At 42.2% G+C, this 55,315-nt stretch overlaps 1 protein-coding gene across 5 annotated transcripts; it reads right to left on the reverse strand.

Moving 5' to 3' along the window:
* Positions 1 to 217: 217 nt before the first annotated feature.
* Positions 218 to 42,227, reverse strand: atp11b (ATPase phospholipid transporting 11B (putative)). Of its 5 annotated transcripts, none has more exons than XM_053430062.1 (30): positions 41,907 to 42,227; positions 34,719 to 34,835; positions 33,560 to 33,649; positions 32,243 to 32,323; positions 31,918 to 32,025; positions 31,189 to 31,317; positions 29,909 to 30,012; positions 29,093 to 29,140; positions 28,707 to 28,771; positions 28,147 to 28,228; positions 27,911 to 28,061; positions 26,961 to 27,158; positions 26,645 to 26,803; positions 26,260 to 26,441; positions 25,016 to 25,084; positions 24,750 to 24,823; positions 24,431 to 24,534; positions 23,433 to 23,614; positions 21,399 to 21,602; positions 21,133 to 21,286; positions 20,832 to 20,934; positions 20,596 to 20,741; positions 20,314 to 20,373; positions 19,687 to 19,814; positions 19,298 to 19,436; positions 17,609 to 17,674; positions 16,933 to 17,036; positions 16,362 to 16,527; positions 8,512 to 8,672; positions 218 to 3,822 (listed from the first exon to the last, which is right to left on the reverse strand). In XM_053430062.1, exons 1-30 carry the CDS (start codon positions 41,931 to 41,933, stop codon positions 3,741 to 3,743), a joined length of 3,483 nt encoding a protein of 1,160 aa, XP_053286037.1. In that variant the 5' UTR covers positions 41,934 to 42,227; the 3' UTR covers positions 218 to 3,740. The 5 variants fall into 5 exon arrangements, with proteins under 5 accessions (XP_053286037.1, XP_053286036.1, XP_053286038.1 ...); XM_053430061.1 differs by having other exon boundaries at positions 8,385 to 8,672; XM_053430063.1 differs by lacking the exon at positions 8,512 to 8,672 and having other exon boundaries at positions 41,907 to 42,226.
* Between the last annotated feature and the right edge of the window lie 13,088 nt (positions 42,228 to 55,315).

Consider the following 55,315-nt stretch of genomic DNA (forward strand, 5'->3'; position numbering starts at 1 on the left):
ATTCATCTGCCACTTTGTGAGGTTATAAATATTTAATTTGAGCAGCTCTGCATATAAAAGTGAGAGAAACAGTTTATTAGATGAATTGCTTCTTTGTCCCTGATACAAACTCTTAATTGTATTTTCTCTCCTTCATTAATCAACTTGGAGATTTTCCTGAGCTGCTCTTTTCTTTTTCAATTAATTTCTAAATTAAACAAAGTCTCACGCCAAAGAGTCGTTTCTTAAAAATGTGTTTATTTCGTAAATAGAGTCGCATCTTCATAAACATACACTATAAGACAGATTTATGGACAGAGGAAGAGGAGGAGGACATCAGTTAACAGAAGTATGATGAAGAATGAATCATCAGCTGAAGCCTGATTTGCTGATGAGGGGGGGGGGGGGGGGGGGGGGGAGATGATCCTCCAGTCTGGCTGCCTGATGCTGAGTCACAGGACGTTCAGAAACCAGATCTCTGAACACTTTCATTCACTTTCCTGTTTCCATCGAGAAAAGCATGATTTGATTCCGGTCTGTGAGGAGAAGCCGAGGCTCCGACGTCAGAGGCTGAACAGCTTCAGGAAGATTTCACTTGAACCAAGAACATTTTATAATAACAAACCCTGTGAACCCAACGTGGACCATGATGTTACATCTGCAGTTAAACCCAGAGGAGAAGTCTGGATTTTCATTATGTTTCTAAAGCCGAGAACAAAGACGACCGACGGCTGATTTTAGTCTTTTTACTAATTTCCAAGAAGCAGGAAAACTCAAAACCTCGACTGGGGCCAGGATTTTACGGCTCTGTGTCTTAAATAAGATCCAATTAAACTCTGATGGAGGTTTTGATTGACGACATGATCCTCATCTGGTGATAAAATATTAAATATTCTTTCTTTTTTCACATTATGAGGCTGAGTCATCTCCTGCTTCGAGAAATAACCTGGAGGCATCGAACCAAACTGCTAAACTGAGAGTTTGGTTCACGTCCGAGTTCAACAACAGATCTAACATCAGTTTCCTGCAAAAACTGCAGCAAAACAAATCACAGACGTTAAATTCTGTCTCTATAACATTTGATATGTGAAGAAATGTGACAGGACATAAAGTCTGGACAAAAAAAAACAACAACCTTCAAACCCAAAGTGTTCGAAATTATTTTTAAACCCAGAAGTTATTCTATAGATTTTAAAATGTACTTTCTCCAACGAGGTTTTGTTTTTGTCTCACGTTTCTATTTCAAGATTTTTTTGTGATAATTCCTCTTTAAGTTTCTGTCAAATATGCATCTTTAACTTTCACTGAAGCTGAAAAGTAAACATTCAAATTGTTCAATGATATTTTGATTTTGTCATCATGTATTAAGACTCATGTAGTTTGTCATGTTGATAAATTTATGAACTTGTAACTTCAGTTTGTCACGTTTATCGTTATCAAATCTTTCACTGATGTGATGACGTCATCTTACTTTAGTTTGGAACACTTTGTGCTCCCGCAGTTGACCACAAGGGGGCGTCAGCGCTGCTCAGACACTGCAGGTGTTTGTGCAGAGATCAGATTCTGCAGCCTCGAGACAAAACACTCAAACTAACGGAGGTCACAGATGATGCTTTTCAAGTTTTTACTCCCGGGGGGAGGGGGGGGGGGGGGATCGATAACAAGGATCCTTTTATAAAAATAAGAAGCTATAGGAGTGTTTAACACGTTAAATATCAAATATGAGGTCAAATGGTTCAAAAGAAAATAAAGAAGATATTTCCTGTGTTGACATTGAAACAGGAACAGTGATGATCAGAATCGGTGGAGTCACGAACTGTAACTTCTAACTTCCTGGTTCAGAGCGTAGACGGGGGGGGGGGGGGGGGGGGGTGGAGTCGCTGCGTTTTACAGAAGCTACAGATTTATTGATATGTAAGAAAAGTTCAACACAAACACAGGAAAATAAAGTACTGCAATAATAAATAGACACTTTCATTGTCACGTGCATCTGTTTGTACCGGACTGAAAAGAAACAAAGGACGTGAACGAGTCAGACTCAGAATCAGACAAAGAAACTTCTTCAAGCATCGACGGCAGCGAATCAGAAACCTGCTGCGACTATGTGTGTTCCCCGTGTGAGCTGAGGAGAGTTGTGTGTTTCTTTGTCGTCAAGTTTAAAACGGTTGTCTTGTGAGGTTTCGATATCGAATCTCTCTTCCGTCGCCTTCTGGATTCTCCTCAAAGTTAAACCTTAACGATTTTTTCCTAATTTCACTTTTCAGAAAGCTGAGTACCACAACTCCTTCCATACAGAGGAACACAACAACACATACACACCAACACACACTTCATCAAGGAGCATGGGGGGAGGACATGACGAGAACGTAAGAGCGGAAACATGACTGGGATGATTTGAATGGTGACGAGTGAGGCAATGATTCAAGCAGAAAAGAAGTTGATTTGTGACTTGTGCAAAAAACACTCGGCTTCCTCTGTTCCTCTCCGAGTCATTCATCTGATAAATCTGTCTCTGAGAAGACGGACACATTCTTCTGTCTGGGTCCACGTGCAGCAGCCGGGGTTTGGAAAAAGCATCTCGCCATTAAAGCCATTTTCGTCTGGCTGGGATCCAAATGGAACCATTATCCCATCGGGGGCTCGAGGGGGGGGCAGGTTGATTCCACAGATGTTCTCAAACCTGATTGGGTCAATTTTAGCTTTTAAAATGTCCCTGACGTCATGAGACTAAATGCTGAGATGCTTTCTCCAACCAGGCTGAATGAGAAAAGGCATTGAGGGGAACAACAACAACAGAAACCACAGAATCAAACCGCTCCCGTCTGCAGCTCCTTCAATTATCGACCAGGAAAACAACCTTCTTGAAAACGTATGGCTTTTTAAAACAGGCTCCACCAGCGGGGAGAGGGAGGCCTGGACAGTCGAGACGAGAGAAGCAGCGCGAACAATAATAATCGTCTTCGTAACAACAACAACAAGAACAACAGGAAGCTTCTGTACAATCAGGCACAAAAAATACACACTTTTTACTCTGATATACTCCAGAGTCCTTCGGTCTTTGGTTGCACGGTGGAGGTGAAGCTCCGCCCAGAGTATCGAGAGAACACCGTCGCTCTGGAAGTGAGCAGAGCCGCTGCATCAGCAGAAAGCTCTGGATGCTACAGGGCTGCGGGGGGGGGGGGGGGGGGGGGGTCTTTCCCTTTCAGTCTGATCAGGAAGAGAAGGTGCAGCGGTTTCGCCAAAAGCTCAAAAAGGTTTTTATACTTCAGCTGCCAGCTCCCGGTGCTACGTGGGGGATCCTGGCTGGTGTCGGTCAAACCACCTCAGTGCAGCTGGGCTCAATGGTTCAGTCCAGGTCCGACTGGCAGGAATCTCCATCCCGTAACTCACTGGATCATTTTTATGACAGTTTCAAGTAAAACACGTTTGGGAAACTGCGTTGAAAATGAAAAATATCTTCACCAAGAGCTGATTGGTTCAATATAAGACTCAACACATCTCTTTCTAAACTGTTTCTCTTATAAATGAGACTTCAGATTTCTCTCCAGGACTCAGATCCTCTGTCAGCAGCAGAGACTCAGATCTGTTCAGATGCAGCAGCTCTCGTGTCAAGTTCGCTTTGCAACTTGCTGAATTGAGTTTTGAGTTGAAGTGTGTTGGTTAAAATGGCGGCAGGGGAGCGGTAAGGACTCAGAGCAGAGAGGTGCCTCCCCCCCCACCCCCCCCTGGCTCTGTGCGCTACAGTTAGCGGCCTCTGGGTGTCAGCAGTGAGACGCCTCGATGGGCGACAGCGTCAGGATGCTGCGATCGTTAGAGTAGAAGTTCTCCGTGTCGCCCCAAGACCTGGAAACAGGCAGCAGGGACCGAGGGTTAGGACACTGATGCAGAGTGTGTGTCTGTCTGTGTGTGTGAGATGTCCAAAGGTTTGTCTTAACAATCATCACAACCGGGCTGAAGGAGCAGAGTGAGAGGTGGAGCAGTGAAGAGTTAGTGATGAGTGTGATGTCGTTAGTGATGAGAATCTAAAGTCTCTTCTCATTTACTCACTAAACCAGATTTATCAGAACCAGATTGAGTCGGAGGATAAAACCTTTTAGTCCCGAGTAAATCCTCATAAAAGGAATTTCATTCAGAACTTGAATTGTTTCTTATTTAATTCAGTTGTTGCAGAGAAACAACAAAGATTCTTGGTTCTGAGGTTTGAGCAGATGAGGAGAGACTCGAGCTGCGTTACCCGTGAACATGAAGTCAACACAATCACCACAAAGAGAAATAAATCATGATGATCAAGCATCAGCAACATTCGTGCTACACAATGAATCGTCTGCTCTCAACAGGACCAGGAGGAGAATTTAGATTTTTCTGCTCAATTATAAAATCGCAAAGAACAGCAAATCTCAAGAAAAATATATGTTTATTATCTGACTGTACGATCTTCCTCCACAGCATTAAACCTCTGTATATGGAATAGACTATGATCTACATGACACAGCCCTCTTAGTAAAAGGGACACTCTTCTGTTAGCTTAGCAAACTGGGTCTCTACTGGAAACGTCCGACAGGGACAGATCCAGACTGGTGCACGATGTCGTCTTCTTTTATAAAACGCTCAAACTAACAGTCTAACAGTCTAAACTAGGCCAGAACATCCCAACATGGACGAATCAGGAGAGTCACAGCTTATCCACCGTGAGGATCTTCTGTGAAAGGTCACCACAGCAGAACCTTCACGGCATCAAACGTGAACCAGAGCCGACGATCACAGCTTCTTCCTCAAAGCAGCAGAGACACTGTGGTTCAACATCCTGTGAGTTCAAACAGCCCCCGCCCCCCCCCCCCCCCCCCCCTCCTGCCACCTGATCTACACAAGGCTGCACGAGGAAACTGTGTGTGTGTAACTGTGTGTGTGTGCAGCTCTGACACACTGACTTGTTTCATAGCCGAGAATATGCTAACGTCATATTCACCCCCCCCACACACATCTGTGTGTTTACTTCCTTGTATTTTCTAGATGTCAGTCGACCTGCTCTGAATAATTCCCACGACCTTTAGTCTAACTCTGCTCATTGAGATGAAGACAACCGTTTTAAAACCTGCTAAACATGGAAACAGGCTGATGACTCAAATGGTGGTTGGACTGGAGGCGCTGTCTCACGTGCTGCATCGTGAAGACGAGTCCGGCTGTCTACAGGCGACGAGGTCAAAACTGAAAACGTCTCGGTCGTTAGGACAGAACCACGAGGACATCAGCACCGAGACCCTTCTGGGGTGAGCCGGTGGGAACGTGAACCCAAGAAGAGAACAGGACAGGACGGGTTTCTGACAAGACGGCGCTCACAGGGGACATTAACAGCACAGGAAGAATTAATGTGGAAGGTCGAGCAGCATTATGCAGATTTCAGACACAAAAGGGACACGGAGAGACAGAGGGGACAGAAAAGAGACTAGCGCAAGAGGACGAGTGTGTGCGGGGGCACAAATACATACAGGTTTACATTGTGTACAAAATACCAAAGGCAACAGCAGCCCCCATGCAACAAGACAGAGTCTGGGCATCCTTGTTTTGCAGCCTGCAGGGGGCGCTACACACCCCGGGTTATAAAACAAGCATGCCCTCATAGTTGGCCTCTTCTCAGAAGCATGTATAAGGCTTCGGGATCCAGTAGAAAAAGACGAATAGATACATGAAGTAGCAAAAAAAACTCAAGAACTCTCAGGTACTGCCCTTCCCAGCAGCCTCTCTGGTTCAGGATGTGGTCCCCTTGTTTAATGAGGAGGAGGAGGAGGAGGAGGAGCGAGAGATGTCTGACAGGAGCTGAGTCTTCATCATTCACTGATTTGACTGTTAAAGGGTCAGAGCAGTCAATTTGTTTAATTTCCATTACAAAACAACAAACCAGGTTTGAAGCCGACGTTAAGTTTGTTGATTAAATAATCATGAAAGAGGTTTAACAGTTGTTTAAGTGGATGTATTCCTGCTAATTGAAGCACGTCAAAGGACTCAGGACAATTTGATTTGTTTGGAGACTCAGCTCCTGGAATGTGACGAGAACACGTGGGAAGTAATATTTAAAAAACATCTCTGACTCCTCACATCCACGTCTGTTCCTGCTTCGTCGCCCACGAGACACGATTCAGCCTCAGCCAGCATTCACCGCCACAACAACAGACCAAGTCAAGCAGCCAGCTACAGTTGGGCTTTGGATAAATATCAGATTAATTCTTTATGTTGTATATAAGTTGCTAATGCGCTTGCTATACGTCCCTTCCAGTCACTAAGCGTGTTATATAGGACTGGGTGGATACATTCCCTCAACCCCTGTGGCAGTTTCCTAGCATTAAGGCCAAACGTGGGAGTCTCACTAATCGCTCTCTGTGGATTTCTGCTTTCTTACCTGAAACCCAGAGGGTGAAGAAGAGGGTGAGGAGGAACACAGGTATGAGATTTACTAATGTTTGTGTTTATCCCTCTGGGAGTATAACTCGACAGATGGAATAATGTAATTGGTCTCGATCAGATGAAGCGTAAGAGGTTTATTATTTGAACTGCAGCCCAGTAACTCCGGCAAAATTACAGTCAGTCACAATTATAGGTCTGAGCGATGAGATTACTGATACAGCTGAATCCCTCAGAGCCGACTGACCGCGATGACACAGACGTGTGCTCAACCGCAAGAGGTGGCAGGTTGCAGTCCAGAGAGGGGGGGGGGGACTGCAAGCTGTCATAGCCTTCACCCACTCACACACACACACACTGTATGTGCTCACATCCTCTGACTGTGCGAGGTCCACTGCAAAACAATCACACCCAAAGAATGCTACATCTTCATTATTGATCTGATCAATAGCGAGTGTCCCACAGCTGGGGGTTTTTTTTTGGGGGGGGGGGGGGGGTTGCTCAGCAGAAAGGGGCCGATCAGGTCAATTAATCAATGACCTCCGCACTCTGGGATTCAGGTAAAAAAAAGACGCAATAACACACAAACTGCCGACGGAGCAGACCCGCAAGCTGTGAACTCCGTGCACTCGTCTTTAAAGCTGCACTCTGCAAAAATATATTTCATGGGGGGGAAAAAAGACGATAAATCAATGAAGAAAAAGAAGTTGTTGATGTTTTCTCATCCTTTATCACATAGTTGTGCTGCAGCAGAGGAGGACTTTTATCTGCAGCCACTAAGAGTTCACTTTGTTCAGGAAACAGACATTGTGTTTTATTGTATTTACCTCTAACTGGCTTTGGCTCAAAAAATGCAACAATTGCTGAGTGCAGCTTAAAAGCTGAGTCACAACTAACTCCCACTTGATATAAAGCACTTTATATCCCTTCAAACACAGGATATAATAGAGATGTGATCACCCACATTTGGTGTTTGGATCAGATACAATTCCAGAAGCTAACCAAAGTCTGGCTCCATCTCAAGTAGTAAAGAAGACTTGCAGCCCAGTATGGAAGTCAACCTAAAGCTCAGATTAATAATCGACATATAGACGAGGCTGTCATCTGCTAAAGTGCATTACAGATTACACAGTTTTCCTTGAAATCAGGCAAAACTTTGATTTCACGGATGTGTTGAACAGAAACGGGACAGAAACAAAGAACAAAGACACATGGTTAATAGACAGACTCGCCCTAATGTAGGGGCAACACAGACAAGACAGGTTACATACTATAGTGGAATAGAAGCCTGTTGGGTAGAGCCCGACAGATATGTCCAATCGGCCGATAATAACCTATCATAGATATGTCCCACATTAAATCGTTGGGCACGGACAAATGCTGAAAAACATTTTTTTTTAAAAAACATAGAAAAAATGCTAAATTTCAAATTCAAAATTTGTTGTCTCCTGCCCTTGGACAGGTTAACAGAAAAGATAAAGCTCAAAGCAAAGGCTCGGCTACAAATGGACCAATAGAAGATATCCACTGAGTTTTGGACCTCATTGGATGATATAAATATTATCGGCTGATCGATATTAGAAGTATCGGTCGGGCTCTACTCTTGGCTGCCTTTATGTCTCCATTCTATTGGCCTCAATGAAATGACCGGGACCCGCATTGTCCAAGGCTTTTCCTGCCAAACATCCACATCGACATGCTACGTGGACGGCATGGGCATATAAATCTATTCAGTCATTGGTCTCTATAGTTTTGGTTACTGGTATTTCTGTCATCGCACACGATTCGGTCGGGCTAATCAAAATGTCCCAGCATGGACATTGATGGAAATAAGAAACTGATGATGCAGTTCATCTGGACGTGATCCACACATCTTCAGCCTCCTCCTTCAGCGGATTTCCCCAAGTCCCAAAAAACCCTTGCACCAGTGTCTAGGCCCATTAGAAACCCAGTTCCCCCACAGCCGGATGCCCACCCAAATACAAATCGGAACGAGAGTTCCAACTTACAGTTGAGTTGCGGCCACATTAAGGGCTACAGCACTCTTCACTGTTGTCCAAATTTTTGAAACCACGAGCTGGTGGCGGTTCGTCAGGTTTCCTAATCATTGTTAGAAGTCGTTGCAGTCCTGCCCACCTGTTGTTGCTGCTGGACGTCGGGCAATGGTTTTCCCCGGCCGGGCACTGGCCTGTCATGTGCTCCAGGAAGCGGGCCAGGCGGGAACAGCCGCTCTGCCCATGTTGGTAGCAGCACAGGGACTCCACACAGCTGAGGCTCTGCGCGGGGGCTGATAGAGACTGAAAGAAGGTGAAGAAGGTTGAAAGAGAGGAAAGGACAGAGGAAGGATTGATGAGAATCGGAAGAGAAGGAAAGAGGGAGAAGTGACAAAGAGAAGAAGTGAATACCAACACAGTCACATTGTGACAGGGTGATGAGGGGGACGGCAGGATGACGAATCACATGCTGTCACCAGAACAATGATGCACAGAGAAAACATTTCAAACATGCTACACAACGAGATGACATATGTTGCAAATCAATACATAAATCATAAAACCAGTAAACAAATCAATAACAAAACCGCTTTCCTTTTCTCACTGAGAGTTTTTACCTCAGGTTTCAAAACAAAGACCTTGAAGGAAACAGAACTCCCACTGTTGCCATATAATCTCATAAACTGTCGGACGGATCTTTATTTCCCTGCAGTGGGTCTGGTTCTACCTGCTTAGTATTATTATGTGACTTCATTGCTGCTTTAAAGATGGACCGTCTCTCTGTTGCAATTATTTCTGCCTGTCACGTCTATGATGGATCACTCACTCTGCGTCCAATCCATAACCCGCAGCATAAACTGAACTAACCCTGATCCAAGGCCAGCCGATCACTTTCATCAGCGGTGATAACAGCCCAGCTCTTTTTTTCTTTACTACCCTTACCATCAAAATTGTATTTTATTACTTTTATGTGACATTTAATAATTTAATCTTCGCACAAATTGTATAACTTCATGTCCTGGGACACAGATCTTAGGATATTCAGCCTGCTTCTGTTTAACTACTGTGGAATAAGAAATAAGACGGTGTCGTCATCATCTATCCAGATCGTCTCAATTTCATAATATGTGAAAACCAATGCAAAGTATTGTCCGTACTATTGTTTAAGTTGGAAAGCAGTGGACAGAAGAGAGCGATGCCCTGGCAGACAGAGCTGAATGAAGTTGGTGCCTAGAAAACTGAGAGATCAGGTGGCGCTGCCGTCCTGAGTCAGCACCCGAGAGAGAGCGACTGGGAGTGAGGGGAGGGAGAAAATGAAGAGCAGAGAGACGAAGAGGAGACGAAGAGGAGCCAGAGAGTGAGGAAACACTCATGTAGTCGGGATCCTGATCAGGACAGGACAGCACAATCATAGATTAACCCCAGAGTAAATCTAGTGACCCATCTGGTCCATAAATCACCTTAAATTTGTACGTTTTTGCAATAATCAATTACAGGCATCATAGATTTCTCAAGATCAAAACTTGCAGAGCAGCAGACTTTATGATTCTCTCTACATTTCTGTGAGACTGAATGAAAAGTTTGGATTCTGTCAAGTTTTAAATCCTCCAGTTTGTACACTACACTGAATATCAGATATTATAAAAAGTGCTTTTGTCGCCAACCATTTCTAACTGTTCATATTTGATCATGTGATGGAGCCTCCTCTGATGCTGGGTGGCAGAATGTGTGACGCTGCTGTTTTTACTTTTCTCTGCGGCAGAAATTGGAGACGCCGTTGGCATGAAACCAAACTATTGTTTTCCTGGCCTGCAACCGAAAAACCCTGACGGGACCAAACTGAAAGTGAATGGTGCTGGCAGTGTCAGGCATCTGTAAATATCTGTCTGCCTTTTAGACTTTACTAAAAAACCAGACAAATGTATACTTATTACTGCAACACACGATTCACCACTTATACTTGGCCATAGCAAGGAGAGAAAACGTGATTACTCCAAACACAACCCAACTGCGAACCAAAGAAAATGGCTGTGACAACCAATTTAACCACAACATGCCCAGATTGTTATGTTTTGTAGACTGATGTTCATCTGTTGTTGAAGTGTCCTTGGTGTTTTTATGTTGGTGAAACCACGTGGGTGATAAATGTAGGTTTTTAACTCCAATGACTGACTCAACAAACCAAGTGTCAAGCACTGAAGCATCAATCAGTCAACACAGAGGTCAACAGGGTTCACATTCTGTGGTTTTCAGTGGCAGTCATGTTAGATTCAGTAAAGTTGCTCATCTGTGCTGATTATGGGGGGGGGGGGGAGAGAACAAGAGAGAAGAATCTACTGAATGAGCCACTTCACTGCATGTTCGTGAGAAACTGACAAACCATGACTGACTGATGATTACAGTTCTCTTGCACAGTGAAGTTTTCCAAGAAACAGATGCCAGAACTAAAGGTTTTGCCATAAACTGAGCAAGGACCAGTGAAAGCTCACATTGTTCCCTGGATGATTTATTATAGTAGCTCCACAGTTCGGCTACAACTCATTTTCACTGTCATTTTAATCAACACACAACTAAAGGCTGATTAAAGCTCAATATATTCGATATACGGCAACAGACAGAGGCTTCTGAGTTAATTTTGTGAAGAAAAAAGATTAAAGAAAAATAAAGGAACGTATAGAAAATAAAAAATGGATTTCATGAGTTTTCAAATACTCACAAGCCATTGAATGAATGAAACATCATTCCAGCATCAATATGGATGAACAGAAGCACAGTGAACGCAGCATGCAAACAACATTCTCACTCTTTAAACCCTGGACATGTATCTGAGCAGTAAGAGGTTATAGGGAAAGGATGGGGGGGGGGTGTAAGGATTAGATTATCCATGCAAAGGTAAGGATGGATGGAGTTGACCGTGATCGTGTGGGGAAATGGTTGTTTCATTCAAACAGGAGTTGAGGCTGGACAGAGACGTACAGGAATACTATTTTTTACATATGAAATACAGGGGCAGTGTAGGGGGCATTCAGCCATGGGGGTGGGATGCAGGTTGTTTTAACAGAGCCTATGTGGTTGAGGCCATATTGCCTGGGCAGTGACATCACGAGGGGGGGGGGACGATGGCAGTGAAATACAGGTATGGTACTACCTAGGGTTAGCAGGGGTCTGGGCCGGGGGTAGCAGGGGGAGGATAAGCAGCTAGCAGGTGCCGATTGTCCTCCCCTGGGCTCCGCTGGACTTTAACAGGGTCATATTCTGGGCCGACTGAACCCTCACCCTCTTCCATCTGAGGGACACAAGATGCTTACAGTGAGCCCTGCTGGCTGGTCACACATCGCAACCATCAGGAACACTGTGGGTGGCATTTAGGAAGCAACAAAACCAGTAAAACCAGTAAAACCAGTCTGCTGACGAACGAAAATCACACTGCAAAAAAATATCCACTTTAGTCTCATATTCAACGATTTGATTTGGGTTTGAAATCATCTCATCACTTACATTTGCTTGATGAAACATATTTTTAGGACTCAACACAAGACTTAACAATCACAGTTAAGGTGGATATGCTTTTTCAGTGTTGCTTATTTACTAGTAAGCAAGTGATCAGTCTGTCAGTAGACACGTTTACATGGACACCGATATTTTGATATTAACCAGATCAAGAAGTAAGTCTGACTAGGACAGTGCTATCTAAACAGCATTTCTCTCAACTCATACCTCAGAAGCATCATAATCAAAATAACGTCTCATTGAGAATAAGGTCAGTAGTGAATACTGGTGTCCATTAAACGTAGTCCCAGTCATTCCAGTAAGCTCAGAAATAGCTGTCAAAACCAATGAGCAGAAAGAAGCTGCAGACATCCCAACTGTCTCTGGGGAAACGGTTCCGTCTACTGCAGATAAAAGCAAATCTATTAGCGTCTGAACTAATCAAGCTGCTGCTGAATCTATCAGAGCCACAAAGTAGATGAACAACAGGAAACCCAGGAGACTATTCTGGGTTCTTCTGTGATTAATTCCCTCTAATCTCATTAGAAACGAAGGACCGAATGATACTGGAAATCGGCAACACAATTGAATAATTTGCATTATACAGCGCTTTTACATTAAAACACCATTTGAAGCCAGTAAGAGCATCTTGTGTACTTCCATTGATTCAACAAATGAATTACTCTGAAATACCATCTCTTTTGCATTAAGTGTTTTGTTTTGTTGCTGTAATGCAACATGTTCCTTAGATCTTCAGGTCCACAGCTTGTTTCTGCTCAAAGACTTTGTGGGATCTGCGTGTATATTATTAATAGTTTGAAATTTATACTTAGTTGCCAGATTATTAGGTTCAACTAGTCCTGGAATAAATTCTACCTTCACAATGGTTATAATGTTTCAGGAATTTGTTTGTATCTTTATATTTATGAATATTATGATATATAAATTACATGGTAGGATATCTTCCAATGATTCACTTTTAGAGCTGGTCAGTCAAAGGTGAAGGGAAACAAAAATATGGTCTGAAAACCATGTTTCCAAGATAATATACGTAAACTAATAATTTATGATCATATGGTTAGAATGAATCATCACTTTGATAAAAACTGAAAATAAACAACATCAAACTAGATATCAAAGGACCATAAAGTCGAAACAGGTTGAAGGTAAGATTCACAAGGGTATGAACTGGCAACTAAGTGAAAAGTAAACCACTGTAAACAATAGACCTAATAATTCTCTTTTGTGCTAGCATATCTCAGCAAGTGCTTCAGAATCATAAAAAGTATCGCACAAGGTTAATTCACATGATCTTGGACAATTGAGTACGTGCAAAATTACAACTCTTAAATTTTTTTTTCGCCAAGTCGTTGTCCAAGATCAAGGAATTATTGAGGTCGCCTCCCCTCACCAGAGACAGCTCACAGTGTTGATACCATTTCACTTGCAGGCTGTTTATTGTGACGTCTACTACGACATCTTCAAGGCATCATTCCAAAATAACTGCGATAACAGACCAGCTGTCTGTCATGTTTCTCATGGGAGGGCGTCATGCTGCTGTGCACGTGGAGTCTGTCATGCAGCTGCAGTGTTGCATCAGACTTCTTCGGTCAGTCAGTTGAAACCATGCAGGGGAACAACTCTGAGCCAAGTAGGGTTTCCTCAAGTGGTGAAACCAGTCTGAGGGCGTACGGCACATGTCAAGTAGATGGACCATGCTATATATAAGGGGGGGGGGGGTTGATGGGCTGCACCATGCGACTGATGTCCCTTTAACATGCCAGACTCAGACTGTGGTTGTATGAGTCCACTAACTGATGGTCAGGAGCTGGGGCTGACCAGGTGATTGGAGTTGGGATAAATGCAGATGCAGAACGTCAGAGTCAGAACAGTGCTTCTTAAATCATGATCCAAATCCACAAATACAGTCCCTGCATGACACAACTGTACAATACTGTCTCGTGAGTTCCAGGGGAGCAATCAAAATTAAGCTAGGGAGGATTCCCATTCATTCATCTGTTTGTTCATGCAGTGGAGGGAGTGATGACAGTACCATGCTGAAGCAGGCAGGAGGTGTGATGATGGATTAAAGTGCAAGACATGCAGCGGTTGAAATGCCTTAAGACACATTCTCCTGCATCGTCTCTAACACCAAAAACACCCAAATACGTTTACTCCCCAATCACGGAGAATGCTGATTGGCTTGTCCGGGGCATGCGCTCACAGACACGAAACAATAAGGTGGAGCTCCGACAGTAGCAGCGCTTGACATTGCAGGACGAGCGCTGCCAGTGTCAGAAACACTATGTAGGACCGAATCAAGTCCAGCCCTGAGAGGAAGAACATTTCACTTGTGTATGAATGATGATAAACAGGAGTGCTTTCTCCATAAAGCAATGCTTCTACATTTTAGGTTTCTCTTGTGTTGCTAGAATTGAGACTGTATATATGACATTAAAACATAATATGGTTTATGTAGAATAATTTAATTTAATCACAGCAAGTGTTGACTAAAAAAGTAGAAATTAAAAATCAAATTACTGATTTTCACAAATTTAGAGCATTAATGTAAAATGTGTCTCATTAAAATATGAACAACCATAAAGTTATTGTTTCCAAATCTGAAAATTGAAGGATTTAAAGCTTTTCTTTATTATAGAAATGATCTAAATATATAAGTGTTTTTCTAGACATGATTAAATGATTAATTAGGAATATAACTTTTTTTTCGAACTAATAAAAGAGAAACTGAACTGATCTATCCTCAACAGAGGGGAAAAGGAGAAGCCAGTGTTGAAGGGCAAATATTCACACACATATTCTGATTCCTGCCAGAATCTAATAACATAGAAGAATTGATTATGAATAAAGCACTCTGTGGATACTTGTTCTAATGGAATAGATTTTTAGATAAATATTAAGCCCAGGGCTGGACCAGTCTCATCTCCTCTACCTAATTTTGCCCAGCTGGCTCTTGGTTCTGGAAAGAGGCTGCAGAGCGATGAAGTCGTCTCCTATTGCCACGCGGTTGGAATACATCTACACCGGGAGCGTACACAGGAGGAAGAACACACACAGACACACAGAGAGGTTAGAGATCAAACTCTCACACACACACGAAGGTCATTCGACCACACACTTAGAATCACACACACAGACACAAAGACAAATCTGGACAAAGTTTAGAACAAAAACAACAAACACCACATTTGTTTTCTGAGAAACAAGAGGAGTTTTGTAAAAGAGGAAAGTAGAAGCCGAGACGTGAATAGACTCCAGCTGGATAAATCAGTAGAATAACAGCGTGGGTCGGCTGAGAGGTGACCATGCAGACTGTGTGTGAGGTGAGTCATGTGGCGTCCGTGAGGAACCATGCTGTTTGTGTAGAGAAGTGGATTAGTCGTGACCACAGAGGCTGAGAAAACAAGGAGCTGTTTCACCGATAAGAGTCGAGAACTTGAGCCACCGAGACATTTCACTTTGTTTTCTTCCTCCGGGCTTTTGTCATCTCACATGAAATATGATTTCCATTATTGTGACGCAAGTCGGAATAAGTATTAAATCTAACACTGTGCACGGAAGACATTTTTAATAACCGACTGTTTGGACCTTGCTGCCATTTACTTCTGAGCCTGGGTCTGCAGATCTTACAGAGAAACCCAAACCTATAGAAATTTATTTTTAACATTTCTCACCTATAACTCTAGCTGGACCTAATTGATTTAAACTCATTTCAATTGATAGATAATAGAACAATAACATGACACCATATGGGATGACTATGTACAGGATGTCATATAACTACATATAGTCCTCAAGTTCTCTCCCTTAATCCTTTGGTGACAATAAAACAAATAGATTAATTTTTCGGAATAAAATCACATTCAGAATCTCCTGTGCCACAACAACTTTCTTCTGATTCCACTACGACATCTACCTGATACTTGATTTCTGTTCTACATACCTGTTACCATTCTGTCCTACTTCTTTCTCTGATCGTGTCCTTCTTTGACTTTCAGCACTCTGTATATCATGAATATACCTCGATAAAAATGATTTATTCTTGGCTACAGTCACTTGGCTATTAGCCATAGTTGGCTAAGTGATGCAGATCCAGGTCTTTGAGTGGATCCTACTCACATGTTCAAAATGTTGTTGAGCAAAGCGATAAGCAAACACAACGTTGGAGATAAACTAAACATCTGCTGTTCTCAGAGAAGCTGCAGCATAGTGATAACCCTGGAAAAATATGGGAGTAACAAAGCAGTAGACAGACAAACGTATTTCACTGTACTAACACAGTGATTTGAGAGCTGCTGTGGCCCAGAGGGACTTTCTGGAGTCCGGCCAGAAGGGTGCAACACAAATCTAATAGAATCCCAGCCAATTTGAAAGAAGATCCTTTTCCTTTTTTGTTTTTAGACAAAGACAGAACAATCCATTTTAGAAGAATGCTAGGACCTGACCGCACCTTCTACTTTCTCCCATTAACCTCTGTGTTACCTGACTCTTCTGCGTGCTGGTGGGCTGCAGATGTCTGTAAAAAACCCTCTTCACAACATCCGGGAAGAGGCAAGTTATGACAATGATGATGATGGCAAACCAGGCGGAACCGCTGGAGAGCAGCTGCACGAATACAAAGTACATGTCCTGGCTGTGGAGGAACGGCCTGGAGGGGAGGGAGAGAAAGAGTTGTTACCCTTTGCAGCCAAGGGGAGCAGCTACACGTTAGAGGGACAGAGACAGTCTGGCTAAAGTTAGCATCAGGACTAAGACTATACGGGTGGGCAGACATGGGCGGCTTAGGGACATCACATAAATAAGGACCCGTTGAGATGTCCTACTACACATATTAATTATTGTCCTTTTCTATCAGGATGGCTCCTGCTGGTCTGAGAGCTGACTGGACTGGGTAGAGTACTTAAGACGGATGTGAAGCTCTGTAGAATCACTTTATAGGTGTATGGAGGGTGTATGTGGAATCTAAGTGGGGCAGATATACCATGGCAAACAATTTTCTTTGATTTCTAAAGCAGTGCTTCGTACAACGACAAAGATTCTGAACTGTTCTCACCAGATGATTCCTCCGTAGAAGAGAGAGAAGATGAAGTAGAAGGCAATCGAACCCCAGGTCACAAAATGGTTCATCCACGTCCAGAAATGAGTCTCTATAGCGAGCTGTCATCAAACAGATGAGATGGAGAGCCGTAAGACACCAAATAAAATATACACATCTGCCTCAGTGCTGTTAAAGAAACCTTGACCTCAACCTGGGACAAATCATTTTCTCCTATTAATGGCCACTGACATCATTCTAATACTTCAAAATTTACTGTAATTCACATTGGCACCGTAGAACGAGTGTGTCCCTATGGACCTTGACCCTATACCTCGCCAATTCTCACACAATCCATCATTTTTAAGTGCATTTAGTTAAGTGGCAAAATTACATAAAAACATAGAAGCCTCCTAAGGAAGATGCATTCAACAGCATGGAGTTAGCCTAAAACGTTAAAGGGTGAAGGGGTTCCAAGTTCTCTGAATCTTGAGATAAATATTAAGGTCTTTAGTTTGCTTTAAATTAGCTTTGACTCATTTTGTCTGTGTTGTTCTGTGCTATTCTTAGTTTGCTGTAAACAACTGACACCTCAGTGTGAAATCCAAGTCAGCACCAGATGATGTCAGTAAAAGAAAATGTCATAAATAAAACAACAGGCTGTGTTGTTGTGAAAGCATGAGATTAAACTTACCTTTAATGTGACAGTGATGACCATAACCGTAAAGACCAGCGTTCCAAAAGTCCAGTTTCCAAACATCTGTTAACAAACATTACAGTCAACATTACTAAACAGTGAAATAGTGCCTATGTTGACTTACATATATATTTAATACATATTACCATTGCCAAAGAAGTGGTAATATAATGATATGGTTACATATCCTATCCTGGGGTATTGTACAGCTTCTACAGGATAACAACCTAAGTTAACAAGATGTGTGGTGTAGCGGTGTCTATAATGGGTCCCTGCCCTCCCACTGTGTCGCTGCCACTGGGAGCTCGGCTTCATATGAGAATCACTCTACTTGGTGTTTAGGAGGTGGAGGGGGGGGGGGCATTGTTTCTTCTGTCATCCAATTCAAGACACTGTTGGAATCACAGCTCTGAAAACTAATAGTGAGTAATTTGGGTGACTAACAGAGAGAAACTCAGGGCGGTAAGACAACAGTTCTGGGCCCTTTAATGGAAAGTGTTCAAGCTGTAGTTTATTTATATCATAAGTAAAAAAGTATTCTACAAACTCTCATCTCTGTGTCCATTTGTTTAATTATCTATCTGTGAACCATCACTGCTGATAAAACCACTCGTGAGGCCCTGGTGTCACTTTTCATTTACCTTTCACCTCATGCAGTTATTTATATTTCAAACATATGTACTGGACGTGGTTATTCTAAAAAGTCATAAATATTACAATGTATAAATCAAGTTGATGCAGCAGTGTAGGAAATAAATTCTCTCTGCATCTGTCGGCCCATGAGATTAATCTAGAATATATAACTGCACATATGATGAGAATACACATGAAATTGATCTGCTATATTTAAAAAAGTGATGATGAATGTATGTGTGAATGCTTATGACTTGTTGAAGTCTGTGGAAAATGAATGGAAACCTGATCATATACTTGAGCCTGACTATTTTACTGGTGGACTAATGACAAATCATAAATAATGGCCATAAAACTCTTCATCGCAATGTTTCAAATATGAAAAACTGAGTCTTTTTTTGTATTAGACAGCAACACATCAGACGAGGAATCATTCTGATAAGTCTCATTCAACCCCCCCAAGGAGACATGCATTCAGCTGTAGAGCAGACTCTTACCAACTGCCTGTTAGCTCGCAAGATCTGAAGACATGCACAGCGTGAAGGCAGAAGGAAAAAAAAGAGTAATCAACAAAAGATAGAGAAAAATAACCAGAGAGAGAGAGACAGAGAGCAATATGAGTGCTTGCTGGAATACCAAACTTTAGACAAGATATGCAGTGGGAAAGGAAAGAGAAGAAAACTAATTTTGTGAAGAACCAGAGGCACAGAAGATATGACAAGAAGAAAAGTTACAAATTACAAGAAATTGTTAAGTAACAAGTGAGTGACGAACATGCGCTATTTAAGAGGCTGTTAAATACAGAGACAGAATGAGGGAGTGGGAGAGTAAGTAACTGGGGAGAAACCAGCAGGCAACAAGTACCATCAATAATTCATCATAACATGCACACAAACGTTATCTTGCTTTTCTTTACTGCCCGTCTTGTTTGCCCTCAAGCAACATTTCCCTAATGTGATTTATGTAAAGATCTTCTCAGCGAGGATTCCGACAGAATAAAAACCATGTAGTACATCTTCTCTCTCACACACACACACAGACACACACACAGACCTGTCCGTTGCCCATAAGTGTGGTGTCTTCTCCCATCAGGATGTACGATCCAAAGAAGAAGATGAAGGCGTGACAGAAGCCCAACAATGTCCAGTACAGGAAGGTCCGAAAAGACAGCAGAGCGTTTTTGCTAATGTCCCTGTAGGATACAAACATTATCGTTTACTTTAGAGAACAGAGAAAAAGTTCAGTGTAACACTTGATAGTATGATGATGGTAAGTTAATTTACAGATTGATTCAGAAAAAAACGTTTCATAACATGTAGACCAAACAAGATGTACACGGCAACAAACTCAAACTACTTGATCCAAATTAAATGATGCATGAAATCTCTCTCAGCCACCTTTGCTAGAGTAGCTTCCCACAAACAATGGATCAACAGGCTTACCTGTACAGGCCAGGTTTGTTCTGCAGGACGTGCGGATGGACCAGCTGTTCAAACAGGCTGAACACCAGTATGGGCAGCGAGGTGAAGCAGATGTTGTAGAGTGTTAGATAAACACTGTCGTACAGAGTCTGGGATGACAAGACAACATGTCACTCAACACAAGCTTATCAACTTTATCCACAGCTCATCGAACCAAACATGACAGGCAGGGATGTTGAAGAGTCAGATATATTATGCAAATCAAAATATAATGGTGGCAATATCTTTTCTGTGTTCATGAGATATATTATTTACATATTGTGGTAGAAGGTTGGGATTTGATCCTTGTGATCAGATTTAGTGTGTTAATGGTGTGATAGAGCAAATGCATCGTATAAACATTAACTCCCAAGTTGTAAAGCTGTGTCATATTAATGTGTTAATACATTTGAGAGAAATTAGAGATTCAACATTTGAATGTGGCAGAAACTCAAAATGACTGAATCTCAATGAGGTTCTTACCAAAAAACTAAAAACAGAAAAAACTGTATCCATGCAGTTTTCTGTTGTTCAGGTATTTTTATCCCAAGATGAGACAAAACAAACAAAACAACAGATGACAAATATGAGAGACATAAAGTTACTTACTTGTTGTGAAAACAAACAGAAGAACTGGTATAAAAACTGGGGCGTAATAAAACACACATTCTAGAAAAGAGAGACAGAAAGAAATGTTATACGAGGTGCAGTGAAGAAGACTTAATTAAACACAATCTAGAGCCTCATTTAAAAACCATTTCTATAAATTAGAATATGTTTGTTTACTGGTATTTGCATCAGTATCTGAATCTACGTCTATAAAGTCTAAGGAATAGTCAAAAGAAGGAATGATCTTGTAGAAAGAAATTCAAATTCAGAAGTTTCACTCACCTTGTAGAAAAAGTACTGTACAAGGGTAGCTATTCGAATGTAGTAGAAGTGACCGTGGACCAGCAGTAGTTTAGACAGGAACCTAAACCTGGCAATTGCATAGTCACTGTTTCTCACGGCCTGACGACCCTCCTTACCCATGATACCTGGAGGAGACACACAAACACATGTTAGAGAAGAAAGAGCAGTATACAACTACAGCTGAGTGTGTGAGTGTGTGTGTGTTGAGTTGTTACCTATGCCCACGTGGGCTTCCTGTATCATACTGACATCATTAGCTCCATCTCCAATAGCTAAGGTGATGGGTTTCTCCGGAGATGTTTTAAAAAGACGTACCACCTGGACAGAAAACAGTAATACTGATTTCTGGACTGAGTTTCAGAGCAAACACAAAGCTAGAATAGAACCTTTGACTTTACTAAAACAATGAGAGTTTGTGATTTAGCTCATGTCAGAATATTGTCAAAAGATTCATTCCTCTCCAAAAGTAGTTTTGATTTGTTGAGGCGAGTTGTGTGAGTGGCAAAGCACTGGTACCTTTGCTTTCTGTAGTGGGGCCATGCGGCAGCACAACACAGCCGAACAGTTTTTACACACTTCCATGAAGAGCTTCTCGTGCCCCCTCAATGCTAAAGAGAGACTGGCTCCATCCACGACCAGCCCGTGCTGTATGACATGGTCCTCCTTTATCCTGAGGGCAAACAGAGACAACATGTCAGAAAATGTATTAATCAAATGACTGGTATCCAAATAAATCTGATATGTAGATTCTATATTTCTCAGAAGGAGGATCACGCGCTCACCTCCGGGCCAGTATGCGGAGCTGCTCGGCACACTCGTTGTCTGAGCGCTGCTGCAGAAGCTCCAGGATGTTCATGGTTCGGTGAAAGTGACCACAGGACAGGCTGACACTGACCGCGGTTTCGTGTTTGTCCCCTGTCAGCACCCATACTTTGATCCCTGCCAGCCGCAAAGCCTCAATGGTCTCCTGCACTTTGTCTTGGAGTCTGAGGGACACAAGGAAGAGAGAATATACTCCATGTGCATGTTTGGTCAAATGAAACCAGGTCAACTCTCCGGTGATTTGAACTTTAAGGATATTTAGTTTTGTACATGTGGGTGAGGTGGTGTAACTAGATGAGACTGACATTCAAACCTGGTGTTTTTGTTGCTTAGCACTTAATGTGGTCACACCCTGGAGGCTTGTTAGTAAACTAGATTAGTCGTAACTCAATAAGAGTAATTAGATGAATGTAGGGGGCATTTTCCCTAAAGCTTCTTTTATTGGACAGGTTTAGTCTGAGTGTGGACAAACAGGTTTTTAAGAAACCAAGCAACAAATTAACAAATAAATATGGTTTGACTAATAGGAAGTTGAACAGACGTCTCAAACAGCAAAAGATAAAACCAAAGGATCTAAGCATCCATGACCTTTTTCTCTGACGTCTCTGTGCAGTAGCACTTTTTGTTATTGACAGCATCTCTTAGAGCCTGACCGATAAAATGAATACGGTATAATATTACCATGACTCTGTTTTTTGTTTTTTTCTCGACAAAAAAGAAGAGGAAGGAATTCCTGGTGTTGTCTTCTATAATAGATGAGGTCCTGTGATTGTGACCATATGTGCCCGAGGAGGAATTCATCCCAGATAGAAAAACAGAACAGCAGAGAGAGAGAGAGAGAGAGAGAGAGAGAGAGAGAGAGAGAGAGAGAGAGAGAGAGAGGAGGGGGGGGAGAGAGAGCGAGAGGGCAGAGATATAAATGGAGTGGGAGAAGCGCGAGGCTTATGCGAGGAGCAGATGGTGAGCGGATGCAAACACATATCAACATTCATTTCCAGAGATTCTCAGCGAGGTGGCGTCTCCATCTCCCTGCAGACTGTACGTTGGTCCTCTGTTAGATTCTCCCTCCCACTGTCGAGCTGCCTGTTCCTAGCAGTGTGTTTTCTACTGTTTTATGAAGCACTAGTTTTTCTATTTGGGACTTTCGACTTTGGCATTTATTAAAAACAGAAATAAACTTGGTTGGGTATCAGCACTTTACTTTTGGGGCTGCAATGAGATGTAGGTCTCATTCTAAGCACATTGAAAAGTGCACATGCAGCTTAAAGAGTAAAACATGTTAGTACTATATAAGAGAAACAGTTGTTTAAAAGAAACAATGTGGATATAAACCATATGCTTTACCCGGTGGCAATATGATATTTACTTTGCCAGTTGCAACACATGATACAAAAACATATATAGCATCATACTGTATGTTGGGAATTTAAAGTGGCTTTCACATCATGTATTCTAATTGGCTCTATTTTAATGGAATAGTTTGATGGTTTATCCAATTTCTTGAGACTATGTGATCGATACCGCTAATAGCCAGCAGGTGATTAGCTTAGCATAAAGACTCAAAGTGGGGGAAACTGCAAACCTGACTCTGTCTTAATTTAAAAGAAAAAATCCACTTAACAGAACCTCTAAACGGTGCTCATTAAAAAACACATCGTGTCGGACATTATATGGAAGGTGAATATCTTTTTTTATTTCATTTAGCTGAATCTTTGCCTCTGGACAAATCCCAGGTATTCCATTCTTTATCATAAACTAACACAAGCACAAGCTGGCTCCAGCTTCCTGTTGAGCGTACTGAGTCAGTCACAGAACCGAAGCACAGACACCACAGTGTTTGTCCTGTTTGTCTGAAGCTAATGCTGCCAGTTTGGAAGGCACTGGCAGGCTGTCATGGGTTTTTCCAATGTATTGAGTTGTGAATGTAATGAAATCAAGTATTAATGGCAACAATAAGATGATAATAGTGCGATTTATCCTTTAAATGTTCATACTTGTCCTCCACCCCTGTTGCTCCCAGGACCTGCAGGTCTTTCTCGATGTAGCTGAAGGCCTCCTGAAGTCTCTCCTCCCTCTGCTGCAGAGCAGTGCGGGCGCCATTCAGTCGCCTGTCCACATCCATGTACTCCTCTGGGCTGAAGTGACGACATGCGACCACCAGGGTCCGCAAACCTTTCTGTGGTCGGAGGAGGTGGGTGAGGGATGGGAAGAGAAAAACAAGAGATATGAGAAAGCATATAAGACGAGAAATAATAACAACAAAAGATAAAATAAAGATAAACAATAACGGACAAGTTCATGAGGAAAGGAACAGTAGGTCAAGAGGATGTGGGAAAGGAATACGAATAAAAGAGAAATAACAGAAAAACTAATTATCAAAGCTTGGCTTTAAATCAGGGAACCGGCCTGAGGGGTCGACGACCACAAATCAACCCAGTCCTGAGCACCGACTCCTGGGTACTGATGTCAGATTACATGATGTGGGGGACAGATACGCCTGTTTGTGTGCGAGTGTGTGTGTGGCTGTTGCAGTGAAGAATTTACAGTCTAATGGGAACAGAGACCGACAGAGCCAGAAGTAATTACTACAATGTTGTCAAATGTCAGGCCTACACATCAACTCACACAAACCACCGTGTGCTTGAGGAAATATTTTCACAGTCAAATATTTGAATTATTCATCATAATATTCAGACATTCTCTGACGTGTTTGGTTTGGTAAACATAGTTTGTTCAAATCAATGTGACTCCAGTTCATCAGCACATTCACAGAAAGTCGTATTTAATACACTCCAGAGCGGCTGCTGGATGATGGTTTTATGCTTTGTTATTGATTTTATGATGTTCAATCTAATAAACTGATGGATTTGGAATTATTTGCTGACCAATAACCACTGAATACAAATCAGTAATCCAACGATGAAGAAAGTTCCTGGTAAAGATTCTCAGACACAAGAAGTGCATTTCATTTAATAAACAAACGACTCCTCACCAGAGCAAACTCATCAACGTGCAGTCTCGTCTTCTCTATCTCACCACTGGTGCTGAAAGGCAAGATGGCGGACTCTGCTCCCTTGGTAAACAGCACTTGATCTCCTTAAAAGTCAAGATATGCAAAAAACAACATGCTTATATTCATATATAATATGTAATGTGCATGTCTTCAACCATATTATCAAACTGCAGTTGCGTTATTCGGTCCATTGCATCAGTGAGTGGGAATTTGTGAAGTAGGCTGGATAAAAATCGCCTTTTGAATGCACTAGATCTACCATTTCCCAAAAGTGCAGAGAGGTAGAACATAGTGTTACCTGAGGGAGTCTGGAGTATGACGCTCATCCTCCTGCGATCAGCATCAAACTCTAACACATGGAGCAGTTTGTACCTGAGTGAGCAAAGACAGCATGTTTGGACTGAGCCACATCTCTAAACAGTCATGCACTTAAATAGCTGAACACAAGAAGGGTAACTTTAAGACATATAAACTAATGTTACCGAGAAAATAAGCTTCACTTCACAGCCAACAATAATATTTTGAGTATTGGTGATATTGAGAGAAACTCAGGGTGAGACGTACTTCTCTAACTTGCCAAATGTTTTGATTTCCAGGGAGTCTCCGCTGCTGCCACTGAAGGCCACTCCGATTCTGGGAAAAGGGAGGACAGAAGTTATTGATTAAAATTCTCTGGAGAACGAAGACTTTGACCTTCAAGATATCAGAAATACGATCCTTTAAAAAAACAAAAAGCTGTAACTTTTATCCATTGCCCTTTTTCAGACCATTAAATAATCTATCTATCTCAGTTTCTGTCATGTGCTCAGACTGTAGGAAAAGGTGAATCCTAATAAAACTCAGGTGAACCAATAGAAAACCAAGACTCCAAACAAGGTAATGCAATTTAGGACCTTTTTGTTCTAATGTGACTGTTCCTTGAAAACGTTCCAACATATTCAGTCTGATCATGTTTGTGTTTTATGAGATCAGAACTCCGACTGTGTCGCCTTTTGCTTTATATCATCACAGATGCTCGGTGGTTCAGTGGAGCACGGAGCCGCAGGGTCATGGGTGCAGTCCCTTACCGCTCAACATAATTTTATTTAATGGTTCGATAAACTGCATTGACAAGAATTACTGACTAGATGCCCTATTAAAATCTTGACACACGAGTCAGAATATTTAGATGGGCCCTACACAGCCACATTTCCTAATCATCAATTCTCCACGTTTTTAATTTCTTCTCCAGCTTCTACAACCTCCCTTTTGCACAGGTATGGTGGAATGTCCCGTTTTTCAACCACCCCCTTGACATCAAGTTGCTGCCTGTGCTGGATTTCTGGGAGCAATAAAATAAACAACAAGTGACTGAGGAAAAAGTCCATTTAGCCAGCACTCTGACCTCCACGGGATTTTTAATGTCCCTCAGCAGCTGACAGTCAGGAGAGGTAGAACAGCACGTAGACTTTAACCTTACGTCTACAGCCAGGATTTATATAAAGCTAATAAAATGCCTATATATTGTGACAGGTAATTTCTGGCCCCAATAAAGCCGGAGTTCTTTTATTATACCGACAGTAGCCTGAGACTGAAAACACTGGACACTTTCAACTCAAACTTTACGAATAGTTTTCAAAAGTTATTTGTTTTTTACTATCACCGTCATCCTAACATAGACAATAAAGCCTGAAATTACCTGTGTTGTAACAATCACACATATTAAAGATTTGGTAAACTACAAACTCTACCTTAATTGATACCTTTGGTCAACATCAGCTCTCATCTATTACCATATTTCTAGGTTCTAGTCTCTCATGGAGCCTCACCTCTTCGCTGCCTCTACTAAAGCTTTCTCGTCTGGGGAAGAGGCGTAGTACTCCATGTGATTAGAAGAGAAACCGTTTGAGTGGGAGAACGGGTCTCCAATCAGGCAGTCGGGTTGGTCGTAGCTGATATGAACCGTGTGACACAATGACACCGCCTGGATAAATAACAATTCCTCACCGATCTGTAACGAGAGAAGACGGGAAGATGAGAGAGGAAGAAACATCTTGGGTGATGAACTTTCGCAGTTCTACGTCTGTGTATTAGTCTAATTATCTATAGCTGAGTATATAAACAGCCAAAGGAAAAAAGCTATAAGTGACATTGTGTGTCTTTGTATGTCAGCCAAGAGAAAATGCATGTAATATGTGTATGTTTTTGAGTTACCAGGTGAGGCCTAGAACCATCCGGTGAATCGTCAGTCATTCCCTCTGGAACCAGTTTGCCATTAACCTCCCGGTACTTTGTTCCATTAATGGAACACTCACGGAAATGCATCTCGTTTTCTGTTAGCGTACCCGTCTTATCGGTAAAAACATATTCCACCTGGAAGACAGAAACACACAACAGTGCACATGTAGGTTAGGACTGACTGAAGGAGAGGGAGAGATGTTGTAAATAATAAAGAAACGCCAGTATTATCAATTAATCATAGCGGTTCTTAGACTTTCACTGTGTGTGTGTGTGTACTTCTTCTCCCTACCTGCCCCAGCTCCTCATTGAGGTCGGAGGTGTTGACCTGAGCTTTCTCGTCAGTTTCCTCGTGGTAAAGGTCCAAATCCCAGCCAATGAAAAAGGAGCCCAGGAACTTCTGCATCTCCACAGTAACGTACAGTGAGATTGGGATGATGAAGTTGTAGAGAACCAAAAATGCCAAGAAGTCCGAGATGAACTTCAAGATCTGAAGGAGGCAGGAGAGAATCACGTTTTTATTAGGATGATACACAAGAGGAGTGAAACTTAAACTTGACAAATGTGAACAGGGTGTGTTGTCTTAAACTATAAGGGGTAATGGTGAGACAGCAAAATAGATGTGCTTAATGCACGTCTATTTCACACTCACACTAATCCTTTTTAAATGAAAGCAGCCCGAGTATCGCCAGCTATGAATAAGTGATAATAAGATGTTAGACCTGGAGTAATGAAAGTCTACGAGACAATTGGTAAAAGGTTTAGACTCTAACAGGGTCAGCGTGGCACTATATCTAAAAACATAGCCATTGTTTTATTGCTGTTATTCGGCTCGGTCTACAGTGAGCAGGATGTCCAGTTTACAACTTTATTGTCTCTGTCTTAATACATAGAGGCTGCTGACTGATTGGTGTTGGCAGGCCGGCTGATGGGCGAGCACACTTGTCCTGTGTCGGGCACTTCCTCTATTATGCCCAGTCACAAATTCTTGAAACACCAACCTCCCGACTGTGTGTATACACGAGGATTCAAACTATTGTACATCTTTATATCTTCACTACCTTCGTGTAAGTATATCCGTAGGTGACAGGAAGTAGAAAGAGGAAAGTGGATGAAGGTGAAAAAAACATAATGTCGAATATCTCTCTTCCTCCTGTCTCTGCCGCTGATAGCCTGCAGTACTAACAAGAAACTAATCAATAAGAATGTGTTGAGCTGCAGCTTATTTCCAAGCAGACTAACCGGACTGCTGTTTTTCTCCTGTTCAGTCTTTTGGTTGTAGAAGGGCTCGTCCCACTTGTTCTCAGCCTGCCAGGCGTACTTCAGGATGGTGCTGAGTACCGCTTCGAACAGCAGGATGCCCAGGTAGATGAGTAGGAAGGTATTCATGGACCTGACACAGGAAATTATGTTAAGTGGAATGTTTTATTAAGTATATTCGGAAGCAGGAACTTGAGAGGCAACAGAAAAGTGCTTACTTCTCCACTGCAGAGCGCTTCTGGGACTTGCACTTATAGTTGAGGGCCATCTTGGACTCCATCCCTGTGTAAACTGCCACAGCTACAACAGCAGAGTTGGATTGTGAGACTATGGTCTATTGATAATGCGTATAAGACATCAAAATTCTCCAAGTGTCCCTGGCAGATCCTTGGCTTGAGTTTCCCATGCCAAGCAATTACAACAGCAGCATACACTATCATACATTACAGTCAAACCCTTTTATTATCCAGTCTACAAGCACAGTCTTCAGTTAACATAATCTGACTTCAGCCATATGATAATTAGCAACCTGCCCTTCCCATAATGTCCACGGAGCTTGGCCCTGTTTGTATCTCAGCAAACAAAGCTGCATCCGCCTGTTCTCATGCTTCCATTCTCCACTGGAGGTAATTCACAAGCCATTTGTTCTCGAGCAAATATATTTTGTCTTTCTTTCTCTCTCTCAGGTCAACTTGAATCTCCCCATTGCAACACACAGATTTTCTTTGCTTCCTTCTCAGTTGAATCATGTATTGTGCTTCTCACTGTATCGACTCACCAAAAATCTCTTTGGTATTTTTCAACCTGGCCCCTCGCAGCAGTAAATTCTCCGGGCCTAGAGGTCTGACATGAGAGCAAACATAAAAATATATAAATACAGACAAAGACAGATGTGGTTCTATGACTCTGGTACTAACAAGACCTTTATAAAAACAGTGCATGAGGCTCATACATATTTTGTAAACATAATTAATCATTCACATTTCATAATGCATTCTGCGAATTAACTCTTTTTTGAATCAGTGGGTATTTTCTAACATTATCCAGGGACAAAAAACTCTTGGTGCTCTTCTAAAAGCCTTCATCATCCTGTTTTGAATGTCTTTAGTTCCTCTTGCACATTTATAATTATGAGTTCAACCAGCTGGATAAATCTGATCTCACCTGACAATCTCCTCCCCGTGCTCTGTCACCGTAATCCGACCAACAAACCTGGAAAAGACCAAAGGAATTTCAGATGAGTGGACTGAGAGAGGCAGTAACTAAAAGGTGTGTGCACGCAAGCACACGCACACACAGAGAGGAAGAAATCATGTCCATTCATGAAATGATTGGAAAGGCTTTCACAGGCTCAGCCATAACCTGGTAACTGTAAAGTCTGTATTTATATACAGACGGTCAGAAATCACATTTCTCCCCCTTAGTCAGATTCTGACAGGCGTTAAGATTAATGTCTCTGCAGCTTGTGTAGTTTTACTGAGCCCTTGGACCGACAGAGAACGAGCTCTGTGGTGAACAGCGTTTCTGTAACTGTGAGAGTAAAATCTATGTTCACAAAAAGTAATAATGTTAAACAAAGGAAACAGGCAGATTCAGAGATGATACTTTTAGTTTCATCTAGATTTCATTTAGAAAGCAATGAGGCATTTCAGCCTGTAATGATCTTCCTTTTCATCCCACTGCATCTCTGCCACAGAGATACTCAGCCTCTCAGCACACATGTTATTACCATATAAGAAATTAGGTCTAGTGAATATAATGGATTCTAAATTAAATATGTAAAATTAACTTTCTTTATTTACAGCCTAAGAGCAATAAATTGTCAACCAAAAATAAAAATAAAAGATTATTCACACAAAAATCTAATTATAGCTAATTTAATTAACCTAATTTTGCGGAAACAAATTGTCCAATGTTGTAATATGGGTTTAGCTGGGAGTGCTTTGTGTGTGGGTGTGGCTATAGGCAGGGGCAGATTACCTGTACAGGTCAGCGTCTGGCTGTTGACACTCCACCACAGCCTGCAGAGACTCCAGCCGGGACACTGACTGACACACAGATGTCTCCGCCACAGAGAAGTGGGTCTACAAACATACCAACACAATACACAAGGACAGTTAATGATCCAGAAAGATACGTTAAATGTGATTCTTTTAATTATTTTTAAAGCTCAGAAAGGTCTGGCCCCCAGCTTTGGTATAGAGACACTCAATTCCTATGCTCCAGGCCAGAATCTAAGATCTTACAAACAACACTTGCTGTTGGCTCAGCGACTCCTTGCCTGAGGAGACTAGAACTTTACCTGTTTTTAAACATTGCATAAAATATATTTTTAGAGGAAAGTTCTTCAACATCTGATATTTATGTTATCATATACTTAGGTGCTATATAAATAAAGCTTTCACTACTGTATTAAGTATTACCTAAAGAAACGTTGTCCTTTTGAGTTGTTAGCTCTCTCACACCCAAGTCTGCAGCCACTTTCCAGAACAGATATCTACAGATATGTGATCCAGTGATACTGACGCTGCAGTATTCTGACAGTCTGTGTTAAGATACTCCTAAAGGATAGGTACTACTGCAGTATGACTGCAGTACACAGAAGGCAAACAGCTGCAGTGGAGATTAGATAGAGACCTATGAATATCTCAAAAGGCTACATTAACTGTACAAACACATTACTAGACCAAAACAACAACTCCCCTAATTTGTATAAATAAACTTTAACAGCAGCAGCAGGAAACCGTTAGAGAGACAATTAGGCTAAATAGCCTCTGGCAAGCCTGGGAGGTGAGGAAGAGAGGGAAGAGGAGAGGGTATAAGAGAGTTTAGCACTGAAATATGTTTTGCTGACAAAGGTCTGCCAACTCCATCTTCTGACCAATTATAGACAAATTCTCAATATATGCAAACGGTGAGTCTCAATAAGGCTATCGCTGCTTAAAGCTTCAATATGAGGTTCAATTAGCCTTGTGTTTCAGGACCATCAGTGCGCCTCACTGCAGCTATCACTGTTAAGTAGATTCCTAAATCTCCACTTGCTGCAGTGCCTCACAACACAAGGCTACACAACACAAAACTTTAGTTTTTACTGAATCTTAAGTTTATTGAGTGTTTGTACTCGACAGCCCCTCTTTAAGGTGCTGCAGCAGGCTTGTGGAGTTTGCAGGTTTGAATCCCAGAGCCAGTTATGGACAAATAAAGAACATAACACAGATAATATTGTCACATATGCTCCTAACACACTCCAACATACAGACCTTAAGGTTGGTCTCTCCATCCAGGCTGGCTGTGGTGATGTGACAGGTGCCGTCTGCACGATCCGACGACAGCAACACCAGGTCCACGGGAAACGTTTCATCTTTAGCCACACGAACAATGTCCCCGACCTGGATGGACAGACAGAATAACACTCAGAAACTCACACAAACACACAGAGTACAATACACAATGTCCCCATGGATTGAACTGAACTTTCCTCACCCTTATGTAGCTTTTAGTCAATTTATGAATCTCTAAGATTTATTTCTTACAGTCAAGGTTATATGCTTTTGTCCAACATGCCTTCAAACTATGAAACAAGTATTTAAAAACGGCTTAAACAGATTGGCTGTGTTAGATTATACGTCTGCCTACAGGAATTTCTTCTTAACATTTGCAGTGGTGGATTTTTCATGCATTCTAGATCATTCCTTCTATAGAAAGCTGCATAATTAGATGTCGTCTGTGTCACTGCAACAAATCAATCATTCACACAACATTCCATACATTTGTGTTGGTTGTTGTTGATGCTTCAGTTTGTGATGTCCTGACACGTGAAGAACAGCTCCCTTCATTTCAACATTTCTTCTGTAAGGTCTAGTTCTACAAACCCCTCACAAGCAGCAGGCACATTTAACAGGCGAGCTACAGTGAGTGATGAGTATTGGCCGTGAGGTGTGAGAGGGTATTTCGGGATCACTCATGGCCCAGGGTTTCTGTCGTCTTACCCTGATGTTTTTAGATCTCGTTTGGACCAGACTTCCACTGCGGACCACAAACACTGGAGCCCCATTCACCTCATTGTCTGCCTTGTGTCTCAGCCAGTCCTCGTAGCCCTAAGAGAACAATCAGTCAGTCACCGACCAAACAAGGAATATTGTATTATAGCTAAACAGTGGTGACAACTAGTCACTGATCAACTGTAACCTTTTAACAGTTTTATATGAGTTTGTAAATTAAGTCAATATTAAACTAAGCTGTAAAAAAAACTTAGATATTAAACTGCATTTATCTTAAGTTCCCTCTTTTCAGCTGAATAAAGAGGAAGCTCACCTGTTTTATAGCAGTTACTGTGATCACAAAGAAAAGAGGCAGCCCACTGGTAACTGGGGAAGTTGGAGTATCTATCATTAACTGGAAAGACAAATACAGGGAGGGGGAGAGGGGGGTTGCAGAGGTGTCAACAAATTGGAAATGCAGTGGAAAAAAAATTGTTAAACCACAGACTCAGTGAAGCGGGTGTTTCCTGTAGAGAGAGAAGACTAGAAACTTAAAACATCAACAGAGAAGCAGTAGTTGATGTTTCAAACAGGAAATCTACATAACTTCCCAAAAGATAAACCGTCACCTCAGAAATACACACACCCATCCACACACACAAACACACACACAACCAACCAAACCCCCACACACCCAGACCAGTAAATGTTTCCTCAGCTTTCTGAACCTCACGTGAATCAGTGATGAACGGTTTAAGGCATTAAGATGGAGTCAAACTTTGTAGGTTTTACACATATTCATACCCGTAACTGTTCACAGGGTTTCGGTGTGTCCTTTTTGAACAGTTGATAATATAGAGAGCCAGGAAATGAGAGCAGAGTCAGAGGGGATATGACACGACAGGCTTGATTCAAACTGCGGGTGTTTGTGGTTTATATATCGTCACTCATCCACCTGCCTGACCTATATGGGAAAAACATTTTTTGCAGATGAGCAAATGCCCCAATAGTTTAGAGAAGCACAGAACTTTGAAGCACGGGGATACATGTTTCAACAATGGGTTGATTATAAACCATGAGTGGCGCTATTGGCTGAAAATGCATCTCTCCTTTCTGTTCACAGCAGTTATCTAGGAATCCAAGCCAGGCAACCTATAAAAAGGTTCACGACTGCAATCGAAGAAAACCTCTTGTTCAAAATGTCAAGATAACAAGTGATTTGAGACTAAGCTGAGTGGGTGGAAAGGAGCTTTAGACAGAGTCAAGTCAATTTCTCTGGCCTCACTACCCAGGTCCAAATGAATAAGGAGAAGCCCGAAAATTTGAAAGCCAAATCCTCCATCGCCAAAAGCTGACGGATGCAAAGTGAAGGCCAGACGCCTCGAGACGGCTTGTAAAGTCCCACATAATATTAAATGTGTGGGTGTGATGTGTTAATACAGATGCAGACCTGTCTCTCTGCTGGGCCCTGGAAGTCTGTGAGTCAGTAACTCGTGCACAAATAGACGTTTGTATTGAAGACACGCACATTTGTGTTTAGGGCAAGAAAGCTGAGGACACCCTTGACCCGTGACCATCTGAATGAACAGAGCATGTACAGTGTTCCCACAATAAGGAGAAGATAGCGTTTGTGCAGTGGTGAGGGTTTTACCTGTACGAGGAAGATGATGATGAAATAGAAGTTGGCAATTCTCCTGAACTGCTCAAACAGATTCTTGGGGATAAAATTCCAAATTGTGTACTGAAAAGAGAAAGATGGAAATATAGATAGTATTTTCAGAAATACAGACTATCGATGCAGAGGATAAGGCAAGTAAAACAAAGCAATATTACAGAAATGTATGAGACAGTAAGTCTATCCTACCTCAGATTACAAATGGCCAAATTAAGAATAGGAGTACCCTTAATTGGTTTTTAGAGTTTCACTGTGTAGTATAAAACAAAAGCCTTGTTTGGTATAGTACTGCACATTTGCATGTCAGAGGAAATACGTTTCTGTTTCTCTGTATTGAGCCTCAGATGTTTTCATAAAGACTCTTTTAGTAAACAGGAGGGTGACATCCTGTAGAGCAGCATGACCTCAGAGTCTGCAGATACATGCTGCAGGAGCTCACACACTTGTGCTGAGATGCTCACTCGCTGCTGTGACTACTTTTGTTTTACCGTTTGATCTCAAGTCATCACTTCCTGTGCAGCGCGGTGTTCAGAGAACAGCTGCAGGAAGTTTGAATTTGGTTCTTGAGGTGAAAGCGTCACATAAACCAACAGATCCACCAAGTAGTATCTGACTCTCAAGTATCACTGGAAATCAATTCAGTATTTACTGAGGTAACTTAACCTGACTGTCAATCATTTAATCTGCTGCCTAATCAATAACAGACATCACTGCTGGTGGATTATCCTTTTGTTCCACCTTCTTCTAGCTAACCGAAGAATTCTCTCAGCACCAAAAGAACTTGTGTGTGTGTGTGTTGATCTCCTTATTGACGAATCGCAGCCAGTGCAACAAAACTCCAGACTTAAATTTTCAAAACTAGTCACACTGGTGCTAGAAATATGGTTTTTTTTTAATATATATACTGTCACGCAGTGTCAAGATTCATATCTTTAAAAAAGTGCCTCAAACCATCTTATTTGTGATCAAAAGAAAAACCCTAAAAAAACAGTGCATCTATATCTCATCTAGATTGGTGGTTGTGTGAGGAGAGGAAGCGTCATGACAGAAGTTAAAACATTTGTGTAGAAGTGAACCGTTACTTCCTTTTATTCAAAAGAGAGTAAAAAAAACTGGCTCCGGCGCCAGTTGGTACCTTGGATGAGATGATCCTGTTGTCGGCAAAGCGCTGTGGTATGTAGTGGCCATGTTGGGGGAAGCGGTTTGCCACATAAACCGTTCTGGTCTCGCTCTGATGAGGGGGGTCAAAGCCCTGAGGGAAGGGAAGGATACATGAGAAGAGAGAAGGTGTGGAGAGATGGAAAAGAAGGGATGTGCACAAGATTTCCTGGTGGATCTTCATGAATTTAAATACTTTTAACTTTCCTTTGATTCATATTCTAAACAAAACATTTGGGTGTATTTGTTTGAAAATGAGCTTTGGCCTTGTTCACTTAAAAAAATAAAAATTATTAATTGAGACATTCATCTTCATTTCAATCAACAACTAAAACATTCCTTCTTTCCAGCCCAACACTATCAAAAATAATGAATAAGTCATAACTAATAATTACTACTATTGAGTTACAGTATGATGACATAACATTTTTTTCCAAACTATGAAAAACACAGACAGCTAGTTTGACAAATAATAGTCTTGTTAATCAACTTATAAAACTCTTGTTCCTCTAACCAGAGCAATAAAGTGAAGTTTGCATTGAAAGTAGTTTGGGAACTTTGGGGAACTAAGGTTAATTTACTGGAGTTTGTTCCGACTTGCTTAGTTTTAACTTCATTATCTAGAACTGTCCTTTCTGTCACAAGCCAGCTGCTACAAAAGGAAGGTTAATACAAGTGCTTCCACTCTTTTGCAAATTTGTATGACGTAGGTGTGACACACACTCGCACCCATACGCACACACAGAGGAATGTATCTGTGCCACGTCACACACACACACATTGATTCACTTGCACAGGGACACATGCAAACTATTAGTGCCTTTCTCTTGTGCTCTCGCTGTGCTGCTTATTTCTGGTTTACAAACAAAAGCACCACACCTAAAGCTGAACAAACATAGACTCTTTAAAATGTTGAGTCAAACATCTGTGATGCAAAGCTAAAGCTGACGAGTTAAGTGCTCAGACTTTACAGTCCGATCACCAAGCCAAGACCTGGCGGCTCACGCTCTACATCAACCAGCAGCCCCTCTGGAGCGGTATGGCTATTGGCAAAGAAAAAGCAGTTGTGGTTTGTTTGCTTTCACAATGCTAACAAGGAGGAAATGTACTGCCTTGGCTATAGGTGCCATTCTGTGTGCTGAAATGTTTCTGTCTGGTATATCAGTTATGATAGGAGAAAGAGGAAACCTTAAAGGGGCAGGTATGCTGTTGAGAAACAAAGGTTTTGAGGGGTTCGAGGAAATTGGCTTGACTATTCCTTTACTTTGGGAGAGCATGAAGACGGCCGATAAAAATTTCTGATACATCAGAAGTGTTTTCACCTTTTGAAGTCGATGCCGTAACAAATAGCAACAGCTAGGTCTCATCTTAGTGATATTAAAGGTCTCATTTACAGGGTGTGTAATAAATTGTACAAACAGTGACCTCTTGATCGTGGCCTGGCATAACAATCAATGAATCCACTTCTAAGGATAAAAGAAACGTTTTTTTTTTTGGTCAGGATTTTCCATTTCTACTGATCCATTCTTTTCCACTTTGCTCCGAGCTTTCAAAAGAGCATCTATGTGACATTTCTCTGTCGTTTAGGTGCATTCATTTTCATCTTAGTCACAGTTGTCCTTTGTGCAGCAAACAGATAATGGATGGAGGAGTCGTGAAAACTGTGGCTACAGTAGAATAACAGCGAAATAACCTCTTAATGTATGAGTTAGATCAACTTCTGACCTCTGGATTTCAACTTGTGAAGCCTGAAACAACACAATTGCTTTCTCACACCGAACATCACTGGTTACATGTTTTCGAGGCAAAGAAATTAGCAAAATCTTGAGCTCCAATGACAAAACACAAGCTATCTGTGAGACAAACATATGACTGTTCAACTCTGTCATGGTTAACCACTCATTTAAATGCTTCCTGTTAAGAAGATACAGAAACTTCGAGAGAAAACACAAATCACATGGTCGAACAAACCCTAGAGTGGAGACACACGAGTCTCAGCAGCGTGCCGACCCACTCAGTAATGGCAAACAGCAGCATTTCTCAACTAACTGTGAATTCCTGAGCTGGGAAATGCAGCCAACAGAGGAAGTTCTCACAAACTTCCAGTAAATGAATGAACCCTGGTTAAAACTTCTCAGTGTAACGTGCTGTGTGGAATTCTGATGAACACTAGACTCTAAAATTCCTAAATTAAATTAAACCTGCTGAAGAGTCAGGTAATTTTTTCTGGAAAGAAAGCATCTACCAGCTCACAGAAAGCACAGTTTTTTTCTTATTAGTCTTTCAACACAAGTCTGAATTAAATCATCAGAATGTATGAAGCAGGAAGTTCAGCTGAGCACATCAACCAGCGGGGGGGGGGGGGGGTCGTCCAGCCTCTGGGCTGCATGCAGCACATGAGACTATTTTATCCAGCCCACAAGGAACTTAATGTATTACATCTTTTAAGAACATTTTCATGACAGAATTGCTTTCATGATAAAACCTCCGACATAAGAAATACTCCCCAACGTCCTAATTTTCAGGGTGAGTTACAAGAAGGCTTGATACAAGGGAGGAATCACTGTCATTAAAAGCCACACATGTCGTGGCAGGTGCAACTTGGAAAGGGGTAAAACTGCAAAAGCCTGCTATGGTGGTTGAAGTAAACAAGAAGCTGAACATATTTGCTATGACACTTAAAGTGGAACCAGCTGATGTGCCTGACAACCTGGACCCTGAAAGCAATGAGCTGCAAAGCAACAACAAGTTCAATGCTCACTACAACAACCCCCCACAGTTCAGGTTTTCCCATCCTGAGGAGACAAAGTTTACATCTCTGTTTGAGACAATCTACTGCTGTGAACAAAACTTTATCCGGCTCCAGACTGACTGATCCAAACCATCTGTGAGTAGCATCATCATCACTACCATCTGATATCAGACGCCTCAGTACAGAGAAGCAGTTCTTCCTCTTTCAATAGAGGTTAGTGCCATATACTCTATTCAACAATTTAGCAGAGCCCCCAAACGATGTTATAAATATTGAAATGGCCCTGGATTGGATAAGTCCCCACTGATGCATGTCAATGAGGGCTCATTGTTGTGAGTACGCAGTGACCGTGCACACAGGATGCACTCATGCGCTACCGAGCCGAGTGACAGGTACACAGAGAGGGCAGATATTAAGGTCAGGTCTGTCTGCCTGCTGAGAACTATACGCCCGTCACGGAGCAGCAAAACAGAAACTCCTGGTTTTACGATGACTTCTACCTGCCAAGGATGGAGAAAAAAAACCGTTATGTGTTCTTTTATGGCCCATCGATGCATCAGGACGGGTCAATATGTTGGAAGCAACAGCGTGAAAGTTAAGTTAAAGCTCTTCTATGTTATTATAAGAAGTGTCAAAAACGTTGGTTCATTATGAAACTATGGCGGCCTTCCACAGTCTGATTAATTAAGCTTTCAAATCATTTCTCATTCTCTCCACCCAGTCTGAGGAGTCTGAGGTTCTCGATCACCATCACATCAATCAAGTGTCAAGTTAGGTTGCTTAATCATTTATTTCCTTGCACACGATAGCTTAAGTTCAGCTCAATTGCTGGAAAGGAACACACTTAACTCCCTTTTGTAACTGTAACAGATGTGTGATTGAGAAATGAAGGGGGAAGCGCCTTAACCAATGTTCCTGTCAGCACTGCAATGCAGCTTTAATGTAGTAATCAGTCACTATGGGAGGATCTGGTGATTTCTACCTCTAACAGCAGTAATAATACAAATAAACAATGCTAATGTCCCTGTGCTGTGGTCTCTCCAAAAGCAACAGCCTGAGTTGTGTGCTCTACTTGAGGCAGCATATATGAAGCAATAGTGCATAATGTTATAATAATTTCATGTTTGTGGATGAGTCCCTCCCTGTTAAACCATCGGCCCTCCCTACATTTGTTAATTATATTGGCTGCAGCTCTGATCGGCAGTGCTGTAAACACAACACTAGGGTGGACGCAGTCATTTGCCTCTTTACAGGGCTGTGACGTCTTTCAGAGCAAACAAACACCAGGCACCTTCCCGCCACGGTGCTGTTAAACCAGAAATACTGTGACTACACTTCAGATATTAATGCAGTCTACCTAGATGATGGCCACCCCACAGGTCCACTGAGTGAGCACAGCCCCGAAATAGGTTTTAAAGCACAGCACTGACATTAAGCACTGAAAAAGCTGCAATTAAAATGTATAATATATTACTGTCAGTTCCCAGACTTTCATGCCCTCATCAATTGGTAGGCTGACAGGTAATTACTGCCTGCATGAAGCCTACAGGTCCCTCAGAGCTTTGTGGGGAATAATTTCCCTGAACAACGCCTGGGAGACGGACTTAGGCCTCACAATAAAGGCAAAGCACTGAGTCGTATTATAGAGGCATCTAATCAGATGGGATGAGCTAATCAGAGATGATAGTAGGAAGAGATTGAGTTGCATAAAGAGTGATGGTAAAGACAGGAAGACTGCAGACAAGAGAGAAGGAGAGAGAGAGAGAGAGAGAGAAAGAGAGAGAGAGCAAGAGCCGGTCTGTAGTCAGGCGCAGTGATGTTGCTTCTGACGGTATCACTGATGACAAGAGCAATGCTGACATGACCATCGGCAAGCCTAACAAATATCTAATAACATATGGTATAGAATGAATAGCCAGAAGCACAGCTAGAGGGGATAAGGAACTTTACGGTTTTAGCAATTGGGGCATAGACCAGTTGATTATCAGATGTTTTACTGGTTTATTATAGTAGATTGTCGCTGCAGAGAGAAAGATCATAAACAAACACTGTAAAAGTGTGGGACATCCTGTTAGCTCAACAGGCTAAGGATCAACTCACACTGCTTCGGTTACATTTAAAAAACAATCACCGTTTACACCAAATTTAAAGCACCAAAAACTGAGATGTTTGGAAAATGCCTTCTCTATTTTAGTTTGAAAACTCGTTGGCTGCGTCGTGGTGTGGACATGCAAGTGTGGAAACATTTGTGTTTGCTTCCTGATTGATTCTTACTATCATGACTCGACTACCAGCGGAGAATACAAATCTATATATCAAAGGTTCCACCTCATCGTCGGTGAAAGAGATGAAATACCTGGTTATACTTTTCACTGTTGTATCTCGTTCTTAGTAACTTAGCAAGTAGACAAACTGCTTCCTGTGTACATCGGTACAAACATTCCTATTGTATGCAAATCCTCATGTGATATGATTTTTCAGGTGTGTTATAGACACAAAATAAAGATTATCACTGATTCAGAGCAGAATAGTTCATGTGGATGGACATCATTATAAAAATCTAAATGTAGTATAAATGTAGCCTGAGATGCATGATGTAAATGCCAAATCAAATATCTCTTCATATTCATCTGAATTTTTGTAACTAAAATTAATGTTTCACTTACAGTTAAACGTTCCTTTTTGTTTAAATTTGCAGTGAGTGAAACTTGCTTCAGACACAGCTGACGTGAACATTTCATAACCTGGTTTTGTTTTTGCATCATGATCTTCATTATTGCTTCGTAATGCCGTTAGAGGAAATGTCTGTTTTTGAAATATCTCTTCTCTTAGTTCACTGAAGCAATAACCAAACTCACAGATCAGACATATCAAGCCCTGCTTCAAGCATGATTTAGATATCCCTTTTTTGTACCCTTGCTCTGTTCTTGGAACGGCACTTTATAAATTAAAGTTAATTATTAGTATTATTATATTTAATGACATACTGGAATGAGTTTCCCCTTGTACTGTCATGATAGTAGGTCTTTTATGATATAAATACATCGCCACTAGCATGATGCCAGCACTGCCAAAGACATTAAAAGCCTTTCACACAGTCAGTTAGGACTCCCCCACCTCCCCCCCTCCTCCCCCTCTCCATATGGACCAAAGTCACCAGAAAGAAACAGATAAGAAACTCTGAGAGAACAACCACCTGTGCTTTACCCTCCTGCTGATTATCAAGGTCAGAAAAATGACACCCGAAAAAACTTTTTCCATCAGGTCTGTTGCGATGATGAGATGCATTTTTTAATTAGATTTTTTTTCTTTAATTAACCGGGTAGGTCAGTAATATGGAACGGGTCAAATGAACGGAGCTCTCTCTCTCTCTCTACTGGACTCAAACTCTCTGCGGTGCTTTTTTTAATCTCTGAAAGCAGACAGAAGAACTTTGTGTGCACATTGATCAAACTTTAATAAGTGACATGCTAACTCAGGGTATGAGCAGGGAGCCTTGAGTAACTCGGACACAGGAGCTCAGACACACCTTTGCACCGGAGGCCTACATGACTAATCTCCTTCTCATTCATTCACATCCTCACACGCCCTCCATCTGCCCCCCCACTCTCATGTTTACTGTATTCGTTCTCATAGAAACTTTAAACTCTACTTTGACAAACATAAATAAACATAAATATCCTAATGACAACGGGTCTGTGAGTGCTGATTCACAGCTCAGGTGATTCCTCAGGCACCGGCCTGTGTCTGTTTGTGGGCAAACAACAGGTGATCACAGCAAACACAGGAACATATGTGAGCCCTCGACTAGCTAGTGCTACATGTCAGTCGGTGTAAACAGGGGTTTTAGCTGTAAATAAAAACAGGTTAAAAGCCACAGTGGAGTGTTAAAGTTAAAGTTAAGAGATGTGACTGTAAGTTTAAATGCTGAGGAGCTGAGGCTAATGTCAGAGCAGCTGATAGCTTCGTGAAGTCCCTGTAAGTGAGTTAGCATCGCTGTTTAACTTTACCAAGTCCCCCCCTCCCCTGTTAGCCTGCTAGCTAGCATCACCTGAGTTGACTTGTTTATCTTTATGTTTTTCCTTCTGTTCAGTTTTTAAAGACCATGCAGGAAACAAAACTTCCCGTCGACTGACATTCAAACTTCGGTCACACAACTAGTTAGGCAGAGTTACCCGGTGTCAGCTCGGGGGAGCTAGCCGGGAAGGTGGCTAACCTCCACCTGAGTGTCCCCGCTGACAAAACAATGTTTGGGGACAAATTGGCAACAGCTAATTAGCTCGGTTATCTCGCTAAAAAATAATAAACAAATACAAACAAAGTTGACACAGCCTAACCCGGGTTAAGTTCAGTGTGTGCCGCTGCGGGCTGGTGCAGGCTAACGTTAGGTAAGGAAGGTAGCGGGGGTTTTACCAGCTGCTGCCGGATCCACCGTAGCATCCTTTAAAAGAAGTAAGTAGCGAGCTCCGCCGCTAGCTCCGCGCTAGCAACCAGCTACTCCAACAAAACCGTCCAGAAGCACAGACGTCTCCCCGGGCAGGAAGCTCCTCTCCGGCGCATTACGCGACACATTCACGCGGTGCGAGTGAGCGGAGGAGATACCGGTCCGGCCCTTCCCATTCCGCGGTGCTGTCACGCGAACGAGCCCCGGTTAAAGAGACAGTCTGCGGGTCTCCAGGTCCACGGAGCTGCGCACCATCACGGGCTCTGCTGCCACGATCAGCTTCACCCTGCCACCTCACTGCTCACAGCCGGGAAGGGAAGCTCTGCCGCGGCCTCTCACCGCCCCCTGCTGCCGGTGTGCATCCACATCATGGAGGGAGAGAGAGGGGAGAGCGAGAGAGAGGGAGAGATAGATAGATAGAGGGAGGGATGGGGAGATAGATAGATCGATAGATAAATAGATAAAGAGAGAGAGAGAGCAGGAAAGAAAGAAAGACATATAGAGATATGAGTGCTAGTGTTGTTTTTGTTTGCTGTTATGCTTGATAGACAGATAGATAGACAGACAGATAGACAGATAGACAGATAGACAGACAGATATTGCAGTAGTACTGTTACACTCTTGTGTTCCCTGCATTGCAAAGTGTTAGTAGTGAATATCCCCAGTAGTAATAATGCAGAGCTCTGAGTCATCTTGCTTACCAGGCACTTTCTTCAAACTGTTGAAGACTTCTTGACACTGATCCAACACAAGGTGGAGACTTAAAGTGGATTTGCTTCCTCCGAGCGTGTTTTCAGTTTGTTAAGCCACAGAGAGTTGGTTTCTCTCGTCTCCTGAGGGAAGGTCCTAACTGAACATGAGCAGGAAACCAGTCCTTCCACTGTCTTTGACTGACGATACGATATTAACATGATCATTTAGAGTCAGAGCTACAGGGTGAGTCTAATAGGTGGATGAAGCATTTGCCTTTTTATTTTAAATCTCTCAGCAGTGCTCTCCAGTTCCCGGGTTCCTGTTGTGAGGCATCTCACATAAAGTGAGGTCATCGGAGTAGTAGCTCTCTCACAGTGATGAGTCCCCCCCCCCCCCCCCTCCTTGGAGACATGGCTGTTGTACATCCCAATCAGTCGATAATGTATGGGCCACAGGCGATACCCCACAGGGAGGAGGGAGAAATGCTTGTTTGAAAATCCAAGTGAAGGATTTGGCTGTACTGTGCGTTTTTCTCCATCGATCCAGTATGAAGTGGGTGATTAAAAACACTGAAGAGATGTTCCCATCAATGGCATCAGAGGCAAAATGCCGAATGATAATGATCCTGTGTAATCAATGTGCTCCAGCAGCTATATATAGAGCAGGAAACGCTGCAGCTGTCCGGAGGGTTCTCCTTCTCCTCCTGGCATTTCTTTCAGAACACACACATGTATATGAATGTATTTGCATCGTTTCTTAAGAAGCTCACGTTTGCTCCTGAAGGTGCAATTGTGACTCAACTCTACACACTGGACGCCCCCTCCCTCCATTGTGAAGCCACCAACATGCATATATATCCAGGACTCACACAGCTTTAGGCCTCTCAGTGAGTCAGCAGAGCTCGGCACTGACTGTGCCAGGGTTCTCACAACATCTTGGGTTCAAGACCTCCTCGTCTGTCGTGCACAACAGCCCGTGTCACAAGGCCCATTGTGTGGTTCTGCTGACATGTCAGAAATGTCCAAAAAGAAGACGGCTTTACTCTGCAAATCCTGAGGCTAATCCGCTATCTGTCTGTGTTTGTGTGTGAGCCCGGCGACTAACCATTTGCCATGTGACAGTCAGGATATAATCTCTAGGTTACACACACTTACATAACGCCGCTGCAGCAGCATCTGGCAGCGCCCATCTCACAGCTGGATCGGGCAGTTTCATTTGAGGGATCGGAAGAGATGCACATGGTGTTGGTGTCAAGAAACTTTTTTTGTGATGTGGGGGAATCTCTTCCTTGTAATGAAAAAACACAGATGGAATCTTTCAGAGTTTTAATATCTATGCCACAGAGCTTCTCCCTATTGTTTTCACGTCTTGAAATCATGCAACTCACATGATATCAGCTGCAGTAATTTCCTTTACTTCATGAAGCACGAGTCATATCTTACACTGTGGCCCACGCACAGAGCGCTGTCAGATGAAATGCTCTATCTTTAATATCTTCCTGCCTCAGACAGCGGAGCCAGTGATCCATGATGCCCCTGATGTCGTCCAGGGAGGTGGATGGTGGTATACCACATCATGTCTGGCGGCCTTCCCAGTCATGTATTGAATTTACCTTCAGTTACACATTAATGTTACAATTCTTGACAGATTAAGTGCTCAAGGCAAACAGGTTGGAAGTATTTATCATAATGCATGTGAGGCTCGTGCACTACACGTTATTTGTATGTTATATGTTATGATTTTAAATGCACTGAACATGAAGAGCAGCATTAATCTCATTGAATCCTGTAAAATGACTATAAAGCTTTAGATTATAATCTATGTTTCATGCAAGATGTGCAATTTCACATCATTTAAACTGTGGCTGGTGAAACTGACAAAATAAGATAACTTTTTCTGACCAAAATTAAAACTTGGCTCATCCTGTGTGGTATAAAATGCAACTCATTCCATGTAGTGATTTAATTCATAGAACAGATCGGCTGGGGACTTTCCAAACAGAGCATCCTCATAACATATTAGCACCACAGTGTAGATCTAAGATAATATAATGAGTATCAAAAATAAAATTACCATTATGGAGAATGCATAGCTCCTTCTTTAGTACTTTCAAGTTGCTCTTACTTAGGTTACTTGGCTGAAACTACTAAATTTCTTTATGCACAAGTTCTGGTGCAGGAGGAGCAGTGAGTGGTCACTGACACAACATCATTATCAACTGATTGATAAATGCAGTTCAACAATTTTGCAAAGTTGTAAAAGAGAACAACACAACAATCCAATATGTGATTTTTAAAACATGGCTGTCAACTTTAGTTCTTGGGAAATAAATCTAAATCTCAAATTGATCAAATCCAAAACCTTACAGCTCCCATTGGTCAAAATATTTGGAGTGAAGAGTCGTCTCTTGCAGATCCGTTCCCAGGGGCCCTCTCTCTGCTCGTGGCCCCTGCTTTGTACACCCTGCTGCAACACCCCTGACTTCCTGTAAGCAACCCATCACCATCAGTGGTATATATAGGTTTTATAGATTCTGGTTGTTAAAGGCAAACACGGGCAGATTTTCTGGACTCATCTAATCTCAAAGTATCATCTCGTCTCCCCTCCTCCTGCCTCCTCTCGTCTCGTCTCCTGTCCCCTTGTCTCGTCTCCTCTCCTCTCAGTATTAGACTGAGGTAATCCATCAGGCCTGTTTAACCATGCTGTCGCTGATCCTCTTGGTAAATACACCAGCGCTAAGTGGCTTTCAATCATTACCACCAAGTATCACTAATAATACTAATAGGCTTAGGAGAAGTTGTTCCTCCCTCTGCACAGACCCCCCCCCCCCCCCCCCCCTTCTCCCTGTGTAACGGATGCCTGCTCAGACTTTGGTTTCCACTCTGTGTGCATATTAGTCTCTGTCTTGTTGCATTAACATGAATCGTTGTCCCCCTGTGAGGACCAGCACCTCGGGCCGCCGGGCAGCCCACCTAGGAAACACAAGTGGATTGGTTTTTAAACCGAATCAATACTAATTGACTATTAGTCTTGGACGTAATGAACAAGTTAAACATGGCAGGACAAAGCAAAGGAAGTGGGTGCAGTGCACTGCTCATAATGTTGAACAATAGATTTCCAGAGAGTAAAAACATTTGTTGATGATTGTCGTAATCCACTGGTTTACCCATTTAATAATTTACCAAAGTAAAAGCTGTGTTTGAAATCTGATATGTGGTGTGAGTCTCCCTCTGGAGGACAAACTCAGGTGTTACAGCTGCCACCCAATGCAATGTGCGGCAATTTATCAAACGCAACAATAACGAGGCATTAAAAACACAAACATCTACAAAACTCTGATACTTTTATACGTGTGTATGTGTGCATGGGTTTTCTTATCGGCTCCTTCAGGCAGTTTGTCACAACCTGGTGAATCACTGCAGCTCTCTCTCTCTTTCTGTGTGTGTGTGTGTGTGTGAGTGTGAGTGTGTGTGTGTGTGTGTGTGTGTGTGTGTGGCCAGGTGGATGCTATTGGGTTTCCTAGGGAGCTACTAATTCTTCACCTAACACCCTGACCTCCTTACTCTGTGACCCAGAGAGTCAGAGGGAAGGCAGCTCTTCATCTACTTCACCGTACCTGGATATTGATGACAAATTGCACGTGTGTGTGTGTGCGTGTGTGTGTGTGCGTGTCTTGTTTTACTATATTTCTAGGACCTGAAAATACAAAAGTCCACAATACTAGTGGAGTCTGACAGCTCTGTGTATAACCTGCAGTTTAAACGGCTGTTTAATGGAATAGAACTAGCTTTAGGGGGAAATACATTCTGTTAATGGCAGGTCCTCATGAATACAGTAAGAGAAGGCTCTGTGCTTTTCAATGACACTATATAGAATCCAGAAAACAAATGTTTTGCAGATACACAGATTCATCAAAGTCAAAGTGTTACAGAAATGATTTGATGCTCAACCACGATATTTTTACTTTTTGAAGGAACCTTCTTCCACCTATGTGAGATGTTATATGTAAGTAGACTTTAAATGTTTAAACACAACTCTCCATTTAGAGGCTGTCTTTTCTTATGAAAGTTGTATATCTTGTTATTTCTGTGACGTTCTGTTAGACGCGTCACTTCTGTCCGTCCAGGGGGAAGTTTCCTCACACGTGGCTCCCTCTGAGGTTTCTACATTGTTTCCTGACTCTAGTTGAGGGTTAAGAACAGAGGATGTTGCACCTTATTGAACCCCATGAGACAAACTGAATTGGGACTATACAAATAGAATCTGACTGATTGACAAAGGGCCTCCCTCTTCTACTTCATGTCTATTGGGTGGAGGAGCTTTCCTCTGGATGCAGTTGTTGTTGAACCTCCTCCACTCCCTGTGGATGGAACATCTTTTCACATTTAATCAGAACCCGAGACACTATTTGCATCAGATAGGACGGGGATGCTACTTTTTCTTGTTGTTGTTGTTGCAACCAACTCCTATTCACTGGGTGGTATCTGATCAAATTGGTGCAATTTTACAGCAGCAGCTTTTCTATTTTTTTTTTTTTTTATCTCTTCACCCACTTTGAAGTTTACTGCATTGCAACACATTCTCCGCGAGTGTTCGGAAAGATTCACCAACTGATTCTCAGGGATGAGTCATGTTTTTCTGGTGATGCAGGGCAGCCACCCACAGAGCAACTGAACTGCTCTGAGTCCCATGTCAAAGGGTTCCCTCTCGAGTGAGATCCCAAGGTATGTGAGTGTGTGTCTGTGCGTGTGTGTGTGTGTGCGCTTGTGTGTGTGTGTAGGAAGGGGGAATCTATGCTTTGCTGCTTTTCCGATCTGCTTCATTTCTATCAGGACAAGCAGCTGCCTGAAAATGCAAACCCTCGCCCCTCCATCATTCTGACACAAACAAACAGACATTTTCTCTCTGAGTGGTTTTTGTAAAAGATGAAATCCTGCCTGTGGTGATAGTTCACTTCCTGGTCCCGGACACAGGTAGAAGACATTCAATGGAAGAGACAGATATTCTCACTTGAAGGTAGTTTACAGAGAAAACAGTTGAAAGAAACCTTCAAGTAAAAAAGAGAATTTCTAGAACTAGGACTTTTACCATTTCTTCATCTATTTCCTGTCATTTTTACCCCTTTTCTTCACTAAACTTCGTCTTTTCCTATTAAAAAACATATAAAAGAGGTTTTACGTGTCTATACAGATTATACGTGTACGTGCGGAGACACAGGTGTGTATAGAAAGAACCTGCATGCATAAAAGTGTCGAGAATTAACTGTGATAAAACCTCGACCACACATCCGTCCCCTCCCCTCCGTGACGAGGTGTGTGTGTTTTGTATTAAGTTACTGTGGTAACTCTCGGTCACAACATGCATGTGCCTGTGTAACTGCATCTGTGTGTTTGACGTTGCTGTGGTAACCTTGGCCCCTGCTGACCTTGGCCTTTCAGGGCCCCTATCCTCCGGCTCCTGGCTCCCCGGCTGCAGGGGCCTGACGGAGCGGCAGCTGGCTCGGACCGGTGCGTCCACATGAGTTCAGACATGCTCAGCGGCATCTGGTTTTTTATTTTAGCCGACAGTTGGTGCGGTGATGTGTTGTTTCTGCTTATCCGGCGATGGCAGAATAGAAGTAGAGGTGCTAAAAATACTCCATGATAGGAAAGGGTCATGCATTTAAATGGGGCCACATGATGGAAACTGGGAAAAATCATATGTAGAAGCCTGCCGAGTGGAAATCTGATGATCTTTAATGAGATATTTTATTATATGTGTTGGTCGAAGTCCTCCAACAGCTTCTGGAAAATCGTGCTTCTTGTTTTTCGGGGGTAAAAACCAGTGTGTGTTCTGCAGTGGGGCGGCCAGGTCACAGGTGAGCATGTGTAACTGTACGTTTGTGTGAATGTTATCAGGGAAAACCTTCAGTTGAACTTCCGATAGATTGAACAGCTCCAGACTAAAACGAGTCGATGAGTGTGTGTGTGTGTGAGTGTGTGTGTGTGTGTGTGTGTGTATAAAGGAGCTAGCCCACATCAAACTCATCAATCACTCCTCTTGAGCGACACTTCATCGTACGCAGCTTCTATGATTGAATAACGACGTAAAGAATACACAACGTCCACTTCATGGTAACAGACTCACACTGTAAACTCAACGTGCCCCCCCCCCGGCCTCGGCAGCCTCCAGCCTCGAGGCAGAGAACCCGTCTGTCCGTCAGCGGCTCTAAGCTTTCTAATAGTTCACTCAGTTTAAATGACAGGCCTTTCATCTGTGTGTCTGCCCTCTCCAGCTACACGACTTTAATGGCCCTGACATCATGTAAGCCGTAGCAGCTGGCTGTTTGGGTGTGTGTGTGTGAGTGTGTGTGTGTGTGTGTGTGTGTGTGTGTGTGTGTGTGTGTGTGTGTGAGAGAGAGAGAGAGAGAGAGAGAGAGAGAGTGTGTGTGTGTGTGCACAAATGAACAGAGAGCTGTTGATACCTGCATGGTGGTGTGGCTCTAATCCATGTTTGTTCTGCTCCAGCACCAGAGGAGAATGTCCCACACACACACTTATGGCACACCTGCAGCCTAACACACACCCACACACACACACGCACACTCACACTCAAAAAGTTTGTTCCTCGACAATTAGGGTACATGGAAAGTACAAGTGGTTTATACATCCAGTTTGTGTACAAGTATTTATTTTATCATCAAAAGCAGGATCATGATCTTGAATAAAAATAATGCTCAAATTAAATTGTTTATCTATAAATTCAACATTCTGGTATTTACAGTGACTGATGTGCATTACCATGATGTAATCTATACATTGTCTAAAAGTAGATTCAGTACTCTGGAATGCACTTATACAAATGTAAATAGTTCTATGTAGGCTTTTTATATATATATCAAACGTTTTATGTCTTTTTTTTTCAGATATCAAAATAATTTAGATTTTCATAAAATATATCAATCAAATATTCTATTACGCATCTATTTACAATTTTATTGGTGATTTCACACCTGCGTGTTTTTGGACTAGTATCACTAATAAATACTTTTGATAAAAACATAAAAAACTGTTCTCGTCAGTTTCCTTCTGTTAAACCTTCAGCCACTCAGCTCAGTTAAAGTCTGACTCTCAAGTCTGAGTATGAAGTTCTACATACCAGTCAGTCAGTCGGCTAATCTGAGAGAAAGGCAGACGAGAGGGGAAGAGACCACCAACAGAGTCTGTCTAACGTGTGTGTGTGTCTGTGTGTGTGTGTGTGTGCGTGTGTGTGTGTGTGAGAGCCGTTATCACTCCACAGCTTTGATATGAGACTGAGTTTGAGCTGAAGTGGAAAGATTTGCATAGTTCATTTCACAACTTCTCTTATCTGAGCAGACCGAAGTAACGTCTGATACCAGCCCCACTGCTACTGTGTGTGTGTGTGTGTGTCTGTGTGTGTGTGTGTGTTTGCAATAAGCTCAAAATGGTAAAATGCAAGTGTCTGAATGCATTAAATGTTTCAAGGTTACTTAGATATCAATAAAAACATTGGCAGATTTGTAGGTTGAGTAGGTTTGCACAGAACTGATGACTTTCTGGTTTTCTTGCTGGTTCTCACAAACTTCAGGTGATGGACTGAGGTTTTTTTTCCAGTGAGGTCTGAACACAGGTGACCTATGACCTTATCTGGAGGACAGGGTCAAACCTCCAAACTCAAACTGACACCTCCAGATCAAATCTAGTTTCCAAAGGCTAAAAAACGCACAAAGCAAATCTGTTGTTGTGACTTTTTCTTCATCTTACAAATGTTTCCTCTCACAGTCACAGTGACACTTACACACATTGATTTACAGGAAAGGTTTTGAACTAACTCAGTGAACTGACAGAAATCTGAACGGGTTCACAAGTTCAAACTTTGCGTGGATGTGACACAACTAAATTCAAACCAGTTGCACCACACAGACCAGTTCTAATGAAGGTGTGTGTTGTTTTTACTGAATATCCACACACACCCAGTTACTGACCAGCTGAACTAACTGACAGGGCTCATGTTAGCTTGCTCATATAAAATAATATCTGTCCTAATTTGTCATCTAAATTTGGAAGTTTATTTTACATCAACAACACATCTCACATTACAAAATGGTTTCACATTAAATGACCACTTGGTTTGGCTGTAATTCGTTGCATTTGAATGAATGATGCTTTATTTGACTAAAATCTTTATAGCTAAAGTTACACAGAACTCTGAAATAACTTAAACTTTGTGACAGTTTTTTTTTATTGCTAGTTGAACCTAATCTGAGTCATTTGAATGTATAAAGGTGTAAATGGAGAGAAGCAGTTTCCAGTGGCCTGCTCTTCTCTCTGCTACATACGGCGTCAGGTGCGTGTACGGAGGCGGGCGGACCACCATGTTTATCTGACGCCTCCATCAGCCACAGACCAAACATTCGTCCGGCCTGCTTCATCCTCTCTCCCTCCTTTTCCCTCCATCACTCTTTTCTTTACCCCCATATCTTTTCTTCTGAAGTGGCAGCGTGCCGCTAAACACCCACAGCTTTCAAAGACAAAGCAGGAAATGAAGGAGGACAGGGGCTTTTGAAAAGTGTCTGTATATACACGTGTGTGTGTGTGTGTGTGTGTGTGTGTGCGTGTGTGTGTGTGTGTGTCTAATACCGGCTTCAGAGAGGCCCTAGTTTAGTGGTCTCACTTCTTTATGTAAATAACACCAATAATCACTTGAGTGTGTGTGTGTGTGTGTTGAGAGAATATGTCACTTAAAGAATATAAAATCATGATTTATACGGTGATGTTACGATGTTCGATCACATTTCTTCCTCGAAAAGGCTTTAATCTCATGCACATATATTTATATATTTATACATGCATCATTTCACATTTTACTACATTGATATATGTTAAGTTTTTCATTTGATTTTTTTTAATTAGTATAGTTTAATTCCAAATGAAGTATATTTTTCATGGATTTATGGAGAGATACAATTTTTTTGTGGTAATATAAGTGACCTATTATAAACGTTATATACTGTGGTTTCACAAATACAGAAATATATCTCAAGTTAAAGATCAGAGCAGAATTTTTTTTTGTATTTCTATTCTATATAGAGTGAACTTAAAACTTAATTGTCAGTGCATATATCCAACATGACCCTTCACCCATTCGGTCTTGTTATTTTCTGGAGCCTCACTAATTATTCCTACGTCCACTAGATGGTGCTATATACTCACCAATAAGCTGCTCGTGTGTTTTCCTGACTGTTCGGTTCCTCGCTGTTTCTTAACCCTCTGACTGATGCACTGGAGTTTTTAGAATCTCAGAAGCTGAACGTGACACAAGAGGAGCAACGATATTAAATATTTAGCAAAAATGACACTTTAGAAACTGTGACTTCATGGTCACACACATTATTAGTTTTACTGGAACAGATATTGATAAAAGAACAATTCAGATGTGATCCAGACTCTTGCGTTGAACTTGTGTGTTCTCTCATCTAAGTTTGCAAGAATTTGTGAGTGTGTGTATGTTCCACCAGTTATTATATCACTTCTATATCTAACACCCTGGCCTGATATAAACACATGCACACAAATTACAAAGATATTGTTTTTGTATCTTTGTCATGACTATATCAGAGTCCTTAATGCCTTTTTCACATTTACTTAATATTTGCTTCTAAAAGATAATAATTTTTTCATCTGTTGTGATTTTAAATATCCAAGAACAGGTTTATTCTAATGTCTTGTTCTCAGGGGACAAATTGAAGGAGAAGGAACAATGGGTTGTTTTTGTGTCTCAGACAGGAGGAGTGTACAGATTTCTGACGTGTGTCATTCTTCCTGTTTATCTCTCTGGTCGACTCCCCTACTCCCACAGTCTCCTCTTAGGACCCAGTTGGAACTGATCTTCTGGTCGACAGACCCCCCCCCCCCCCCCCCCCCCCCCGAGGATCCTGAAGCAAAGTGAGTTCATTAAGTGGAATCGATGAAAGCCTGTTCCTGTATCAGGGGCGACTGAGTGGCATCCCTCCCCAAAACTTAATTTCACTCTCCAACGATGCTACTAATGTGGACGGGGAGTCAGAGCTGGAGGAGGAGAAGGAAGAGAAGGAGGAGGAGGAGGAGGAGGAGGAGAAGGAGGAGGAGGAGGAGGAGGAGGAGGAGGAATCAGAAGTGGTGACTGAAGATGATGGTTGTTAAGGAGAGAGAAATGTCTCCCTCCCTCTCACTTTGGCTTGTCTCTGTCCTTCAGCCCGTCTTTCTTACCGTCTCACTCCGGCTGCACTATCAATGGGAGCTTTCACTTTGCTTTGCATGATACATATGATGGCTGTATGTGTGTGTGTGTGTGTTTGTGTGTGTGTGTGGGGTTGTAGAAGGGGGGGGGGGGTGCGTCTGCATCTGACAGAGTCCAACAGTCCACTCCAATGCATGAGTGGCTTGGAGAGTTGCCAGCATGTAAAACCTAGCAACAAGATTTGACTTGGCCTGCGAAGAGGGGGGGGGGGGGGGAGAGAGAGAGAGAGAGAGAGAGAGAGAGAGAGAGAGAGAGAGAGAGAGAGAGAGAGCTGGCATATGCCCAGCATGGGCATATGGATCTTTGTTTGACCGTTTTGGACCATTTAGTCATTCTGTCATTCCAACTGGACTACTTAGTGAATTGGTGGTACTTCTGGTTCTCACACACACACACACACACACACACACACACACACACACACACACACGGGTGAGCCAAGACTTGACTCTGCAGCTCTACAGTCTGTTACTGTTCACATGGCCCTGAGTGAAATGAAGAACCTTTTCCAATTAATCCTTTTAACCAACATGTGTGATCCCTGGCTCACGTGGACGCAGCCTCAGCGGTTTGGGGCCAAGTCCAGACAGTTCGTAGCCTCTGGGGCTTTTCCTGACCATCAACACTCAATCGGCCCTGGAGGCAGGGAGCCACTGGTTTTCATCCACTTCCAGGTTTAATATATCAGGAAACCGTGTGTAGGGTGGATTTAAAGACCAGTCTGATGTGACTTCAGTCCCCAGCGTGATTATGTTCATACTGGGACTGAGGCTGGGACAATTCTGTTGGTGTGTTTTTCCTCCTAGTATTTTGATTTTAAATAAAAGAGATCTCTTAACCTCTCAATCCTCTGTGAGCAGGGGGCTAAAAGCATCAGTGTGATTCAGTGATAGTGGTTTTTGGATTGTAAAAGCATCTTAAACCCTCCATGATCCTGATGTGATCCTAGAGGTAGGTGGTGGACTCTGAACCAGCCAACAAGCATGTTCACTTCATGGTGCAGGGTCCGAGCATCTTTTCTTTATTCAGTCTTTATCTTGCATACAAATGAATACAACACTGTCTGAAAATGTGCAGTTATCGACTATGTATTTGAGATTAGCCTCTCAGAACAGATATAAACACTTTGGACACGATATCAAAACTCTTCTTAAAGGGATAGTTCACTGAAACCTGAAAATTCACTCATAACAAAAAACACTTCTTGAGTCATTTATAAAAATTGTTGACTTATTTCTAATTCTTATCCTTCGGTCTAAGGATAGCAGACTGATTAGGATCATAACAACATATATGTTTGATGCAATGTCGGGTATCAGGACTGACGGTGTATAAATATAGACGGATTAATCTTTGAAGATTGTCAGTCACGGTTTCTTAAAGATGTTTCACCTCTCATCCAATAATTAGTTGTAACTGACACAAAAATAAAAAGGACATTTATGCACTTTATGCTTCTTCCTATTTGAATTTTAAGTCTTTTAGAATTTTCCCTAGGATTTTATGGTCTCACTCTCTAGTTTCAAGTCTTCTTCGATACAACATGATGTTCATTTCCTACATGATGGTCCACTTAGAGTCAAATAGACCAGAAAGAATTGCATGCATTGGGATGCCTTGTGATATGGTATACTATGGCTACTTCTGGTTTAAAAGAAAGATGGTGACGCATCAAAACGGCTCAAAAAGGACCAATGGGTGACGTCACGGTGAGTTGACACTTAGGTATGAGACCTGAAACAGCTCTAAACATGTCTGTCCCTCCCTGTCCTGATGTCTCCTGCATTGTTATCCCTGTTTATGGCTCTCCTGCAGCAGACTCACTCTCAGCAGGGACCTTGGGTTGTGTTCACGTCACCAGAAACAAACTTTCACAACGTGCACACGGGTCTGAAACGAGCTGCCGGCCCCGCACTGCCACGCTGGACTGAACTCCACTCGAAATGAGTTGAGAGAACTTCTCCCCGTGTCATCTCCTCAACACGGCAGCGTGTCAAGCGATCCCCCGCGGTTCCTACCAGCTTCAAACCTCAGCAAGAATTAAACCATTTTTTAAATTAGCCCTGTTCAGAGAAACTCTAAATCTGTCATGCTCTAACGTGGTGTCACATTCCCTCAGATTACCATCATTACAGTAATTAATGCTTTAATTTCTGGGTATGTTTTGAAATGAAACCCAAAGTGCCGTGATTTTAATGTAATATGGGACTAATGTGGTGTGGAACATTTGGTAATCTGGCTCCCACATGCCTTGGATCTGCCAAATGGGTTTTATCTGCCGTTCCACAGTTCAAACACTGAGCTGCAGCCAGTTAGCCGGAAAATAGACGGAAGAAACTGACTTTGTGTACAAGTAGTGGAACATTGTTCAGGAGCAGTTCTTCAGCAGTTGTGTGTCTGTTGGCTA

Source organism: Pleuronectes platessa, chromosome 9 (assembly GCF_947347685.1).
Source record: "Pleuronectes platessa chromosome 9, fPlePla1.1, whole genome shotgun sequence".
NCBI classification, from domain to species: domain Eukaryota; kingdom Metazoa; phylum Chordata; class Actinopteri; order Pleuronectiformes; family Pleuronectidae; genus Pleuronectes; species Pleuronectes platessa.

Bases quoted from the DNA above. Each gene is read 5' to 3' on its own strand.
- atp11b (XM_053430061.1), bottom strand. From the start codon at position 41,933: ATGCTACGGTGGATCCGGCAGCAGCTG. The intron at 28,062-28,146 runs GTAAGCACTTTT...TTCCTGTGTCAG, and splicing joins AAGCGCTCTGCAGTGGAGAA to GTCCATGAATACCTTCCTAC. The intron at 17,037-17,608 runs GTAAGTTTAATC...GTTTGATGACAG, and splicing joins TCATCACTGTCACATTAAAG to CTCGCTATAGAGACTCATTT.